At 43.6% G+C, this 60,948-nt stretch overlaps 1 protein-coding gene and 1 non-coding gene across 2 annotated transcripts; both read left to right on the plus strand.

Annotated features, from left to right (window-relative positions):
* The first annotated feature begins 22,984 nt into the window (after positions 1-22,984).
* Positions 22,985-59,656, plus strand: Rhbdl2 (rhomboid like 2). The gene is made up of 8 exons (XM_090335166.1): positions 22,985-23,196; positions 41,538-41,801; positions 44,834-44,982; positions 45,793-45,905; positions 48,259-48,359; positions 50,355-50,415; positions 56,584-56,645; positions 59,195-59,656. The coding sequence occupies exons 2-8, from the start codon at positions 41,559-41,561 to the stop codon at positions 59,372-59,374; spliced, it is 909 nt and encodes a 302-aa protein (XP_090191292.1). The 5' UTR covers positions 22,985-23,196; positions 41,538-41,558; the 3' UTR covers positions 59,375-59,656.
* Positions 45,531-45,819, plus strand: LOC150062061 (signal recognition particle RNA). Its single transcript, XR_016536035.1, has one exon.
* Positions 59,657-60,948: the final 1,292 nt, after the last annotated feature.

A 60,948-nucleotide genomic window follows, 5' to 3' on the forward strand; every position in this document is an offset into this window, starting at 1 on the left:
TTCCGGGTGGCCCGGTGACCTCCTTCTGGGAGGTTCCCTCCTGCCTTGTTATCACACCGTGACAGGTCGGCAGAGTCCGGAGAAATCTGCATTCAGATCGTCCTGATTGTGGGATAGGTGAAACTAGACATGCAGGGATTTGAAGAAGTCCACGAGTCCCTAGAAAACGACGTCAGGGGCTTGTGGATATGTCGGGGCTGGAGGACACCTCTATTGATCAACTCACCAAATGATCTGTTTCACAAAAAGTTATTAAAAAAAAAAAGTCAAAACCAACTGGGAATGAGAGAAGGGGGGGGTACCGTCCCGACGAAATGACCGGCGGGGCGCCGGTGGCTCACGCCTGGAACCCTAGCTACCCGGGAAGCTGAGATCTTAGGACCTTGGTTGGAAGCCAGGCAGGAAAGTCCTTGAGACTCTTAACTCTGAGAAACCACTCAAAAACTAGAAGTAGCTCTGTGTTTCAAAGTGGTAGTAGAGTGCTAGCCTTGAGTAAAAACAGCTCCGGGACAGAGTTCAAGCCCCAAGATGAGGAAAAAAAAGAAATGTACCCTTTACCTGATTTGTGTAATTGCTGGAACCCCTCTGTACAACACGTTCATAATAACAAATATTTATTTATTTTCCAGTCCTGGGCTTGAGCTCAGGGCCTGAGCACTGTCCTTGGTTTTTCTCAAGGCTAGAGCTCTATCACTTGAGCCACAGCACCACTTCTGGCTTTTTTCTATGTATGAGGTACTGAGGAATTGAACCCAGATCTTCGTGCATGCTAGGTAAGCACTCTTCTACTAGGCCAAACTCCTGAACCCCCCCCCCCACAGTTTTTTAAAAATTAAAAACAAAATAGAAAACTACCCAGTGGCTTAAACCATCTGAGTGATATTAGAGTTCGAAATTGATCTAAGATTTGTCAGTCTATTTCTTTAATTTTGGCAAGTCTGGCAGGTTCTATCTACTTCAGGTGTGTCTGAATTGTTGTTGCAGTGTTAGTTGAAAAGTACTTTTGCAGTCTTGGATTTTGGCCTAGTGGTAGAGTGCTTGTCCAGTATGCACAAAGACCTGGGTTCGATTCCTTGGTACCACATACATAGAAAAAGCTGGAAGTGGTGCTGTGGCTCAAGTGATAGAGCTCTGGCCTTGAGAAAGCCCAAGGGTAGTCCTCAGGCCCTGAGTTACAGCCCCATGACTGGCAAAAAAAAAAAAAAAAAAAAAAAAAAAAAGTGCTTTTGTGTCCTGGAAAAATGAGTAGGACAGAGGAAGGTTCTCTTATCATAAACTCTGCATTTTCTCTCCGCCCACTTCTGCTTGTGGGGCTTGAACTCTGGGCCTACATGCTGTCCCTGAGCACTTCAGCTCAAGGCTATACCACTTAAGCTAGAGAGCTGCTTCCAGTTTTTGAGTGGTTTATCAGAGATAGGAGTCTCCTGGCCTTTCCTGCCCCAGCACCATCCTAAGATCTCAGCCTCCTTGGTAGCTAGGGATCACTGGTAAGAGCCTGTATTTTCCTGGGAACAGGTCATCAGAGGAATCTGTGTTGAAAAAGTTAAAGCCTTTGTCTCCTGGGATCTGTCTTCAACATGTTTCCATGTTTGGCTTTCACAACAGTCTAGATTCCAGCTACTCTCCACTTAGCCAGGATGACTGACAGTAAATGTTTCTCAACATTTCACTTGGAAATATAGACACATTATCTCCAGTTTCATTTTTCCCCATTTTATTTCTTTCCTATTGGTTTGCTCTGGGTCTTCTTTACATTCTTCCATTTTTTTAAATTTATTTTTCACAGTGTTGTGGTTTGACTTTAGTTTTGTATTTGCTGGACAGAAGCTTTATGGCTTAAACCATATCTCTAGCCCTCATGATATAGGTAGTATACTTTTACATTTTTTAAAACAAGAACAGAAATAATTAGGAGATTATGGAACATACCATAGGATAAATTTCTTTTGTGGTGCTTGGGTGGACATGCTTGACATAAATTATAACTTTGAGCTACATTTCAAACCGTGATTATGTCTATTTTAGCCCATTGGTTGTTCATAGGAAAGTAAAGGAGGTTTACAACAGGATAAATTAAAAAAAATAAGAAATGCAACATAAGAGCAAGAGAAAACATCCTGGAGTTCAACATGTCTGTAACAAAATATGACAAGACACTCATCTGAAAGGAATCGGCAGAGGAAACAATTTTGTTTTCTGTATTAATAAATTATAAATGTAGTTTCTCAAGTGGCTTTATTAGGAAAAGTATAATAAAAGAGCAGACATATAACAAATGCAAAGGTAAAATTCCTATGGATTTTTTTAATCTAATAAAGCCAAGGACATCAAAATCAAGGTAATGATGTCTTTTCTGCCCCTTAGATTTTTCCCTAGTGCTCTACCATTTGAACAACACCTTTACTTTGGGCTTTTGAGGGATGTTAATTGGTGATAAGAGTCTCCCAGACCTTTCTGCTTTGGATGATTTTGAATTGATGACCAGATTTCAGCTTCCTGCGTAGCTAGGATTATAGGCATGAGCCAACAGTCCCCAACTTAAATAGTACTTCATTTAGCATTTTACTAAATGCTTTGTTAGTCACTCTCTGTGATTCTTTAAAACTTTGAGCATGTCTTGTGATATTCGTCTTTTAACAGAGGAAGCTATAATTTGCTTGTAAGTCTGTGCTTCAAAATAATAACCAGGTCTTATTCACGTGATAGTTTCCCCATCCCCAGCACAGTGTTTGGATACAGCTGGGATAGGCACAGAATAAATATTGGTCAAATGAATAAATGGCAATTATTATTCTCTCCATTGCTGGAAGCTGACAGACCACATTGCAAAGTGAGGGTGGATTTAGATGATTCAGAAACTAAACAAGTAGGTAGTATATCCTATTATATGCTACAGATGACAGTGTCCTAACCAGAGAGCTTTTTGAGGGAAGCAAATGGGCTGTTCTGAAAGAGCCACTCAGTGTAGTGTCACTTTATGAGGTCACTACAGGCTGGGTTTATTTTGCTTTGCTGATACAATCACATACACACACATTAACTGAGGATCCCCTTATAAGCTAGGACCTATATTATTATCATAGTAGTGCAGTTAAAGGTGCTTTAGTAGAAATGTATTGCTTTCTGCTTTCTCAAGAAATGGGAAGAAATGTTAGAAGTGTTAGAATGATTGTAATGTTAGAAATAATAGATTAGAAATGACTGATATGAATTGATCATCACCACACATTTTATTATGTAACAAACACTAGGAAGGACAGGATGTGCAACATTAGAGCAAGAGAAAACACCCTGGAGTTCAATATGTCTGTAATGGAATATGAAATTTAGTTCTAGCTTGGAACTGTAAATATGTAAATGTCACAATGAAAAGGCACTGGTGGATCCTTTATGTGATTAATTTGTGATAATAATAAAAAGGACTGCTGGCACCACTGGCTGACACCTGTTATCCTAGCTGTTCAGGAGGCTAAGATCTGAGGCTCTCAGCTCAAAGCCTGCCTAGGCAGGAAAGTCCATGAGATTTTTATCTCCACTTAACTACTGAAAGGAACAGTGACTCAAGTGACAGAGTACTAGCCTTGACTAAAAAAGCTCAGGGACAGCACCCAAGCCTTGAGTTAAAGCCCCAGAATTGGAGGAGGGAGAGAGAGGGAGGAAGTTGAGGGAGGGGGGAAGAAAGGGGTAGGGAGGAAGAGGAAGAAGAGAGAGAGAGAGAGAGAGAGAGAGAGAGAGAGAGAGAGAGAGAGAGAGAGAGAGAGAGAGAGAGAGAGATGTATCCTAACCCAGATATTATGGGGAGGGGGGGAGGAAGAAAAGGGAAGGGCAGGAAAAATGAAAAAAAGACAGAAAAAAGACGGGTGGAAGAACCACAAGAACTATATGAAACCTTTCAAATAAGTTTATAAACAAGCAACAAATCTAAGATGAAAAATGCAATAGAGAGTAGAAAAGGCTAATATCATCATTGAAGGAGTTCTTCCAAACTAATAACATTAGCCTAACACCCAAATAGAAAAGTGGACAAAGGGCATAAAGGGGAAGTCAGAGAAATCAAAATTGGCATGAGTAGGAAACACAATACATTTTTCAAAGTACCGGTCCAATGTTACTTTTTCCCATCAGGTTGTACAAGTTTAAAAACTTTCATTTACTGAAGAGAAGAAATTGTTGCTGGGCACAGTGGCTCATGCCTATAATCCTAGCTATGCAGGAGGCTGAGATCTGAGGATCATGGTTCATAGTCAGCCCAGGCACTAAAGTCAGTGAGACTCATCTCCAGTTAACCACTAGAAAATGGGAAGTGGGGCTGTGGTTCCAGGGGTAGGGTAGTAGCCTTGAACTGAAGAGCGCAGGGACAATGCCCAGTCCCAGAGTTCAAGTCTCGCGACTGACCGAAAAAGAAAATGAAAGGAAAAGAGAATTCTACTAGCATTTTTGGAAAATCATTCCAGAAACACTAAAAAATAGAGCTGGGGGCATGACTCAGCTGGTAGAGCACCAGACTAGCAAGCATAAAGTTTTCATTTCAAACTGTATAAATAAAATGTATCTTTTCATCTAAAAAAATTCCATGGGCTGGGAGTTTGGCCTGGTGGTAGCGTGCTTGCCTAGCATGCACGAATACCCAGGTTCGATTCCTTGGTACCACATACATAGAAAAAATCTGGAAGTGGTGCTGAAGCTCAAGTGGTAGAGCTCTAGCCTTGAGAAAAGTCCAAGGACAGTACTCAGGCCCTGAGCTCAAGCCCAGCATTGGCAAAAAAAAAAACAAAAAACAGTGTAGGCATATTATAAAAAATACAAGATCTAAGTGTTGATGTATCATACCTTTAATCTTACCTACTCAGGAGGCTGAGATGTGAGGACCATGGTTCAAAGCCAGCCCAAGCAAGCAGGAAAGGCTATGAGGCTCTTTTCTCCAATTAACCCCCAGAAAATCTGAAGTGGTGAGAAGGCTCAAAGTGGTAGAATGTTAGCCTTGAGCAAAAGAGCTCAGGAATAGCCCCCAGGCCCTGAGTTCAAGCCCTACAACAGACAGAAATAAAAGCAAAAAAGTATAGTTGCAAGGACATTTATTGTGGCATTGTTCACAGTAGTTGAATACTTAAGTTAATGAGAACATCATTCAAGCAGTGATCCAATGAATTTAATGAAGCTATTTAAAAAAATGGATCAGGGACCAGGAGCTTAGCCTAGTGGTAGAGTGCTCGCTAGCATGCACAAAGCTCTGGATTCGATTTCCTGGTACCATGTACACAGAAAAACCCGAAAGTGGCACTGTGGCTTAAGTGGCAGAGTGCTAGTCTTGAGCTGAAAGTGTCCAAGGACAGTACTCAGTCCCTGAGTTTAAGCGTCAGGACTTGCAAAAAAAAAAAAAAAAAAGGATCAAAAAACTTCTACACACAAAAGAGAAAACTCACAGAACGAGAGGAAACTCTTGACTAGCTATTCAATGCGTAAAGGATTAATATCTACAATGTAGAAGGAGTTTTAAAAATTAAACTGAGAGGCTGGGAGCATGGCCTAGTGTAGCATGCTCGCCTAGCATGCACCAAGCCCTGGGTTGAATTCCCTGGGACCACATACACAGAAAAAGCCAGAAATGGCACTGTGGCTCAAGTGGCAAAGTGTTAGCCTTGAGCAAAAAGTGTCCAAGGACAGTGCCCAGGCCTGAGTTCAAGCCCCAGGACTAGCAAAAAAAAAACAACAAAACGGAGAAAGAAGAACAAATAATCCAATTACTAAAGGAGAAATAAACAGGAAATATCAGAAGCACAAATATCTAACAAATAAATGAAGAAATGGTCAACATCCTTAGCAAATCTTGAATCTACACTGCACTGAGTTTCCATCACACCCCAATCAGAAGAAAACAAATGCAAGCAAGGATGCAGGAGGGTAAGGAATCCTTTAAAGTATTGGTAGGAATGGAAATCATTGCAACTACTATGGAAATTTGTATGAAGGTTCCTCAAAAACAAAACAAACAAAAAAACATCTACTTTATGTCCAAAGAAGTTGTAAACCAACACACAAAATAGGTTCCTGTATCTGGGCGCTAGTGGCTCACACCTGTAATCCTAGTTACTCAAAAGAATCATGGTTTGAAGCAAATCCGTGAGACTCTTGTCTCCAGTTAACCACCAAAAGGCCAGAAGTAGAGCTATGGCTCATGTAGTGGAGTGCTCGCCTTAAGCAAAAGGAGCTCAGGGATTATTGGCAAAGAACAGAAGAAAAGAAAGCGAGAGGGGGGGAGAGAGAGAGGAGAAGGAAGGAAGAAAGGAAGTAAGTAAGTAAGGAAGGAAGGAAGGAAGGAAAGTTGGTTCCTGCATGCCCATTTTTTATTGCTGTACTATTTTCAACACCTAAGCTATGGGTTAGCCTAATGACAAGCAACTAATGAATGGATAAAGAAAATGTGATATATACACTCAGTGGAGAAGCAACAGAGAATGAAATTGTGTCATTTGCAGGAAAATAGGTGGAAATAGAGATAATCATGGTGACTGAGGTAAGCCAATAATCATATTTTGGTCATATATAAAATCTAAACCTAAAATAATGATATAATGCTGGGAAATGAGTGTGAAAAGGAGACTGTCTAGGGGATCAGGAAAGGGAAGAAGATCAAAGTATGCTATATATAACTAACTGGGTGCTTGTGGCTCATACCTATAATCTTAGCTACAACAACAACTACAAAAAAACCCAAAACCCACATGCGATTATATTTAGCACCCACCTGGGTAGTAAAGAGTAAATTAATGTCAACATCTTTAACTTACAGCCAATTATAGTGTACACATTAGATTAGTAAGTGCAGCACTCAGGAGGCTGAGACAGAAGGACTGTGAATTTCAAGTTAGTCTTGACCACATAGTTAAGACTCTGTCTCAAAAACACAAGAACAACCAGAAGTCAGTGACTCAAACCTATCTAGCTACTCAGTAGGGTGAAATCTGAGGATCCCATTTTGAAGCCAGCCCTGGCAGGAAAGCCTGTGAGATTTTTTTTTTTTTTTTTGCCAGTCCTGGGCTTGGGCTCAGGGCATGAGCACTGACCTTGGGTTTTTTCAAGGCTAGCGCTCTACCACTTGAGCCTCAGCACCACTTCTGGCTTTTTTCTATGTATGCGCTACTAAGGAATCGAAACCCTGGTCTTCATGTCTTCATGCATACTAGGCAAGCACTCTACCACTAGACCAAACTCCTAACCCGGCTTTTGTCTTTTTGACTAAACTTCTTTGTAATATATTCAGTAGGAAGTGTGACTGTGATGGCTGGGGAATAACATTTGGCAACTAAACTAAGAGATTACAGGTCTGTAATCTCAACTACTCAAGCATGGAAGTAGGATAATCAAGTTTTTTGTTGCTGTTTTTGCTAGTTTTGTGCTTGAACTCAGGGCCTGGGCATTGTTCTTGAGCTTCTTTTTGCTCAAAGCTTGCACTGTATCACTTGAGCCACGGTGCCACTTCTAGCTTTTTCCATTTGTGTGGTACTAAGGAATCAAACCCAAGGCTTCATGCATGCTAGGCAAGCACTCTATGACTAAGGCACATTCCATACCCAATATTCACAAGTCTGATGTCAGCCGACAAAGTTTTCAGAAAGAAAACAAAAAGGGCTAGGGGTATGACTTAAGTAGTACAGCGCTTGCCTACCAATCACAGGGACCAGAATTAAATAAATGGATACATAAACAAGTAAATGAATAAATGTATATCATTTTGTGTCCATAAAATGCACCAAGTAGGGCAGCTGGTTTGCTCCATATTATTCTTTGTGGTGCCATCTTCTTATGTGCAAAGGCTGGAAAGCTGAAACTATAGACTTCCTTGCAGCTGCGTTTCTGGATGTGTTTTGAGTTCCTGGTTCAGATACATCCCTAAAAGGCTTGAAAGTGGAATTGAACAGAAGTAGGGACGGAAAGAAGGTATCACTTGAGGATTTGTACAGTGTACTACAGTGGACCAACAGCTCTGGCAATGGCTTCCTGCTTCACACATCACGGCTGAGGAAATGTGTTTCTAGAGTCGATGGTTGAAATTGTGGCCTCCTAATTTCCCAGTTTTCTAGTGTGGTAGAAAACTTGTGCCTGAACTAAATCAACTCTTGCTAAATAACCAGCTCTATGTATAGATTGGTAAACTTTATGGGCTTGTTTGCAGTAGGCCTTTTGAGGTATATTGGCACCTGGTCAGGGTAATCTTGAAGATCAGTGATATAGTAACACATGACATTTATTTTGAGCTTCTAGGATTGGAACACCTTGTTCTTATGTTTTGGAGATTCCTCAGGTTATGAACTGACAATGCTGGACCTTCTTCTCCAACACAAACTGATGCTAATGTAACCATGCGAATGTGCTTCTTTTCCCATCTTCCTTCCAACTAGAGCATTGGCAAGTACTATAGATTGGACTCTTCCCTTGAAGTACAGCTGCTACAAAGCTAGCTAGAAATGCTGGCTTCAGGAAGTTTGCTTCCTGAGAAAGCAGTGGCTGCTGGGTAGTGAGTGACTAATCCAGCACCCTCATGCTACTGAACACTTCAAGGAGTAGACCCGAAGCTCAGTAGACATTTAGTGGTAAATACCCTTATCATCAGACCAATTCTGCAATTTGGTATTATTTATGACTGTCCTTCTGTAGCCCTTCCCTTTATTGTAGGAGTTTCTTAACATCCTATTAATAAATTCTTTTCTGTAAACAAAGCACAGTTACTTTTTTTTTTTTAATGGGTCACGGGGCTTGAACTCGGCCTGGGCGCTGTCCCTGAGCTCTTCAGCTCAAGGGGCTACCACCCTACCCTTGAGTCAAGTCCCATTTCTCCTTTTCTAGAGGTTAATTGGAGATAAGAGTCTCAGGTCCTTTTGTGCCTGTGCTGGCTTTGAACCTTGATCCTCAGATCTCAGCCTCCTGTGTAGCTAGGATTACAGGTGTGAGCTACCTCACCAAGCTTGAGCATTCCCAAATCCTATTTATCTTTGAGGGTAGAAGGCTTCCTCAAGTTGGCTAACCTAAATGGGTTGGATCTAGGAAGGTTGACAGCTAGCCAGATAACCCTTAATGTTTTTATAGTGCCTAGGGCATGTTAAATGACACACCCTGCAGAGTCAGCTCCTTGACAATTGTTGTGATGCCGATTTGAAAGATCAATTAAAGAAACAAAAAATAGATGGGGTGTGAATTCCTGGAAAATTCCTCACCTTTTCCAGAAAGATTGGTCATTCCTCTTTCTGACCCCCGCCCCTACACACACACACACACACACACACACACACTAGCTTTTCTTCCTTCCACTTCATTGATTTTACTTTTTTTGCTCAAGGCTACTCCTCTCTATCCCCAGAAAAGCTCCACTTCTGGCTTTTGGTAGTTAATAAGTCTTCTGAGGCTGGTGTGGTGGTTCCCACCTGTAATCCTAGCTGAGATCTGAGAATTAAGGTTCAAAGCCAGCCCAGGTACTAAAGACCATGTGACTCTTACCTGTAATTAACCTCTAGAAAACCAGAAATGGCTCTGTGGCTCAAAGTAGTAGAGTGCTAGCCTTGAGCTGAAGAGTTCAGGGATAGCCCCCAGGCCCAGAGTTCAATCCCCATGACCAACCAAAAAAATGTCTCCAGGACTTGCCTGTGAGCTTCAAACCTCAAACCCCAATCTTCAGATCTCAATCTCCTGAGTAACTGGAAGCTATGCATCATTTTTTTTTTTTTTGCCAGTCCTGGGCTTGAGCTCAGGGCCTGAGTACTGTCGTTGGACTTTCTCAAGGCTAGAGCTCTACCACTTGAGCCTCAGCACCACTTCCGGCTTTTTTCTATGTATGTGGTACCGAGGAATGGAACCCGGGTCTTCATGCATGCTAGGCAAGCACTTTAACCACTAGGCCAAACTCCCGGCCCGCTATGCATCATTTTTAAATATAATGTGCGATTGGGTTAACTTTATGTAGCATATGTCCTTAAGGTTAGTAAAATGTGACAATTGGGATTGGGGAACAAATGTCTCCTTTAAGGGCACTTGGGGATGGGATAGGACTTGATTTTCCTGACCTGATAGGGCAAAACAGATGGTGGGGGAGGGGGGAGGTTGGTCCACTTTCAACCCAGCTGTGATAAATGAGAACCACTAGAACTTAATTTAAACAATACAAAACAATACAAAGGCCACTGGGGTGTCTTATACCCGTAATCCTAGATAATCCAGAAGCTGAGATTCGGAAGTCTGAAGGCTCACTGTCGATCTGGTCAGATTCTAGCTCCAAAATAACCAGCAAAAATTTGGGCTAGAGGTGTGGTTCTAGTGATAAGAGCACCAGCTGAGCAAGTACTAGGCCCTAAATTCAAACCCTGGTCCTAGCAAAATAAATAGCAACAAAAATCTCAATAGAGTACTACCTGGTGGTCAGACAGATATGATTTTTTTTTTTTTTGCTGGTCCTGGGCTTGGGCTCAGGGCCTGAGCACTGTCCTTAGACTTTCTCAAGGCTAGAGCTCTACCACTTGAGCCTCAGCACCACTCCCGGCTTTTTTCTATGTATGTGGTACCGAGGAATCGAACCCGGGTCTTTGTGCAAGCTAGGTAAGCACTCTACCACTAGGCCAAACTCCAGGCCCAGACACGAGTATTTTAATTAATATTGAATTAGAAGCTGGAAGATTGGCACAACAAACCTTCTATAACATCCTGTGTTCAGGTAAAATGGGTAACGGCCAGGTGAGGTGGCTCATGCTTGTAATCCTAGCTACTCAAGAGGCTGAGATCGGAGGATCATGGTTCAAAGCCAGCCCGGGCACTAAAGTCTATGAGACTCTTACCTACAATTAACCACTAGAAAAGAGGAAGTGACGCTGTGGCTCAAGAGATAGGGCGATAGCCTTGACCTAAAGAGCTCAGGGACAGTGCCCAGACCCAGAGTTCAAGCCCCACAACCAAGACAAAAACCAAAAGGTAAGCAGCTCACTCAGAACTTTTATACAGTAATTCACTCTTGATATACACAGAAGCCATTTTTTTCCCTGCCTGTCCTGGGGCATGAATGCAGGGCCTGAGCACTGTGCTTGAGCTCTTTCTTTCTTTCTTTCTTTCTTTCTTTCTTTCTTTCTTTCTTTCTTTCTTTCTTCCTCTCTCTCTCTCTCTTTCTCTCTCTCTCTCTCTCTCTCTCTCTCTCTCTCTCTCTCTCTCTCTCTCTCTCTCTCTCTCTCTTTCTTTCTTTCTTTTTGCTCTAGCTAGCACTCTACCACTTAAGCCACAGTATCACTTCCGGCTTTTTCTGTGTATGTGGTACCATGAAATCAAACCCAGGGCTTCATGCATGTTAGGCAAGCACTCTACCACTAGGCCACACTCCTGTCCCAGAAATCACATTTTAAGAGGTCAAACTGGGAGCCTTTATTAGTAAGCCAACCGCAGGCAGACACATGTCTTCCCAAAAGTTTGTAGCCTCAAATACACTTAACACTACTAGAAAGCCGAACCATGAGGAGAGTAAAGAAGGAACAGAAAAACAATCTCAAGAAACCATATCAACTCTAATGGAGAGCTGAAGAGGGACTCCAAGGTGACCTGAGGAGAGTCAGTAAACACAAGCTATTAGGCAAATTGGTATCTGAGCTTGTTGGGGCCTAAAATAGGGTCATGGTCAGGGGGCAGTGTCACTGGGAACTTGAGAGTCTCAGGAGTTCATGACACAGGACTAGCAGGCCTAGCAACCTATTGTCCAAGGCCCCGTCCCTGCCTGTAGGATTTCTGATACACCCATCACCTGGGGTGGAACCTCCCTTCATCTACCAAGAAGTCAAGATGACATTGGTTAGATCCAATTCCCAATCATCCACCATGTGGCCAACATGGCACGTTATCCTAGACCCTGTATCCTTATTTCAGAACAGGAGACAGTGGAGTCTTTGTAATGAGGAGGCTGGGTCTAGCCAGTGCTATCTTGGCCATGTGGTGGATGGGGAACTGGGTTTAACTGGCACACCTCCAAGGTGAGAGGCATGCCAGAATTCCAAGAGACAGGGTGGGGACTTGGATGATAGGTTACTGGGCCTGTCCTGTGCCTTAAACTTGAGAGGCTTCTGAAGTTACTGTGACCCTACCCCTTGCCCCTTATACTATTTAGGTCCAGACAGCTCAGGTACCATTACACCAAGCCTCATGTCACATGTGTATCCTGTCTCCTGTCTGTCCTCTGGCTCTGTGGCATCCCCCTTTAGCTCTCCATTGGAGCACATCTGGTTTGTCAGTATTGCTTTTCTGACTTTTTCTGTTCTCTTCTGCTATCATGGCTCTGTTTTCTAAGGGTGTTAAATGTGTTCGAGGGACTGCAGGTCTTTGTGACAGTAGTCCACCTGCATTTGCTGGCTTTCCAATAAAGACTCCCAATTCTCTCAGGTCTTCCCTGGAGAACAGCCCCCTCCCTCTTTCCTCTTCACCTGCTTAAAACCTGACTGAGTCAGCAAAGGACCTCAGACTCTGAGGTCATTTCCTTATCTGCTGGAGTCACTTTCTGACCTTCCCTCCCTACCCCCGCTGCCCCCTCCACCTTCTTCAGGACGGTGAGAGGTTCCCCAGGCCCTGAGATCACTTCCACACCCACTGTACTCACACCTTCCCACTTTTCCCTATATAATTCCACTTAAATCCCCTCCTTTTTTTATTGGTATTTTTCTTTTCTCTCTCTGCATTCCTCCATCTGATGTGGGCAGGCAGTTTGCCCCCTCCCCCAATAAATTCTTTTCTGCCTGAATCATATGGCAGTCTCTTTTTGCCGAACCTTACACATTTGACCTGTTTCTCATAATCATTTACCTGATAAACAGCTTAAATGAAGTTGTAGTACCTCCAGCCTCAGCACTTCCAGAAGTCATTTCAACTGTACAGAAGAACCCCAGTACTGACAACTTATAACTGTTCTCTTCTTTAACTCAAATTCAGAAAAGAATTAATTGCATTTCCCTTTTGCTTAGCAAGGGTCTCAATACATTTATTGGCCCTAGACTGTCTGAATTATTATTATTATTATTATTATTATTATTATTATTATTGTCAGTCATGGGACTTGTATTCTGGGCTTGAGCTGTTCAGCTCAAGGCTAGTGCTCTACTACTTGAGCCACAGCACCACTTCCAGTTTTCTGGTGGTTAACTGGTGATAAGAATCTCACGGGGTGCTGGGGGAGGGGAGGAAGCAGTGGGGAGGAAGAGTCTCACAGACTTTTTGTGCCCAGGCTGATTTTGAACTGCAATCCTCAGATTTCTGCCTCCTGAATAGCTAGGATTACAGGTGTGAGCCACCAATGCCAGGCTGTTTGTCTGAATTATTTAACTTGCTAGGTAGCGGTTATTCTTGATGGACCAGAATAAGTAAAGGAAAGCTAAAATGAAGGGATCTTGCAGCCTCAGTCCTCAATGAGAAAAATGTTATGTAGCAGATAGACATAAGTGGTCACCATGGCAAGAAGTCTCAGAGAGACAGATGACAAGTTCAAAATAGCTAACAAGCCAGGCTCTGGTGGCTCATACTTGTAATTCTAGCCACTTGGGAGGCTGAGATCAATGAAGCATGGTCCAGGCCAGGAGTTTGGCTTAGTGGTAGAGTGCTTGCCTAGAATGCACGAAGACCCTGGTTTGATTCCTTGGTACCACATACATAGACAAAGCTAGAAGTGGTGCTGTGACTCAAGTGGTAGAGCACTAGGCCTTGAGAAAGCCCAAGGACAGTGCTCAGGCTCTGAGTTCAATCCCCGGGACTGGCAAAAAATAAATAAAAAAAAGAATCATGGTTCAAAGCCACCCTATCAGAAAGTCCCTGAGACTCTTATCTCTACTTAACCACGAGAAAAACCAAAAGTGGTTTTTCAGCGCACTACTCTGAGTATAAAAGCTCAGGGATAGTGTCCTGGCCCTGAGTTCAAACCTCATCAATGACCAAAAGGAAAAAGAAGCTACCAAGGTCATGGGAAACCAGCAGAAGTTTTTCACCTACCTGAGGATTAGTGGAAGGCTTTATTTAAACCTGAGGTGAGTCAAAAATAATTTCCTGAACAATAGATCCTCTAATAAAACCGTATCTTTGAGGTCAAGGATTTTTTTTTTTTTTTTTTTTTTTTTTTTTTGCTAATCCTGGGCTTGAGCTCAGGGCCTGAGCACTGTCCTTGGACTTTCTCAAGGCTAGAGCTTTACCACTTGAGCCTCAGCATCACTTCCAGCTTTTTTCTATGTATGTGGTACTGAAGAATTGAACCCGGGTCTTTGTGCATGTTAGACAAGCACTCTACCACTAGGCCAAACTCCCAGGCCTAAGGTCAAGGATCTTATACTCATTTATACTTTGTGATTCTGTAAACCTCCCAAGCTTCTAGATGCTGTTGTTTAACAGACACTTCAGGGCTGGACTTGTGGCTAGGGAGTTCTCATGGTCAGTTTTAGTAAATTCCAAATCCCCAAGGCTATAAATAGTTCTTACCATAGAGACTTGCTTTCATTCTGTTGAAAATGTATCCCTTTCATAGGAAACTTTCTATCACTTTTACTACATTTCATATCTTTTCTCAAAGGTATAAGAAAGTGATAGCTGTGCTGACCTTCCTGAAATAATTTTATTGTCACAATTTGGTCAGGAGGCATTTGGACTTGATGTAGGACACCATTGTAACATTACATTATATCAACCATATTATGATAATATGAGGAAATGTAGAATAGGTCCCGACTGATGGAAATCAGGGTTGACTTAGGACCAGTCAAGGCTAGTTAATAAGTCCAGCCGCAGGTTAAATAGGCAGAATTAAGGGCAAGAGGTGATAAGGTTTGCATGGCTAAAACTGTCTGGAGTCACATCTGTGGCCTGGCTGGCTATTATCTCAATCTGGGTGCTTGGGGTTGTTACTGGAGAGGAGGAGTGGAAACAAGTTGTGTGCTGGCTGGTCATCTAAGTTTTTGGCTGTCCTTTTCAGGATGATAAGAAAGGATCTCCTGATGAGAGGTTGTTTGCCTTTAGACCCAAGATGCTTAGTCGATAGGAGAATCCCATTTCTCCTTGAGTCCATGGAAAAGTGACTGCAGTAAGGAACAGTGCAGATGAAAGAGCAAAGAGGTAAAATTAGGGGGTTGGGTTCCCAGCCTTGAGTTAATTTACATACCCACAAAAGTATCTTTTAAATTGCCTCCTAGATAGGACATTGGCTAAAGTAACCAATATTGTTAATAGAGATTATGCCCCAGCCAGAACCTTAGCAGGTTTTTTTTTTTTTTTTTTTTTTTTTTTTTTTGTTATTGTTGTTGTTGTTGTCCTAGGGTTTGAACTCTGGACCTGGCTCTGAGCTCTTCAGCTGAAGGCCAGTGCCTACCACTTTGAGCCATAGCACCACTTCTGGTTTTCTGGTGGTTAATTGGAGATGAGTCTCTCGAACTTTAGTGTCCATGCTGGCTTTGAACCTCCATCATCAGATCTCAGCCTCCTGAGTAGCTAGGATTACAGGCATGAATCACTGCACCCATCATAATTTTTTTTTTTTAAAGACTAAAAGTGATGGGGCTGGGAATGTGGCCTAGTGGTAGAGTGCTTGCCTAACATACATGAAGCCCTGGGTTCCAATCCTCAGCACCACAAACACAGAAAAAGCTGGAAATGGCACTGTGGCCCAAGTGGTAAAATGCTAGCCTTGAACAAAAAGATCAGGGACAGTGCCCAGGCCCTGACTTTAAGCCCCGATACTGGCAAAGGGGAGAAAAAAAGAATAAATGTGATCATATGCTTGAAAAAAAAAAAAAGGTTTTGCAGGCATTCCTTAAGTGCTGTTACACCTTTCTTGCAAGCTCAAGACTCATATATAACACATAAAGCATATGTTATACGTTGTGCAATACATTACATATTGCATGTAAATATACGTGTGTATGTACATATATGTATATAAATAAAATATGTGTGTATATGTATGCTGGTCCTGGGAGTTGACCTCAGAGCTTCAAGCTCTTGCTTAGCTTTTTGCTCAAGACTGGCTCTCTCCCACTTGGTGTTTAATTGGCGGTAAAGGCTTTATGGACTTTTCTGCCCAGGCTGGTTTTGAAACATGATCCTCAGATCTCAGTCTCCTGAGTAGCTAGGATTATAGGCATGAGCCACTGATGAACAGCTAAAACCTATATTTTAAAGAATAATCAAGGTAAAGGTAAGTATAATACTGCCTGTATTGAATGATCTCCAAATTTATCTGGTATGGTTTTATTAAGCAACACATTTACTTATCTATTTTTTGCTGGGCCTGGGCCTTGAACTCAGGACCTGGGTGCTGTCTCTTAGCTTTTTTCACTCAAGGATAGTGCCCTACTCCTGGAGCCACAGCTCCACTTTCAGCTTTTTGTTGATTAATTACAGGTAAGAGTCTCGCAAACCTTCCTGGCCAAGGCTGGCTTATAACACTGATCCTTGAATCTCAGCCTCCTGAATGTCTAGGATAGAATTTCAGGCATGAGCCAGGTGCACTGGCTCATGCCTGTAGTGCTAGCTAATTAGGAGGCTGAGATCTGAGGATCATGGTTCAAAGCCAGCCCAGGCACCAAAGACAATGAGACTCTTATCTTCGATTATACATTAGAAAATGGGAAGTGGGGCTGTGGCTCAAGGGGTAGGCCAGTAGCCTTGAGGTGAAGAGCTCAGAGACAGTGCCTAGGCCCAGAGTTCAAGCCCATGATTTAAAAAAAAAAAAAAAAAAGGCCGGGAGTTTGGCCTAGTGGTTAAAGTGCTTGCCTAGCATGCATGAAGACCCGGGTTCGATTCCTTGGTACCACATACATAGAAAAAAGCCAGAAGTGGTGCTGAGGCTCAAGGGGTAGAGCTCTAGCCTTGAGAAAGTCCAAGGACAGTGCTCAGACCCTGAGCTCAAGCCCAGGACTGGCAAAAAAAAAAAAAAAAAAGAATTACAGGGCTGGGAGTTTGGCCTAGTGGTTAAAGTGCTTGCCTAGCATGCACAAAGACCCAGGTTCGATTCCTTGGTACCACATACATAGAAAAAAGCCAGAAGTGGTGCTGAGGCTCAAGTGGTAGAGCTCTAGCCTTGAGAAAGTCTAAGGACAGTGCTCAGGCCCTGAGCTCAAGCCCAGGACTGGCAAAAAAAAAAAAAAAAAAGAATTACAGGCATGAGCCAATGGCACCCAGTATAGTATACTATAAGTAAATTGAGCAAGAACTATCCTATTTAGAGTTATAAGCTATTTCTAGAGGCCATTGTCAGTATTGTAGGATGAGCATGTGGACTGGCATGACAACAGAATTATAGACAAGATGTCAGACAAGTTTGAGACATGCTAGGCGAAGTAAAGTTGAACTGACTTGTTTGTGACAGGACTTCTTAGAGTCATCAGAGTGCACTAACAGCAGTAGTGGCTTTAAAAGAGGGCTGTGATGTGAAGCCTTCCTCAAACTTACTCAAGCAAGAAATCCTATGTCAGAAATAATCTTGTGAGACAGACTGACGTTTATGTATATAAACTTGAGCAGAGAGCAGTGACTCACAGAGCACAATATTCTCAGCAATCTTATTCAGAGATAATAATCTTTGCAAGATCATGAAAACCTTGTAAGAAAAGAAAACAATAGATAATCGCCAGGCATGATGGTACATATCTGAAATCTTAGCACTTTGGAGATTGAGCCAGGAGGATTGTGATTTTGAAGCCAGACTGGGATATAGAGAGAGAACCTGGCTTAACAAATAAATCACCAAGCCAAGTGTGGTGGCTCAGGCCTGTAATCCTTGCTGTTCAGGAGGCTGAGATCTGAGGATCAGGATTCAAAGCCAGCCAGGCCATTAAAGAACCTAAAGGATGTAGGGCTGGGAGTTTGGCATAATTGTGGGGTGCTTGCCTAGCATGCATGAAGACCTGGGTTCGATTCCTCAGTACCACATACTAGAAAAGCCAGAAGTAGTGCTGTGGCTCAAGTGGTAGAGTTCTAGCCTTGAGAAAGCCCAAGGACAGTAAAGCCCAGGACTGGCAAAAAAAAAAAAAAAAGAAAAGAAAAAAGAACCTGAGACTCTTATCTCCAATTAACCTCTAGAAAACGTGAAGTGGGGTTGTAGCTCAAGGGATAGTGTAGAGGCCTTGACCTGAAGAGCTCCGGGACAATGCTAAGACTCAGGGGTGGGGCAGTAGCCTTGAGCTGAATAGCTCAGGGACAGCACTTCAGGCCCAGAGTTCAAGCCCCATGACTAACAACAACAACAAAAAGATACTAATTATTTTTCTTGGCTGAGGATTGAATCCAGAGCCTGACACACTGTCTAGGCAATCACTCTACCAGCCCAAAATGTTTTCTTATTTTACTTTGTGATAGGGCCCTCACACTTTTGCCCATGAGAGTCTCAGTCTTCTGAGCTCAAGTGATTCTCTTGCTTCTGCCTCCTGAGTGCTGATTAGCCCTGGGCCTTCTAGGCCCAGCCCCAAAGATGTTAATTTTAATGTGGATGAGTGTATTAATCTTTTTCTCTCTTAATAGTATGAGAAAGCTGAAGTTCTTGTAGAAGCCATATCTATATTTAGGACCTTGGCTTACTGGCACATGACTGTGGAGATATGTAATGCTGTGGGTTAAGAACCAAAATCATTTTGGGGTACCTTAGTTTCTTCAATAGGCATTTACTTTCAACATGTACATCTGATCTAACACTTCATGACTACTAGGTAAAACACTTGGAATGTATGCTTAAGCTTAGCTGGCCAACCTTAAAACTTCGGAAGGCTGTAACAGAGCCTCTGATGTCTGTTGCTATAGCTCTGCTACGTAATGCCTTTCTTCATCAATGTATATATCAAATGCATTGATTTGTGACTTTAAAAAAAAATTTGCGGCTACAATAGTTTAGGTTTGGTAGTACTGCTTAAGTGGGAGAATATTTGTTTAGCATTCCTGAGGCCCAAGATTTAATTCCCACCATGAAAAAGAAAGAGGGGAAGAAAGAATGAAAGGAAGAGAAAGAAAAAGAAAGAAAGAGGAAATGGTGAGGGAGGAAGGAAGGAAGGAAGAAAGAAAGGAAGGAAGGAAGAGAGGAGCTTTGAGTGGAAAAGTCAAGGGAAAGCTTGAGATCCTAAGTTCAAACCCCAATGCTGGCTCGTGTGCGCTCCTGTGCACACACAGAGTCACTGAACCAGATAGAGGTATGAGGCGAAGTGGAAAATAAACCCTCCATTTTCATCTTCAGTTACCAACTTCCATCTGTTGGTTCTGTGGCTCTGTTTAATTCTGCTATCAAACATGGCCTGTCAGACACTAGATATGGTGGCTTGAAGTCCTTGTACTTGCAAGGCTGTGGCAGGAGGATCAAGAGTTTGAAGCCAACCTCAGGCATTCCTGAATGGTCTCTGACTGTCTCTGTCTCTGTCTCTGTCTCTCTCTTTCTCTCCAGAGTCCAGAGTCCTGTGTATCTCAGCCTGGTCTGGGTACCTATGGCCTCTATTGCTGGAGCACTGTGATTATAAGGATTCACCAGTACGCCCAGCTTAATTACTATAACCTAATGAGCTAACAACAAAAGTAACTACTTACAGCAATGCCTCGCATAATGTAAATAGCATTAACATAGCTGGACACATTTATGTCCCTACTTATGTTAGAATTTATCGAATAATGAAATATTCATCAGATAGATCTATTTGCTAGGCTTAAATAACTGAATTTTCTTTCTGGGTTTTTTTTTTTGAGTTTTCTTGATTTCACTCATAATCATTTAGAAAATCACAGTCTTATTCCATTCCAGTCTCAATTGCTCCTATTAATTACTCTTAGATTATACAGTGCAGCTCAAACAATATTTCTTTTTTCTTTTTTTTTTTTTTTTGCCAGTCCTGGGCTTAAACTCAGGGCCTGAGCACTGTCCTTGGATTTTCTCAAGGCTAGAGTTCTACCACTTGAGCCTCAGCACCACTTCCGGCTTTTTTCTGTGTATGTGGTACCAAGGAATCGAACCCGGGTCTTCATGCATGCTAGGCAAGCACTTTAACTACTAGGCCAAACTCCTGGCCCTCAAACAATATTTCTAAGTTTATAGTATGGCTAAGAAAGGATTACAGTGGCTCTAAGGCTTTGAGGGTCTTTACTGAAGTGAGAAGGCAGAGAGAGCCCACACAGATACAAAGAGTCATTGTGGGGAGTTAGGTATCAATTTTAACCCAGTCACAGAGCTGTTCAGACCAAGTGGTCCAATGCAGGGCTGTTAGAAGCAGATCATCTAAAAATAGTTTAAAATATTAATTCAGGTATTGACTTTGTTCAGCTTGCTTACCTGGTGGACTACCCCTTTACCCTCTTCTTTTGTGCTCAAACTCAGGACCTAAGTGCTGTTCCTTAGCTTTTTTTTGCTCAAGATTGTACTCTACCACTTGAGCCATAGTTCCACTTCTGGCTTCTGGCTAGTTGGAGACAAGAGTCTCAAGGACTTTCATGCATAGGCTGATTTCAAACTGACCTCAGCCTCCTGAGTAGATAAAATTACAAGAGTGATTCTTGGGTGTCTGTCGTGAGCCATGCCTCTAGCCTGACTTTTTGCTGGTTATCTTGGAGATAGTCTTATGGCTCTTTCTGCCTTAGCTGGCTTCAAACCATGATCCTTCAGGCCTCAATTTCCTGAGTAGCTAAGATTATAGTCATGAGTCACTGATGTTCACTTGTTCTTGCTTTTCATAGGCACCTAGACTTGAGTTAGTTTAACCATCCTGTCAAAGACCACAGGTCTTTGAACACCTAAGAGCTGCAAGAGAGAAAAAAAAATAGAAGCTGACCAATCATTTGTAGACATTTCAATGAGGGAAAGTCCCTCTAAGCCTCAGCTAGTGTTTGTTAGATGGACAAGGAGCAAGGGAAAAAACAGATCCATTGAGTCCCACTCCCAAGAGACATGATAACATTGAATTCATCATTGTTCGTGATTGGTTTCTGATGTTGTTGTTGTTAGTTAATGTTATTAGAGTTTGAATTGTGTCATAAGTTTGCTAAGCAGGCACCCTACCACTTGACCACTTGAACTATGCCTCCAGTACTGTTTTGACTTTTTTTTTCCCCAGATACTGTGTTAATTTATTTTGTATTTTTTTGTACCAGTTCTGGGCTTAAACTCAGGGCCTCATGCTCATGCTTGGCTTCCCCCGCCCTCTGCCTCAAAACCACTTGAGCCACACCTCTATTTTCAGTTTTTTTGGAAATAAAAATATAGAAGATTTGTCTGTCTGGATTAATTTCCAACTTCAATTCTCAAATCTCAGCCTCCCGAGTAGCTAGGATTATAGATTTGAGCCACCAGCCCCAGGGGCAGTGTGTCGAACTTTTGCTGGGCTGGCCTTGAATAAAGATCCTCCTGCCTCAGCCTCTTGAATAGGATGACAAGTGTATAATACCACACCCATGTACATTTTTCATCTTAGGTAACAGCCCAGTCTGGGAGCTCAGCAGTCAGATGGCCTTTACTTGGGCCTCACCCATGTGCACTGATCTTGGGGACACAGAAACTCAGGGCAAGACATGATTTTCCTAGTTTCTCACTGCTCAGCCCCTCATTGCTGCCTCCTTGTTGATCTGTGTGATGCTCGTTCAGGTTTCCAGAATCTCTCAGTCAGCCTCTTTGTTGTGTTGCTCACGTTTCTCTCCACTCAGCAATTTTCTTCCAATCTTCACCCAGTCTAACTCCAGCAAGTGACCAGGACACCTATAAAAATCCTTGTCTGTCACCTCATTTGCTCCACGGAATTCTTTGGGCTCACTTGCATACCTGATCTTTCTTCCTCCATTCTTATGTATTTTTGTTTGTTTGACTGGATGCAGGGTGTAGTGTAGACTGTCCTGGAACTCACTTTATACTCCAGGCTGGCTTCAAACTCACAATTCTCCTGTCTAAGTCTCTTGAGATACACCTCTGTGTTTAGCTCTCTCTCAGTTCTCTCTTGCTTTTTCTTCCTTGCTCAGGTGCTGGGCTCTGGGATTTGGCTTTTCCTCTTGCTTTTGCTTGTATTTTCCGGCTTTGAACTGCAATCCTCAGATCTCAGCTGGGATTACAAGGGTGAGCCACTGGTGTCTGGCTAATTTTTTCTTCTTTTCTTTCTTTCATTTATGTCAGGGTCATGGTTCTTGAACTTGGCCTGGGAGCCGTCCCTGAGCTCTTCAGCTCAAGGCTACAGCCCTACCCTGGAGCCAAGCCCCACTTCCCATTTGCCTAGAGGTTAATGGGAAGATAAGAGTCTCATGTTCTTTCGTGTCTGGGCTGGCTTTGAACCTTGATCCTCAGATCCCAGCCCTCTGAGTAGCCCTCTGATTATAGGCGTAAGCCCCCAGGCCCGGTTCTAAAAATTTTTTCTTTGGCAAGTCACACAAAAGGTCTTCCTGGCTCAGACTTCTAAACTTTGAGTTGTTCAGTTTGTATGTCATCTCTTCTAAGAGTTTTTCCAGAACACTCCCACACAAGGAAGTCCTCCCTGGCCTGTGCTGCCTGCTTGGGCAAGTTCTACTAGATGCTTCCGTCTTTGTTTTGCCAGTGGACCAGGAAGGAGAGGTACCTATCAACCAATAGGCCATTCCACAGACCCATTGAATGAAGATTCTCAAACTGACAACCATATGGGAGCAAGGGCCAAGGCCCCACCAATGTGGTGGACAGAGCCCAGGGGGCTTGTGACTAAGCCTCTGTCCAGAGCTATTAAGTCATCCATGCCTGGTGCCCAGTACCAGCGCACACCCCATGACGACTGACAGAGATCATTCTGTTGAGGCCTTTCTTGAGGGAGGAGGCAGAGGCCCAGCCAGAGAGCAGGGCAGGGCTTAGAGCAGGCATGGAAGGCTGTGCCCAGGAGAAAGAGCAAGGCAGGCTGTCACCGGCTCCCTGGCACACACCCAAGCAAGGCAGAGGGGGAGGACTCATTCATCCAGGGCCAGCCCAGGAGTGAGACTGCAGAGCAGGCTGGCCCAGCCCAGCCCAGCCCAGGCCTAGCCGCAAGGCAGGGAGGGGATTTCCTCAGGCTCTCTCCTCCAGGGCTCTGTCACTTTGGGAACCGGTCTGGAAGATTTTAGTTCAAGGACGGACAGGGGAGCGACTCGCAGGGCCGCAGGGCGGGAGCTTGGAGCAGCAGGGAGATCCACTGGCCCAGGACATCTGGAAGACGGGACCTGTCGGTGCAGCTTGGGCGGTCCCTGCCTGGGCCCCTCGAGGTGAGGTGCCCAGCAGGAGTGGGGAGAGTTGGAAGGGGAGGCTGGGATAAGGGGGAGGAGGTGATGTCAGAGTGCTAAAAGCTGGCCACCGCCTGGAAACCTCCCTCCCTTCCGGAGTAACCTGGGCGGCTGCTTTGTCTTTTGCAAGTTTCATTTTAAAAGTTGCCAGTGTGTTGGGCTGGGAGTTGGGACGAGGGGGGTAGAGGGGGCGGTACGACTGTCTTCCCCAGGGAAATGGAGATGGGGAGGTGACTAGGTAATTCCATTCCCCTTCCCTGGTTTTCTGCCTCTTACTCTTACTCACATTCTGAATCGAGAATGTGCACAAGCTCACAATTTTGGGGGAGCAGGGAGTGCTAGGGGTGGAACTTAGGGCTTCATTCATGTTAGCTAAGTGGTGTGAGTACATTCCCTGCTGTACTTCCCAATTTTTCTTCATCCCACGGTGCCAGGTTTTTTTTAGTCCTTGTGCTCTGCCAACCCCTGTCCCCTGCCCTAGGCACCGCCTGGAGACAACATGCTTTCTTCCAGTCTTACTTCTTTGTTCCTTGTTTCCTTCTTCCTGGTGCAGACAGTCAGGCCCATTGATTGTCTTTTCTTTCTGCCAGTCCTGAGGCTTGAACTCAGGACCTGGGCACTGTCCTTAAGCTTTCTCAAGGCTAGTGCTTTACCATTTGAGCCACCGCATCACTTCTGGCTTTTTTTGTGTATGTTGTACCAAGAAATCGAACCCAGGGCTTCATGCATGTTAGGCAAGCACTCTACCACTGGGCCACATTCCCAGCCCCCACCTTTTTTTTCTTTATTTGAGCATATACTTGAATTGTCTGGTGAACTAAGGGGGTGATGGTGGTGATGGATTGCACAATTTCTACTCCCTTTAGGAATAAGAAATCTGAATTTTATCCACCAACATTTAGTGACCGTCTATACATTGGTGGGCAACAAGCATGGTGTGGTGGAAATTATCTTGGAGTCACAAAGTTGGATTCCTAACTACATACGACTTGTGTATTTACTGGGGCTTGGATTCTTTATCTAATAAATGGTACTTTTATGAAGATGATGGGGAACAAAATATGCAAAGCACCATGTTGGGTGCCAGGCACAGATATTGAACATCTGTGCTCTCTCCTTCTCTCTGTATGCACACCCCTCCCCAGCAAAGCCCTTTTCTAAGTGACTCCTCTCTTGCCTTGCCTACGCGCGCGCGCGCGTGTGTGTGTGTGTGTGTGTGTGTGTGTGCTTGCGCGTGCACACTGGGGCTTTAACTCAGGGCCTGGGCACAGTGTCACTTCCACTTTATTCTGTGTATGTAGTACTAAGAAATGGAGCCCAGAGTTTCATGCATGCTAGGTAAGCACTCTGCCACTAAGCCCATTCTTAGTCTTTCTATGGCACACTGTCCACACATACACACACACACACACACACACACACACACACACACACACACACACACACAAAGCTAGGTACCAGTGACTCACACTTCTAATTCTAATTAATAAGAAGGCTGAGAATCAGTTTGAAGTCACCTAGTCAGGAAAATCCAAGAGACTCTTATCTGTAAAAAAAAAAAAAAAAACACAAAAAGCTGGAAGTGGAGCTGTGGCTCAAGTGGTAGAGTACTAGCCTTGAACAAAAATGCTCAGGGACAGAACTCAGTATCTGAGTTCAAGCCTCAGGACTGGCAAAATAATATATATATATATATATATATACATACATATTTAGATATTTTAGATATTGTTTTAGATATTGTTCTAAGGGTTTTACTGAAAAATAAATTAATTTAGTTACAAATTCACAAAGTAGATTCTTACCTCCTGCTTTTACAGATGAGCTTTCTGTGGTACCAAATGAGTTTAGTGCAGACACTTTGACTTCCTTTAGAATTGTGTGTATGGTTTTTTTTTGTTGTTGTTGTTATTGTTGTTGGTTTTGTACTAGTACTGTGGCTTGAAGTCTGTGCTTGGGCTCTATCTCTTAGCTTTTGGTGCTCAAAGCTGATGTTCTACCACTTGAGCCATAGCTCCACTTCTGGGTTTTTGCTAGTTAGTTGGAATAAGAGTCTCTTGGATTTAGCTGCTTGAGCTGTTTTTGAATGGAGATCCTCAGGTCTTCCCTTGAGTAGCTAGGATTACAGATATGAGCCTTGGAAGCTTTCAAGTAGAGGTAGAGACTAATATGCTGCTTCCGGTGAGATGATAGTCTATTCTGTAGAGGGACACAAAGATGACCCAGGTTAATGGCAGGGCAGGATATGAAATGACATTTTGTTCTGTGGTCCTGATGAGGTATATTGGTAGCTTTATTACAAATACTCTAAAATCTAGTGACCTAAAACATACACCATGTAATTTTGTCATGACCCACTATATGAAGAATCTGGGCAGAGTTCAGCTGAGCTCTTCTGCTCCACGAGCTCTCAGCCAAGCAGGGTCAACCGCTTGGCTGTGCTCTTAGTTGTAAGATCCAAGGACTCTTACATTGGTCGGGCAACTTTGTGCTCTCTGCATAGCCTCTGTTCCCTCTGGATAGGTTGCCTACAGCATGGAGGTCCCATCTAGTCAATCTTTTTATATGATGTCAGTCTTCAAAGAGGGAGTATTTCTAAAGAACTGAGCCCTGGAAGGTACTCAGCACTACTTTTGTCATGTTGTGTTGGTTAGAACCAATCCCAGGGCTAGTATTGTAATTTAAGGAGAGAAGAAACCAATACCATGTCTTAGTGGGAGGAATAGAAGATAATATACTACATCTGCAGTCTACCACATGGCTTTGGAAACTGAAGAGCCATAACCACTGTGATGTGCTGACCCACTTTTTAATCTAAATCATAGTATACTATGTTGGAATAACTGGGGCCTAGGATAGGAATGTGTATAGCTTTTTTCCCCCCTTCCATCTCTTTCCAGAAGCCTAACACTAACAAAACATTCAGGGAAGTACATCCAATGAATGTATTTATCACATAAACATTTGGTAGTTTATCAAAGTATGACTTCCCTCAGAGAGTTCTTAAAAATGTGAACTGACTGAGATCTGAGGATTATGTTTCAAAGCCAGCCTGGGCAGAGAAGTCCATGAGACTTACATCCAATTAACTATCCAGAAAAAGCTAGAAGTGGCATTGTGGCTCAACTGATAGAGTGCTAGCCTTGAGACAAAGATAGGAGTCCTGATTCTCTGAATCCAGATTTCTAAGGGAAAAGTTTTTAGTGTCTGCTATTAAAAAGCCCCAGTGTTCAGGCCCTTATCAGGGAGACTGATCTCAGAGATCTGAGGTGAGCCAAGACAAACAGGATCATTATATGATTCTGTTGTGAGATCTACCTATGGCTGTAGGGGTAGACCCATCCATCTTCATCTCAGATGATCCAGGACATATCCCAAGGAACTTCTTTCTAGTCTTAGGCAAACTGGGAAAAATATTCATTAGTAAAGGACTACTATTTCAGAAACATTGTAGATAAAGCCTTTTTGGGAAAAAAAGTTTCTAATGCTGGTAATGATTTTGTCTCCTTACTTTAAGGATTGAAGTAGGATCATAGATTGTGAAGCTAATCAGAGATAATTCCTTGAATCATCGAGTAAAAACATTTCTGGTTTTTCTTAGCTCTTTATTGTGTTAGATTGGTCAGCTCACTTAAACAGTCTGCCTTTGTGTCATTCTTCTAGAATATATTTCTTTTATTTTCCATGCTCAAAAAATTATCTTTGCCAGGTTCTGGAGTCTGTAATTCTAGCTACTTAGGAGGCTGAGATCTGAGGATTGCAGTTCAAAGCCAGCCAGGACAGGAAAGTCCATGAGACTTATGTCCAATTACCCATCAGAAAACCAGACGTGGTAGAGAGCTAGCCTTGAGCACAAAACCTTAGGGACACTGCCAAGGCTCTGAGTTCAAGCCCCATGAGTGACCTCCCAAAATTACTTTTATTTATATTTTGTATTGGTACTAGACCTTGAACGCAGGGCCTCAGGCTCTTGCTAGCTTGTTCACAGCTGGTATTTTACCACTTGAGCCACACTTCTTTTTTTTGCCTGTCCTGGACTTGAACTCAGGGCCTGAGCACTCACCTTAGACTTTCTCAAAGCTAGAGCTTTACCACTTGAGCCTCAGCAACACTTCCCACTTTTTTTTCTATGTGTGTGGTACCGAGGAATTGAACTCCAGTCTTTGTGCATGCTAGGCAAGCACTCTACCACTAGGCCAAACTCCCGGCTTGAGCCACACTTCTTTTTTTTTTTTTTTTTTGCCAGTCCTAGGCTTGAGCTGAGGGCCTGAGCATTGTCCTTGGACTTTCTCAAGGCTAGAGCTCTACCACTTGAGCCTCAGCACCACTTCCGGCTTTTTTCTATGTATGTGGTACCAAGGAATCGAACCTGGGTCTTCACGCATGCTAGGCAAGCACTTTAACCACTAGGCCAAACTCCCGGCCCTTGAGCCACACTTCTATCCCTGCTTTTTGTTGATTATTTAGAAATGGGATCTTAGACTCTTCTGTCCCGGCTGGTTTTGGACTGTGGTCCTTAAGGACTCAGGTCCTGGAGTAATGCATAAATTTATGGAATGTGTTTAATAGCTCCAAATGGGGTTACCTAGGAGTACAATGACCTGGGATATTGCTTCTCCCTTCCTCGTTTCTCTTTTTCTGGCAGTACTGGGGTTTGAACTCAGATCCTTGTATTTGTGAGGCACATGCACTACCACAGAGCCATATCTCCAGCCCCTGAATCTAGTCTCGGATAGCTGGACTTGTGTCTTCACAGGGTGATTTCCATACATGAAAGAGGTTCTGTATTGTGAGGTGAGAATTATGGTGGTCTTTGAATGGGAGACATGTAGAAAAGAACTATTTTTTTCTTTTTATATGATAATGAGGAATTGAACCCAGGGCTTCATACACATTAAACAAGCACCCTTCCACAGTAAAACAGTGGGAATTCAGGGAAGAAGCTTTCATTTCTTTATCTTTTTGTGCTGGTACTGGGGTTTGAACTCAAGGCTTGGGTATTGTCTTTTAGCTTTCTCTTAAGGCTAGAGCCACAGCTCTACCTCTGGCTTTTTGGTGGTTAGTTGGAGATAAGAGCCTCGTGGACTCTTCTGCTGTAACTGGATTTGATCCTCGGATCTCAGCTTTTTGAGTAGCTAAGATCACAGGTGTCAGCCACCGATGCCTGGCTAGAAAGGAGCTTTGATCTCCCAGTGAGCCTGGAAAATGTTCAGGAAAGATAGTGTCTCTATCTGAGGTACCGTCAACGTGGAAGGCAAGTAAGTTTTGCATTAAAAGCAAGGAAAACTTTTGGGAACTGGGGTTTGTGAAGGCATTAAAACAAACAAACAAACCCAAACTCCTGCCTTTTTATTCCAAATGTGACTTCAGAAACAGAGCAAAAAGAAAAACAACCGAAACCGCAAGCCTATAATATTGAAAAGCTAGTTCTTAAATTTCTGCAGCTAAAAAAGCATCTTTTCAGGCTAAGACCACAGAGAGATTGCTGTGGCATAATGACAGTCTGCAGTGTGATGAAGGAGGCCCAGAAGCCTAATCTGTTGCCTTGCCAATTACCCAGGTTGCCTAGCAACATTACCCACCAAAAGCTTCCAGCCAGGCTCAGCTGTACCACAATGGGGTACACCCAGCCCAGCCTGCAGCCTGTTCTCCTGAGCTCCCTGGCCACATCAAGGCTGGACTTCGCACTGGCAGGGGCCTGCCTGGTACTGATGAGTGGGTGGGCCAGCGGTTTAAAAAAGAAAACAAAGCCCACAAGCCTTAGGACAGGAAAAATTAGACAAAACAAAGCAACAACAACAACAACATAACCCCAAACTAGTCACCAGCGATCTTGTTAAATGGTAATCTGCCATCATCAAAAGGCCATTGGAGGGGCAGGGAGTTTGGCCTAGTGGTAGAGTGCTTGTCTAGTGTGTGCGAAGACCAGGGTTCAATTCCTCAGTATCACATACATAGAAAAAGTTGGAAGTGGTGCTGTGGCTCAGGTGGTAGAGCTATAGCTTTGAAAAAAGCCCAAGGACAGTGCTCAGGCCCTGAGTTCAAGCCCCAGGACTGGCAAAAAAAAAAAAAAAAGAGGCCAGGTCGATGGAGATCTTGGGTGTCTTGTTTCCTCCATAAGAGTAATCTTTTAAGTGCTTCACATTCTCCTCTCCTTCCAACTCCTTCTCCTCCTCCTTCCTCTTTCTTCTTCCTCCTCCTTCCTCCTTTCTCCTTCCTCCTCCTCCTTCCTCCTTTCTCTTTCCTCCTCCTCCTCCCTCCTCCTCCTCCATCCTCTTCCTCCTCCTACTTCTTCCTCCTCCTTCTTCTCCTCCTTCTCCTCCTCTTCCTTCCTCTTCCTTCTTCCTCCTTCCTCTTCCTCCTTCCTCCTCCTCCTCTTCTCCTTCCTCTTCTTCTTCTCTGTCTTTCTCTCTCCCTTTTTCCCCTCCCTCCCTCTCTTTTTTGCCAGTGTTTACACTTGGACTCAAGGCTTTTTGTTCAAGGTTGTTGCTCTATCATTTGAGCCATAATTCATTTTTACTTCCAGTTTTGATGATTGATTGAGATAAGAGTCTTTTGGATTTATCTGCTTGGGCTGGCTAGGGACTTCAGTCCTTCTTAGGATTACAAGTATGAGCTACCAGGGCCTGGCCTGCATTCTCTGACTATTGTGGAGACTCTGTACTTATTAAATTTTCCTACAGATTTGCTTAAGGCGGTATTGGTTGGATTATGGATAAGAAGGAGTCTCGTATGATATGTGCCTTCCACAGGAGAAGAGTAGTTCATCTGTGCCATAGTTTATTTCCACACTCAATAGGGTTACGACATCTTAAAATAATAGAATACAGAAATGATGCTAAGAAACGGAAGTTTAATTCAATCTACTTGAAATGTTCAGTGCTTTGGGTGAACATTTAGGAGTAAAGGGAAAGGAAATGAACCTTCTCACGAGAAGGAATAACTCTTTATCCCATCATACTAAGTCCACAGAGAACAAATGCACTAGGGTTTAACAGGTCTACATCAGAACTCTTGGAAAGTGCAATTCAACCCTTCTGTGTGCTGGTGACCCACTCTTACAAGTGGGGTGATAATGGATTCCTTGCAGTTCTCATGTCTGTGTTGAGGTCGTGCTGTGCCAGGCAGTGATCTATCTGTCTCCACTGTCCTCATCAGTGCGTGACGAAGAACACTACGGAACTAAAGAATATGTTACTCGTTGATGACTGTGGCCTAAGGTTGTGAGCAATGGTGCTTGTTTCAGGGCAGTGATGACCAGAAACTAGACTTGGTTCTTTTTACTTTTCTTTTTTTTTCCCCCCTCAACGAACCCCTCCACTTCCCGCCCCCCACTGGTTTGACTCAGAACTTGGAATTCACTTGAGCCAGGCCTCCAGCCTGACTTTTTTTTTTTTGCCAGTCCTGGGCCTAAGCTCAGGGTCTGAGCACTGTCCTTGGACTTTCTCAAGGCTAGAGCTCTACCACGTGAGCCTCAGCACCACTTCTGGCTTTTTTTTTCTATGTATGTGGTACCGAGGAATCGAACCCGGGTCTTCGTGCATGCTAGGCAAGCACTCTATCACTAGGCCAAACTCCCGGCCCCTGACATTTTTTTTTTGCTGGTTAATTGGAGAGGTTACTCTTAGATTTTTCTGTTCAGGCTGTCTTTGACTCTTAGTCCTCTACATCTCAGCCTCCTGAGTTATAGGCATGAGCTATTAGTGCCTGATTGAAGCCTTTTCTTTTTGATACCAGTCCCAGGTCTTCACTCAGATCCTGAGCTTTTGCATGTGTGTTGGGGGAGGGTCATGGGGCTTGAACTCTGGGCCTGGACTTGTCCCTGAGCTCTTCTGCACAAGGCTACCACCCTTACTTCTTGAGCCACTTCCTGTTTTCTAGTAGTTAATTGGAGAAAAAAAGATCCTAAGCTTTTTTTTTTTTTGCTCAGGACTAGTGTTCTATTACTTGAGCCACAGCTCTATTTTCAAGTTTTTGGTGGTTAATTGAAGATCAGAGTCTTTTAGACTTTCCTGCCTGGGCTGGCTTTGAACTGGATCCTCAGGTCTCAGCCTCCTGAATAGTTAGGATTACAAGTGTGAGCCACTGGCACCTGGTTTCTATGTAGCATTTTAACTTTCTGTGAAACAGTTGCTCACCCAGATGAGGTGAGAAGTTCCCTAAGAATTAACCATTAATTGGGGCCAGGAGTTTGGCCTAGTGGTTAAAGTGCTTGCCTAGCATGCATGAAGACCTGGGTTTGATTCCTCGGTACCACATACATAGAAAAAAGCCAGAAGTGGTGCTATGGCTCAAGTGGTAGAGCTGTAGCTTTGAGAAAACCCAAGGACAATGCTCAGGCCTTGAGCCCAAGCCCAGGACTGGCAAAAAAACAAAACAAAACAAAAAAAAACACCAAAAGAAGAATTAACCATTAACCACTTCATATTTGTTATTAAGAGAATATTCTAGAATACCTCGACATTTGCAGGTTGAACACATTCAGTCTTTGTTTGTTTTGCCAGTCCTGGGGCTTGAACTCAGGATCTGAACACTGTCCTTGGGCTTTCTCAAGGCTAGTGCTCCACCACTAGAGCCACCACATGACTTCCAGCTTTTTTCTATGTATGTGGTACTGAAGAATCGAACCTGGATCTTCGTGCATGCTAGGCAAGCACTCTACTACTAGGCCAAACTCCCAGCCCCTCATTCAGTTTTTAAATATATATATTTTATTGGTATTGTAGAGGTGATGTACAAAGAGGTTACAGTTACATAAGTCAGGTGAGTATGTTTCTTTTTGAACCATGTCACCCCTTCCCTTGCTCTTTCAGTTTTAGTATTTTCTTGGCTCTGTGTGTGTGTGTGTGTGTGTGTGTGTGTGTGTGTGTGTGTGTGTGTGTGTGCAGGAGGGCCTGGGAATGAATGAGTTGAAGAACTGGCTTTTCCTGAGCCAGTGCTTATTCTACCTAGATGTGTTCCCCACTAACATGATTCTCTATGTAATATGCATCTTATGCAATAACAGTGATGAAAGTGTTTCTTGTTTGGGGAGTTGGAAAGATTTAGACAAGACACTTGGTAGTTGAGTGGTGCCTGGGCTTTTTAAGGGATGAGTGGGTCCACCCTGTGTGGCTTCTTGGTGTGCTGAGAAACAGCTGCATTTGTGTTGTTGGGGTGATAGTCATAGGGCTTGAATTCAGGGCCTGAGAGCTGTCCCTGGGTTTTTTGTTTGTTTGTTTGTTTTTTGCTGAAGGCTAGCATTCTCTCACTTTTAGCTACATCTCCACTTCCAGTTTTCTGGTGGCTTAACTGGAGATAACTCTCACAGACTTCCATGCCTAGGCTGGCTTTAAATCAAAATCCTTAGATCTCAGCCTCCTGAGTAGCTAGGATTGTAGACATGAGCCACCAGTGCTTGGCTGAAACAGCTGCATATTTAATCAGAAAGCTAGAGGCATCTAACAACCTATCTCAGCTGTTTCTACCAGTAGGGCAAAAATACTGAGCAGTGCCACCCAGTTTTGATCTTGCATGTGTGTGGCCTTTCAACCAAGAATAGGCGGCAGCAGCTCACTTGCTCGCTCATAGCTCCGCAAGCCACGGCATCATACCAGCGTTACAGAAAGCTCAAGGAACCTGCAAGATCTTTGCTTAATGAGTAAGAAAACGCAGTCAGGGCTATGAATCTCCACCCAGCAAGTGACCCTGTGACTTAGAAGAATGTGTGTGCATTTGTATCTCTTGAGACTTGCCTGTGCCAGAATCACAGCCACTTGTTTTGTCTGTATATCGAGGTTTTGTTCAGCTGGGCTTCTAAAAATGCATGTAATCTATCATATGTTTTCAGAAACAGTATCCTGACCTTGATCTACAGCGCCTGTGAAGTTTATTTGCCAGCCACACCCGAGCAAGGGCAAAATTAATGACTTTCTGTGTGAGGCTCTGGGGAGCACACTTTGGACCCAGGAGCAGGGTCTCACATTGGTGAGAAAATTTCAGTACGATTGGGGCTAGGAGCATGGCCTAGTGATAGAGTGCTTGTCTAGCATGCATAAAGCCCTGGGTTTGAGTCCTCAGTATCACATACACAGAAAAAGCCAGAAGTGGTAATGTGGCTCAAGTGGTGCTAGCTTTGAGAAAGCCCAAGGACAGTGCCCAGGTGCTGAGTTCAGGCTCGAGGACTGGCCAAAAAAAAAAAAAAAAAAAAAAATCAGTACATTGTAAGGAAGATCTGCGTAAAAATTAGAACTATCAGAAATCACAATATCTTCACTAAAGTATATTTAGGATATTTACATTTTTTCACTAATAAAGTACTCAGTTTATATCATTGGAATATACCATTTTCTTCCTCCTCCTCTCCCCCCTTCCCCCCACTTTGTCTTCCTCCCTTTCTGTGCTGCTACTGAGCCTTAAACTCAAAACTTTATGCTCTTCCATGTTTTTTTTTGGCTCAAGACCAATGTTCTTACACTTGGAGCCATAGTTCCACTTCTGGCTTTTTTTTGCCAGTCCTGGGCTTAGGCTCAAGGCCTGAGCACTATACTTGGGCTTTCTCAAGGCTAGAACTCTTATCACTTGAGCCACAGCACCACTTCTGGCTTTTTTCTATGTATGTGGTACCGAGGAATCGAACCCGGGTCTTTGTGCATGTGAGGCAAGCACTCTACCACTAGGCCAAACTCCTGGCCCCACCACTTCTGGCTTTTTATACTTTTCCCCCAGTCCTGAGGCTTGAGTTCTGGGCCTGGCCTCTATCTCTGAGCTTTTGTGCTCAAGGCTAGCTTGCTACTTACTACTTGAACCACAACTCCACTTCTGACCTTTTTTTGTGTGGTTAATTGGAAATAAGAATCTCACAGACTTTCCTGCCCAGGCTGGCTTTGAATGGTGATCTCAGCCTTCTGAGCAGCTAGGATTATACGTGTGCCACTAGTACCTGGATATTTCTGGATTTTTGGTTGTTGGCTTTTGGGTGGTTAATTAGAGCTAAGACTTTCTTAGATTTGTCTGCCTGAGTTGACTTCAAATTAGGATCCTAAGATCTCAGTCTCCTAGAATTACAGGTGTGAGCCATTGGAGCCCAGCATTTATTTATTTACTTATTTATATTTATTGATGTCCATTGTAGGGCTTGGGTGCTGTCCCTGAGTTTTGCTCAAGGCTAGCATTCTGTCACTTTCAACTACTGCTCTGCTTCTGGTTATCTAGAGGTTAATTGGAGAATCTCAAGAGGCTGAACACTGGTACTCAGGCCTGTAATCTCAGGAGGCTGAGATCTGACAATCACAGTTCAAAGCCAGTCAGGGCACAAAAGTCTGTCAGGTCTTATTACCAATTAACCATCAGAAAACTAGAAATGGCTCTGTGTCTCAAAGTGGTAGAGCACTAGCCTTGAACTGAAGAGTTCAAAGACCGAGTCTAGGACCAGAGTTCAAGCCCTACCACCGACAAAAAACAAAAATCAGGGGCTGGGAGTTTAGCCTAGTGGTAGAGTGCTTGCCTAGTATGCACGAAGACCCAGGTTCGATTCCTTGGTACCACATACATAGAAAAAAAGCTGGAAGTGGTGCTGAGGCTCAAGTGGTAGAGCTCCGGCCTTGAGAAAGTCCAAGTTCAGGTCCTGAGCTAAAGTCCAGGATTGGCAAAAATCAATCAATCAATCAATCAATCAATCTCACAGAATTTCCTGCCAGGGCTGGCTTTGAACTGCAATCCTTGGATCTTAGCCTCCTGAGTAGCTAGGATTATAGGCATTAGCTACTGGCACCCAGCTATTTTTATTTTTTGAGATAAAGTCTCACTATATAGCTTGGAACTTGAGATTTTTCTTCCTCTGACTTCTGAGTGCTGGAATTACAGGCATGAACCACCGTTCCTGGCTGGAAATAGCTTTGTGTACTTACTCAAATATATTTGCAGGATAGAATTTTAGACGTATTCTCCAGAAAGGTATATGCCTGTGTGCATCTCTGTGTGTGTGTGTGTGTGTGTGTGTGTGTGTGTGTGTGTCTGTCTGTCTGTCTGTCTGTCCTTTCTTCTTTTTGTTCTGGGGACTGAACCTAAGGGTTGGCACTCACAAGGCAAGCACTTTACCATTGAGCTACATTCCAGCCTTGCCCAGTTTTGCCTTCCAGTTAAGTATGCTCAGATGCATAGTTGCATCAATAAGTATCTCATATTCTGCATCCCATTTCCATACAACCTAATAAATAGGAGAGATTATCAATCATTTCCATTATTTCCAATCTGATTGGTAAATTCCCAGGACAAGTTAATTGAGCTCAGAAACTCAGGTGTGGGACACAAGATAAACAGGAGTGGGAGGGGTGGAGAATGTGAGAGATTGAAAAGAACACCCTCCTGGGCCAGCTGTTGATGTGTTAAAACGAGGCCTTTGTGCTCAGAGGACAGGGGAAACTGGCGTGGAAGCTGTAGTGTAGTCACCAAAGAGAAAAATCAAAGTGCAGGAAATTGCCAGGTGCCAATAACTTAGGCCTGTAATCCAGCTATAAAGGAGGCTGAGATCTGAGGATCAAGGTTTGAAGCTAATCTAAGCAAGGGAAGTCTGTGTGACTCTTATCTCCAATTAACCACCAAAAAGCCAGAAGTGGAGCTGTAGCTCAAGTGGAAGAGTGCTAACCTTAAAGAAAAAAGCTAAGCAATGATTCTCAGGCGCTGAGTTCAAGTCCCATGATTGGCACACACACACACACACACACACACACACACACACACACACACACACACACACTCAAAACCAAAGCAAAACCAAATGCAGGGCTGGGAGTTTGACCTAGTGGTAGAGTGTTTGCCTAACATGCACGAAGACCTGGGTTCAATTTTTTGTAGAAAAAGCTGGAAGTGGTGCTATGGCTCAAGTGGTAGAGTCCTAGCCTTGAGAAAGCCCAAGGACAGGGCTCAGGACCTGGGATCAAGGCCTATGACTGGCAAGAAAACAATAACAACAAAAAAATGCAGGAAATCTTTAGCACTGAGCTCACCTGTTGCCACACCCAGGTTTGGTGTGTAACTACAACTACATAGAAGATGGCTTCACCACGGCAATAGGAAGGATGAAGCAGGCGCCCAGTGTGTTGTGGCTACATGGAACCAGGCAGATAGCTTTCGGCACAAAGAATATGTCTAGTCACTTATCTAAAATGCCGAGCTTAAAGTTAGAAAAATTCTGGAGAATTTGAAATCTGAAAGGAAAAAATCTTGGGGAACATATTATTTTTTTTTTTTTTTTGCCAGTCCTGGGGCTTGAACTAATGACCTGAGCACTGTCCTTGGGCTTTCTCAAGGCTAGAGCTCTAGCTAGAACTCTACCACTTGAGCCACAGCATCACTTTCGGCTTTTCCTATGTAGCGAGGAATCAAACCTGGGTCTTCCTGCATACTAGGCAAGCACTCTACCACCTGGCCAAACTCCTGGCTTTTTTTGTTCTTATTGTTGTTTGTGGAACTTGAACTCTGGGCTTGGGCATTGTTCCTGAGCCCTTCAGCTCAAGCCTTGAGCCACAGTGTCACTTCCAGTTTTCTGGTGGTTATTGAAGAGTCTCACAGACTTTTTAGTGCTCAGACTAGCTTTGCACTGCGGTCCTCAGATCTCAGCCTCCTTACTACAGGCGTGGAGCCACCATGCCCCCTCTCCCATTTTTTGCCAGTTCTGGGGCTTTAACTCAGGCCCTGGGCACTGTCCTTGGGCTTTCTCAAGGCAAACATACTACCACTTGAGCCAAAGCACCATTTCCAGCTTTTTCTATGTATTTGGAACCGAGGAATTGAACCCGGGTCTTTGTGCATGTGAGGCAAGCACTCTACCACTAGGCCAAACTCCTGGCCCCAAAGTTTTTTTTGTTTTGTTTTGGTGGGTCATGGGCATGAACTCGGCTTGGCAGCTGTCCCTGAGCTCTTCAGCTCTAGGCTACCACCCTACCCTTGAGTCAAGTCCCACTTCCCATTTTCTCGGGGTTAGAGATAAGAGTCTCTGGTCCTTTTGTGTCCGGGCTGGCTTAACCTTGATCCTCAGATCTCAGCCTCTTGAGTAGCTAGGATTACAGGCGTGAGCCACTGTGCCTGGCCCCAACTATTTTTAATTTAATTTAATTATTATTATTGGTAGTGCTAGATATTGAATTGACAGCCTCCCATGTGCTAGTACTCTAACACTGAGGTATATTGTCAGCTTGAACTTATGTATGTATGTATGTATGATGCTTGTACTGTGTCTTGAACTCAGGACTTCACATTCTCCCTCACACCCTCACTTGGTTTTTCTGGTCAAACCTGGAACTCTGCTACTTGAGGCACATCTCCACTTCTGGCACTTTGTGGTTCATTGGAGATAAGAGTCTCTCAGATTTGTCTGCTAGGGCTTGTTTTCTTTGTTTCTTTGCCAGTGGTGGGCACCCAGGGCCTGGGCACTGTCCTTTATCTTTCTTAAGGCTAATGCTCTACCACTTGAGTCACAGCACCACTTCAGCTTTTTCTGTGTATGTGGTATCAAGGAATTGAACCTAAGGCTTCGTGCATGCTAGGCAAGCACTCTACCATTAGGGCACATTCCCGACCCCTAGGGCTGGTTTTGAATTGCAATCCTCAGATCTCAGCCTCCCTAATGGTTAGGATTATAGTCCTGACTCTAAACATATCTGACTCTAGACATATTAAATGCTTTTATATATGTAGTTAATATACACTGTAGTTAAATACACATTGTCCTTGGTTAGTTATAAGAAGAGAGATTATAAGCAGGGGGATTGTGAGTTCAAGGCCAGCCTGGACAACATGGCAACATTGTATGACCCTGCCTCAAAAAAAGTGGCAAAAATGCGAGAAATAGTTGTCAATATTCAAATATTTCATAAAATAGCTTATATGTGAACTAGTTTAATGTCTGACCATGGTGCATGGGTGAGTGGAAGGGTGGAGTAAAAGACATTTTTTTTTAACTTGGAAGATTTTCTGCAGAAAAGAAAAACAAGCATTCTCTTCCTTTCTGAATTCATTGAATATAACTTACAATAATATGGAACTTTACCTTGTGAGCTTTAATTAGAAATTAATTGGATTTGATCTGATTCCCAATAACTTGCCTGAGAAAATGAGCTGCGGGCTCAATTCTATCCTTCCATTGCCCCATGTATCCAGCTGCACACCCACCCATCTGTCCATCACCAATGATGACTAAATAATTACAGTGTGCACTGGAGCCAGATTCTCTTCCAAGTGCTTTACATACATTATCTCAAACAATCTTCCCATCAATGCCATGAGGTGACTACCGTCATTATCTTCTCTTACAAATGGAATCTGAGGGTTTCCCAATAAGCATAGGATTACCATGTGATCCAGCAATGCCACTTAAGGAGATGTGCCACAAAGAACTGAAAATAGGTGTTCAGACAAAAGTTTGCATGGCAGCCAGGGGCTAGCGGCTCATGCCTATAAACCTAGCTACTCAGGAGGCTGAGATTTGAGGATCAATGACACTTATCTCCAATTACCCACCAGAAAACAGGAAATGGTACTGTAGCTCAAAGTGGTGGAACACTAGCCATGAATGAAAGAGTCCAGGGACAGTGTCCAGGCCTGGAGTTCAAGCCCCATGATGGACAAAAAAAACAAAAATAAAAAAACAAAAAACCTTGCATGGTGATGTTCATAGCTACTTAATTACATTAGCCAAAGGTGGGAACAACCTAATATTCCTGGATAAACAATATGTGGTGTGTTGATATGGTACAGCATGATTCATCTGTAACAGGAAGGAAATTCTAATTCATACCACCACACAGATGAACCGGGAAAACATGATGTTCGTCCTTCCTTCCTTCCTTCCTTCCTTCCTTCTTTCCTTCCTTCCTTCCTTCCCTCCTTCCCTCCTTCCCTCCTTCCCTTCCTCCCTCTCTTTCTCTCTCTCTTCTCTTTCTTTCTTTCCTTTCTTTCTTTCTTTCTTTCTTTCTTTCTTTCTTTCTTTCTTTCTTTCTTTCTTTCTTTCTTTCTTTCTTTCGTGGGTTTGAACTTAGAGCCTCACTGCTTGTTTGTCTAGCATCCTTGCCACTTGCACCGTATCTCCAGACCTACATCACTACCTATTTTTTTTTATTTAAAGTTGCCATTATAAAGGTGATATACTGTTTCATGTTGTGTCCAGCTTCCCTTCCATGGAGACAGAGGATTGGAGACTTGTGGACTTTTCTGCCCGTCTGGTCTGGTACTGTGAACCTCCCAATCTCAGCCTTTCATGTCGCTTGGGACCTGTAGGTGCTTGACACGGTGCCCAGCTACAGATTGAGAAGAGGGTCTGGACTTTTCTGCCCAGCATGGCTTGGGCAGAAATCTCCTGATTTCGACCTCTGTAATTGGAATTATAGGCATGAGAGTCAGGAGTGTGGCCTAGTGGGAGAGTGCCTGCCTAGCAGGCACGAAGCCCTGGGTTTGATTCCTCAGTACCACATAGACAGAAAAAGCCGCAATTGGTGCTGTGGCTCAAGTGGTAGAGCTCTAGCCTTGAGAAAGTCCAAGGACAGTGCCCAAGCCCTCAGTTCAAGCCCCAGGACTGGCAAAAAAAAAAAAAAAAAGAATTATAGAGCTATCCATGCCTGAAAACATTGTTAACTGAGAGATGTCAGACACAAAAAATCACATGTTGTGTAATTCCATTTCTTTGAAATGTCCAGAATAAATAAATCCACAGAGTCAAGAAGTAGATTGGGTTCCAAGGCAAGGTGAGGAAGGTTTGGGGTGACTATTTTATAGATCTGGGGTATGTGGAGGGTGATGATAAAGGTTTGGAAGTAGATTGTGGTTGTGGTTGTGTAACATAGTAAATTACTCGGTGCTACTGAATTGATCAGTTTGAATGATTAAAATGGCAGATTTTATGTTCATTTTATTTTGCTATAATTTGTATGTGTGTGTGTGTGTGTGTGTGTGTGTACACGTGTGTGCACGTGTGTGCACTCTGTTCCTGGGGCTTGAACTCAGGGCCTGAGTATTTTGAGGTCAATGATAGCATTCTACCACTTGAGCAACAACCCCACTTCTGGCTTTTTGGTTAACCTCAACTTTAGATCTCAGCTTCCTGAGTAGTTAAGATTTGCACAGGCATGAGTCACCAGCACCTGGCTTTTACCATAATGATTTTTTTTAAAAAAAGAAGTAAGTTGAAACTGGGCATGGTGGCTCAAACCTGTAATCCCAACCACTTTGGAGGCAGAGACTGGGGAATTGAGGTTTGAGGCCAGTCAGGAATGAAAGTGTGAGAGAATCCATTTCCACCAATGGTTGAGCACTGTGGAATATGCCCCTGCCATCCATAGCCACCTGGGAAAGAGATAGGAGAGTTAAATCCTGGGAAAAAAGGAGGGGGAGGCTTAGCTCATGGGGTAGATTGCCTGCCTAGCAAGTGTGAAGCCCTGAGTTTAATCCTTAATATGGAGGGGATAATTTGAGGCTCATGGATTTTCATGGCCGGGCTGGCTTTGAACTGTGATCCTCAGATCTTAGCCTCTTGAATAGCTAGGATTACAGGCATGAGCCACCAGCACCTGATTAGATTCCATGCTTTTAAAAGCAATTACAGGGGAGGGTAGAAAATTAGAACAATGAAATCTATTGTGATAGGAAGGAGGAGGATAAAAGAGACTGAGGGAATGAGGACAGTGGGATACACTGCATACAAGTAGAAATATCACAATGAAATCCCTTTGTACATATCAATAAAATACATTTGAAAAAATTGAAATAGCCAGTCAGACACTGGTGGCTCCTGCCTGCATGCCTGCATGCCTAATTCCTCAGGAAGCTGACATCTGAGGTTCAAAGCCAGCCAGGGCTGGAAAGTCTGTGAGAATCTTATCTCCAATTAACCACCAGAAAACCAGAAATGGAGTTGTGGTTCAATATGGTAGTGTGTTAACCTAAAGTTCAGGGACAGTGCCTTGACTCCAAGTTCTAGCCCCACAATCAGGAAAAAAAATTAAATAGTCCAGACTCTATTAAAAAATAAAAAACAACACAGAAGGGGCCAGGAGTTTGGCCTAGTGATAGAGTGCTTGCCCAGCATGCATGAAGACTCAGATTCGATTCCTCAGCCCAAGGACAGTGCTCAGACCCTGAGTTCAAGCCCCAGGACTGGGCCCCCCCCAAAAAAAAATACAGAGAAAACTCTATTTGAGGCCAGTAAGGAGGTTGGTATGATTTTGCTCGTCTGCATCTGCCTCCTATCCTCACAGGAAAGACCTGAGACCCCAGAAGTGGCCTCTTGGAGTCAGAGAACGCAAAAAGAGCCATTGCCTGCAGATGACAGTGCCACTTTTTTTGCCTTGTAGGTGGGGGGAGAATCCAGTACCATGGCTGCTACTGACGATTTGGAGATGGAGAGTGTGACTCTGAATATGGAGAGAGAAAGGAAAGAAGAGCGGGAGGAAGAGAAAATGAGAGAGGGCCTGGGAGCTAAAGATCTCCCGAAGAGCAGAAAGGTCCACAGAATTGTTTCTAAATGGATGCTTCCAGAACATGTCCGAAAAACATACCTGGACAGGGCCAACTGCCTCCCACCCCCCTTGTTCATCATCTCCATCAGTCTAGCCGAGGTAAACACTGGCACTGGGCACTAGCCTACCTGCCGACTAGCAGTGGGCACAGGAGGGCAAGAGGGGACAAGGCCGAGAAAAGACTGGGTATGTGTAAGAGCTCCCACAAGGCGCTGGTGACTCATGGCTGCCATCCTAGCTACTCTAGCGGTTGAGATTTGAGCATTCCAGTTTGAAGCCAGCCCAAGCAGAAAAGTCCCTGAGGCTCTTATCTCCAATTTACCAGCAAAAAGTGGAGCTGTGGCTCAGGTGGTTGAGCACCAGCCTTGAGCAGAAAAAGCCAAGCAAGAGCTCAAGACCCTGAGTTAAAGCTCTAGTATAGGCAACAAACAAAGCTCTGCAGGAATAAGTTCCAAACATAACTATCTTACTCCCTCTGCTCCCAGGGCATCCTTCCTTTGCTTTAGTCATCATCAACCAAGCCTTAGGCTTTATTCTTCACACAAATCTCCTGCTCAGCACTGATTATATCTTCAGTGGCTTTGATTCATTTCAACTGGTAGGATTCTTAGAAACCAAAGAACCTGCCGGGCCCTTGCGGCCCATTCCTGTAAACTTAGTCACTCAGGAGGCAGAGATCTGAGAATCAAGGTTGGAATCCAGGCTGGGGAGGAAAGTCCGTGAGACTTTAATATTCAATCAATCACCAAAAGAAACCAGAAGTGGAGTTCAAGTGGTAGAACACTAGCCTTGAGCAAAAACAACAACAACAACAACAACAAAAAACTCAGAGTCAGCACCCAGGCCGAGTTCAAACCCTAGATACACTTTCACACACAGAAAGAAAGAGAAAGAAAGGAAGAAAGGAAGGAAGAAAGAGGAGGGAAAGATGGGAGGGAAAGGAAAGGAAGGAAGGAAGAAAAAAAGAAAGAAAAGAAACGAAGAAAGGAAAGAAAGAAAGAAAAGAAATCAAAGAACCTTGGAGTTGCAAGTTTGGTTTATTCTGTGAACCAACTTAGAATGACTGGTCAGGTCAGCATGGTGAGTATTTCTAACAGTCACAGGCTGTCTTGAATTTCAGAGGGAAATGGTGGGAATCTCTGAGGATATCTACTTTGGGCAGTGTTAAATGCAAAAGGCACAGAGACTAGACAAAGAGATGGTTCAATACCAGCACAGATTTCTTCGGGAGAAACTCTATGGAGGGGAGTGACCAGCTAGAGCTAAGAAACTCCCCCCCCTCCCGTGGGAATGCTGGAGTTCTTTGGTTGGGTTTGGTACAAAAGTAACTAATGGCAGGAATTAGAATCTTGTGAAATGGGGCAAGGGAGGGATCAAGGCTGGGACATAGATAACATGGAAAATGGGGCACAGCAGGAGAGATGGAGGGAGGAAGGCAAGGGTGATGGTTCAAAGTCAAATGGGTTCCATCCAGGCAAGGTGAGAGAGTGAGGCAGGAAAGATGACACATACAGGCGTTGGCCTAGGGTCTCAATTCTCTTGAGTTCCAGGACAGAGCATAAGGTTCAGAGGAATGGAAGGACTCTCCATAGGTACTCCTTGGTGAATGGGCTAGCCTTCTTTAGGGCCTCATGACACAAGCTTCCTCACACACCAAGCTTGTTCTTCGACATGGTAAGGTTTTAGGGAGGAATTGGCCGAGTGCCTATCTGTGAAGTATGGCTTTTGGAGCTTCCTTATCAGGGATTATATTAGCTGGACTCTCTGGAAATTTGGAACCAATAGTGGGCTCCAGTGATTTGTGTAGTTTTCTAAGTTAAAAATCTATAGGGCAGTCAGGTGCTGGTGGCTCATGCCTGTAATCCTAGCTACTCACTCAGGAGGCTGAGATCTGAGGATCCTGGTCCAGAGCCAGGCTGGGCACAAAAGTCTGTGAGACTCTTATTTCCAATTAATCACCAGAAAGCTGGAAGTGGCATTGTAGGTCAAAGTGGTAGAGCATTAGCCTTGAGTGGAAGAGCCCAGGGACAGCACCCAGGCCCAGAATTCAAACCCCACAACCGAAAAAAAAAAAAAAGAAAAATCTATAGGGCAAGTAGGCTGAAGGTCAAAAAAGTGGCACTAAGGTTATCAGCAGGTAAAATTCCCTTTTACTAATGAAAGTGTATTTCCCTCCACTCCTTTCTGTCTCTCTCTGTCTCTGTCTCTGAAAGTAACGGATTTGAATTCAGAACTTCGTGCTTGTTAGGTAGGCCTTCTATAACTTGAGCCATGTCCTCAGTTCTAACCTGTATTATTAACTAAATAGTGCCAGACTTTATTTGAATGTCACCACTTTCCCCACAATGTCCTCTTCCTCTTCCTTTGGTCTCCTAAACTCCAGAGTTTCATGCTTCATTTAGTTGTCCTGCCTCTCCAGCCACCTCTGACTATGACCATTTCTCAGTGGGTTTTCCCAGCCTTGGAGGTTGTGAGGCATATTGCTCAGGTCTCTGGAGAATGTTTCCCAGTCTGAGTTTGTCCCATGTTTCCTTCTCGTGGTTAGATTGGAGTTCAGGGTTGAGGAGAAGGAGAGGACAGGTGAAGTGCACATCTCACTATGGCAAGGAGTGAAGGATGTCCGGTGTTGTCGCTGGGACATTGGCCTTCATCCTTTGGTCAGTGAGTATGAGTGAGAGGAGGGCGATAGAGACCCCAGTGCTAGACAGCCAGGTGTCAAAGAGCACGACAGGTGACTCATTCAGGACTTTTTTCCTTTGCCAGTCCTTAGGCAAAGGAGTGCTGTCCCTGAGCTTCTTTTTCTCAAGGCTAGTACTCTACCACTTGAGCCATAGCACCACTTCTGGCCTTTTCTGTGTATGTGGTACTGAGGAATCAAACCCAGGTCTTCATGTTTGCTAGGCAAGCATTCTACCACTAAGCCCCATTCCTAGTCCCCCTACCCCCCACTTTTTGTCTTTACATTTTGATCTATTGATGCTCCTATCAGGGGTGAGAGGTGGCTGTGGTCACAGTGGGTGCAGAGATAGAATAGTGTTCATTTTGTGGCTAATCCCCTCCACACCCCACTGCTGCTGTGGGCTTTAATGGGGGAGGTGTGGTTAACGCTCCTGCCTGTTCCTCCATCGCAGCTGGCAGTGTTTATTTACTATGCGGTGTGGAAGCCTCAGAAACAGTGGATCACCTTGGACACCGGCATACTGGAAAGTCCCTTTACCTACCGTCCTGAGAAGAGAGAAGAAGCATGGAGGTTTATTTCCTACATGCTGGTGCATGCTGGGTAAGGAGGGGCAGTTAAGTCACTGATGTCACAGGTGATTATAAATCCTTGTCACTCTAACATGCTCTGGCACTTTTCATGACATTTATTCAGTGCTACTCATGAGGCTGAGATTTGAGGATCTAAATTCAAAGCCAGCCTGGGCAGGGAAGTCTGTGAGACCCATCTCCAATAAACTACTTAAAAAAGCTGGAAGGCAGCTGGGAGTTTGTCCTAGTGGTAGAGTACTTGACTAGCATGCATGAAGCCCTAGGTTCGATTCCTCTGTACCACAGACACAGAAAAAACTGAAAGTGGTGCTATGGCTCAAGCAGCAGAATGCTAGCCTTGAGAAAGCTCAAGGACAATGCCCAGACCCTGAGTTCAAGCCCCAGGACTGGCCAAAAAAAAAAAAAGCCAGAAGTTGTACTGTGGCTCAAGTGGTAGAGTGCTAGCCTTGAGCGCAGAGAGACTGAAGGACAGTGCCCAAGTCCTGAGTTCAAGCTCCAAGCCCAGAAGAAAAAAAAGTGGCATTGTAGCAAGTTCTTACATAGAACTGAACATTGCAAGCCGGGCGCGGTGGCGCGCGTCTGTAATCCCAGCTACTCGGAAGGCTGAGCCCGGAGGATCGCTTGAGTCCAGGAGTTCTGGGCTGCAGTGCGCTATGCCGATCGGGTGTCCGCACTAAGTTCGACATCAATATGGTGACCTCCCGGGAGCGGGGGAACACCAGGTTGCCTAAGGAGGGGTGAACCGGCCCAGGTCAGAACTGAACATTGCTACTTCCCATGGAACAATTCAGGGATTTGATAACTGCATTTGCCTCTGCAGAGTGCAGCACATCGTGGGGAACCTCTTCATGCAGCTTGTGTTGGGGATTCCCCTGGAAATGGTCCACAAAGGTCTCCGGGTGGGGCTGGTGTACCTGGCTGGAGTGCTTGCAGGTCAGTGTGCTGGAGGAACACTTGTGGGCTCTTAGGGTAAGAGCAAAGGTAATAGGTACCTTTTGTGGACTTTTTATTTAAGACATTTTATTTATTTATTTATTTATTTATTTTTGCCAGTCCTGGGGCTTGAACTCAGGGCTTGAGCACTGTCCTTGGGCTTTTCTTCAAGGCTAGTGCTCTACCACTTAAGCCTCAGCACCACTTCCGGCTTTTTTTTTCTATGCATGTGGTACTGAGGAATCAAACCCGGGTTTTTGTGCATGCTAGGCAAGCACTCTACCAATAGGTCAAACTCCTGGGCCCTCAACATTTATTTTGAAGTGTGTGTGTGCGTGTGTGTGTGTGTGTGTGTGTGTCCTAGGGCTTGAACTTAGGACCTGAGTGCTGTCCCTGAGCTATTTTTTTTCTTTAAATCAAGGTTAGTGTTTTACCACTTGAGTCACACTTTACTTCCTGCTTTTAGGTGGTTCATTGGAAATGAGTCTCAAGTACATTCCTACCAGTATTGGCTTTAAACCTCTATCCTCAGATAGTCTCCCAACTGACTATGATTATAGGCCTGATCCACAGTGCTGTATCAATGACAGCAATTGTTTTTTGCTAGTCCTGGGCCTTGAACTCAAGGCCTGAGCACTGTCTTTGGGCTTTCTCAAGGCTAGAGCTGTACTACTTGAGCCACAGCACCAGTTCTGGCTTTTTTCTATGTATGTGGTAAAAAGGAATTGAACCCAGGGCTTCGTGCATACTAGGCAAGCACTCTACCACTAGGCCAAACTCCCAGCCCAACGACAGCAATTTCTATAGGCAAAAAGTAAAATTAAGGTTGTTTCTCTTGCATTTCTAGATGCTGATTTTTTTTTTTCCAGTCCTGGGGCTTGAACTCAGGGCTTGGGTACTATCCTTGAGCTGCTTTTCTCAAGGTCACTGCCCTACCACATTAAGCCTCAGCTCCACTTCCAGTTTTCTGGTGGTCAATTGGAGATGAGTCTGTTGGACTTTCCTGCCTATGCTGACTTTGAACCTCGATCCTCAGATTTCAGTCTTCTTCATAGCTGAGATTACATCCATGCGCCACCAATATCCATTTCTTAATTTCTCTTGTAAAATTCCATTTCTTAGGTTTTACAAAACTTTAGTGTGGCATAATTTATAAATATGTAGTAGGCCAGTACTTCATTGAGCAATAAAGTACTACACACTGGATGCTTACAACAACAGAAATGTTTTATCTTATAGTTCTGGAGACTGGAAGAGTGAAATCAAGGTGTTAGAAGAGCTGTGTGCCCTCTGAAGCCTGTGGAGGAAGATCTTTTCCACCACAACTTTTGGGAATTCTCTCTCCATGGTAGCCCTTGGCTGGCAGCTGCAGGATGTGGATGTTTTCCTTCTGTTGTGTTTCTTCTCCCTTCCTTTGTGTGTGGGGAGTGCTGGAGATTGAACTCAGGGCCCTGGGCATGTATAATGTTCACTATACCTCCCTCAGCTCCATTTCCTCTTCTTAGAAAAACACTGATCTTGCTGGGTGCTAATGGCTCATATTTGTAAACTAGTTTGGGGACAGGTGTGGCCTTGCTGGGAGAGTCTGACTAGATGGTATGTGGGGAAGGATTTGGAGCCACTTCCCTGGCTTCAAGAGAGAAGTGGCCATTACATAGTGTTGTGGGAGTGTCTTAGGCACTGGATAGTTTTTCTAAATGTGCAGGGTATTTTAAAATAATAGCTGGCCAGGATATAATACACATGTCAGTGTTTTGGTATGGGGTGTGTGTGTGTGTGTGTGTGTGTGTATGGCACTTTTTTGGCGGGGGGTAGGTCAGGAGGCTTGAACTCTGGGCCTGGGTGCTATCACTGAGCTCTTTAGCTCAAGGCTACCATCCTATCCTTTGAGCCACAGGCCCCCTTCCCATTTTCTAGTGTTAATTGTAGAGAAATGTCTCACATGGTTTATTGCCTTGGCTGGCTTTGAACTGCGATCCTCCGACCTCAGCCTCCTAAGTAGCTAGGATTACAGGCAAGAGCCATTGCACCTGGCTTGGCACTTTTATTAATATCTCCAGCTTGTGGATAGGAACACTGAAGCTCAGTCAGATCAATAACTTCCTGAAGTCACACACTGGGTAATGTCTCCAGAGTCTGTGCTCTTGTCTCTGTGGTGTCACTTTCTTGAGGAGCAGCTTACATTCAGAAAAAAAAAAAATTTTTTTCCTACCGTACACCAAAGACAGAGTGGATTTGTTGTTTGTCAAAATGAAAGTGATCCAAACTTCCCAAATTTGTATCCCGCATTGGAAATATTTCTTGCTCATGATTCATATAGTCCTATCTGACCCTTTGTGTTTTATTTCTTTAGGTTCCCTTGCCAGCTCCATTTTTGATCCCCTTAAATCCCTTGTGGGTGCTTCAGGAGGAGTCTATGCCCTGATGGGGGGCTATTTCATGAATGTTCTAGTGGTAAGAACTTTGGGAATGGATTCTATGAATTTTTATCAACCAGTAACTACTATTTGGTTCAGCGACTCTTATCAATATTTATTGACCACCTTCCTTCTTTCCTCCTTCCCTCCCTTCCTCCCTTCCTTCTACTCACCTCCCCCACCACCATCTTGGTTCTTGAAAACTGGGCCTCATATTCTTTTTTTTTTTTTTTTTTTTTTTGGGCAAGATTGGCATTCTACTATTTGCTTCACTTCCTGCTTTCTGGTGGTTAATTGGAGATGAGAGCCTTTTGAAGTTGTCTGTTGGGCTGACTTCAAACCTGGATCCTCAGATCTCAACTTCCTGAGCAGCTAGGATTACAGGTGTGGGTCACCAGCTCCTGGCACCATTCATTCTTTCTGAGAAATGTAGAGTCATATTTTGTCTTTCTTTTAATCTCAAAAGTAATAAGGAGGGCTGGAAACGTGGCCTAGTGGTAGAGTGCTTGCCTCGTAAGCATCAAATCCTGGGTTCAATGCCTCAGTACCACACAAATAGAAAAATGCCAGAAGTGGTGCTGTGGTTCAAGTAGTAGAGCGCTAGCCTTGAGCAAAAAGAAACTCAGGGACAGTGCCCAGACTCCGAATTTAAGCCCCAGGACTGGCAAAAAAAAATCCAAAAATGTAATAGGGACTAGTTGGGTGACATGTCTGCAATACTAGCTAACTACTCAGGGGCTGAGATCTGAAGATTGTGGTTCAAAATCAGCCTTAGGTGAAAAGTCCCCATGAAACTCATTTTAATTAAGCACTCAAAAATAGGAAGGGAGATGTGGCTCCAAGTAGTAGAACTCAAGCCTTGAGCAAAAGAGCTCAGGGTCAGTGCCCAGGCCTGAGTTCAAGCCCCACAACCAACAAAAAGAAAAAAAAAATGACTAAGTCTGGTTTAGTGGCTCACACTGTAATCCTATTTAGTTGGGAGGGGAAGATTGGGAAGTTTTTTTTTTTTTTTTGGTGATAGTTAGGCTTGGACTCTGGGCTTATTCGCTGACCCTGAGCTCTTCAGCTCACCCTACCCCTTGAGGCACAGATCTCAGATCTCAGCCTCCTGAGTAATAGCTAGGTTTACAGGTGTGAACCATTGTGCCGGGCTGATTGGGAAGATTTTGATTCAAGGCCAGCCTGGAGGAAAAAAAAATTTCACAGGAGTCTCCCTTAACCAATGTTAGAAGATGTGGAATGAGCTATGTGGGGAAGCACAAATAGGAAGATTTCAGTCCAGGCGGAGCCTGGGCATAGAGCAAGACTCCATCTAAATTGACCAATGGAAACTGGGCTAGCCTGGTGTCTTAAGTGGTAGAATGCTTGCCTAGCATCTTGTCTCTGGGAAGATGGTTAATAACTTCACAGGGAAGGGAGAAGCAACTCAATAAAGGAAAGCAGAGATATCTGACTTAGCACTTTTCTGATGATACATGGGCTAGGTTGGACAGATAGTTTCCAAAGCTAATACCAAATAATACTTTTGTTGTTGTTGTTTTTGTTCTGTTGGGATTTAAATCCAGGAGCCCCAAGTGATTTTTTTTTTTTTTTTGTCTGTCAGTTGTGGTGCTTAAACTCAGGACCTGGGCACTGACTCTGAGCTTTTTCGCTTAAGGCTGGGTCTACCACTTTGAGTCACAGTTCTGCATTTTTGGGGTATTTAATAGGAGATAAGAGCTTGGGCTTGTTTTGAAATGTGATTCTCAGGTTTCAGCTGCCTGAGTAGCTAGGATTACAGACATGAGTAACTGTGCTTGGCATTGGGTCCTTCCTATTACAAGACCTAAACATCAGGTTTCAGTTTGTTGTCCAAAGGCACAATCACTTCATAGTACTTCCCACCAACCTTTGAAGCTGTTTAAATCCAAATGTTGAGCAAACAGTTGACATTGCAAACATTGTGCTAAATAAAAAAGCAGGGGAGGTAGGGGTAGAGTTGAGGCTTTATTTGCTAATGAATAGCTTATATTGTCATTTATCTCTTTGCAAGAATTTTCGAGAAATGATTCCTGCCTTTGGGATTGTCAGACTCCTCATCATCATCCTTATAAGTAAGTTTTATCAATCCTTTACATTTTCGGTTTTAACCATTGAAAGCAAACACTACCTTGGCAGCTTGTCCAAGGCAAAAAGGAGTGGGTGGAAGGGCTTTGTGGGCCCTCAGCTATGGTTCTTATGTGTTCTTCTGTGATTTATTGTCCATTTTGTTCTTAGAATGGAGAAGGCCAAGACAGTAGAGCTCTCCACTTCAGCCTTAGCTTCACTTATGTTTTATGTACTAGACTTACTCAGATATTAGAAACTATATATGATTTTATCTGCAAAGGGAAAGCTTAGGAGCTACTGAGATAATCTCTTTCTTCATTTCCAAAGTTTTAGATGAAAAAGAACTGCTATAGATATAAGTATTGAATGGAAGCTGCAGATTGGAGAGGGGATGGCAAAGAACACAAAGGCCCAAAAGGAAGAGGGTGGCTATCCTGGCGTGTGTGTGCGTGTGTGTGTGTGTGTGTGTGAGAGAGAGAGAGAGAGAGAGAGAGAGAGAGAGAGAGAGAGAGACAGACAGATAGAGACAGACAGACACAGAGACACAGAGAGAGACAGAGACAGAGAGAGACAGAGACAGAGAAAGAGGAGAAGAGAACACCAGTGCTGAGCTTGAACTCAAAACCTTACATTCTAGCTTAGCCTTTGCTCAAGCCTGGCATTCTACCAGTGTGAACCACACAACTACTGGCTTGTTGCTGGTTAATTGGAAATAAAGAATCTCATGGGGAGGGGTCGGAGGCATAGCTTGGATGATAGAGCATCAGCCAATGAAGGAAAGCATCAGATACTAGTCTCAGACAAAAAGAAAAAAGAGATTCTCATGGACTTTTATGACTAGGCTAGCTTTGAACCATGATTCTTAGATCTCACACTCCCAAGCAGCCAGATTTTAAACCTGAAATTCCGGTCCTAATATAGCTTTGAAAATCTCCAAGAATTCAAGAATTATCTGCTTGGGGTATTCAGGAAGAACGTTCCAATGTGCCAAGTCTGAAAGGAGACAGAAGTGATAGCAGGCCATATAATGTAGAAGAAAGCACTGTTTAGGGGCTGCTGAAACTTCAGGTGGAACTGTGCCTTTTACTGGGATTCCAGGTGTTCTTTCGTTCCTGGATTCCAAATTTGGGTAAACTGGTCAGTTACATGACGGTATACAAACGGTCAGGGTTGGGAATTTTGTTCAGTAGGGAGAGGTTACTAGAAGGTGCAAATCTGAGGTCTCCCCAAATGGTTTGATGTCTAAGCAGTGGCTGGCCCTTCTTGGTTTAACCTTGATTTGGGGAGTATGCTTCATAAGATCTAAGGCCATTATGTCCGTGGTTGGTCCTGATCCTGGGTATGGGCCATCTGGGGCTTTAATTTTGTAGCCTGGGAAGTTGGGAGAAGAAGACACACCTTGGGGTCAGACTCGAGAACAAAGTAGCTATCATACTTGGTAAAAACTAAGATTCTTTGCATTTGAGATTTAAATATCCAACATTACTATAACAGAGTCAATTAACAGTAAAGGCACTAAGTTTATTCTGAGTTAAAATAACTCATTGGTTTATAGCTTATACCATACTGTGGATCATTTACATCCTTTCCCCCAAAGCAATCAAGAAGGCAAGGGAAATTTGTTAGCAGAGAAAGGAGGGAATGAGTTATTGAGAGACACAACCAGAGCTAGGGATTTGGTCAGTGATTGCTCAGTGGTAGAACTGTCTAACATGTGACAGGCCCTGGGGAAGTTCCTCAGCACTGCCACAACCAGAACCAAGGAAAATGTGTGGTCATATGAGTTACCTAAGACTTTGGTCTAAGGTTTGTAGGATAAATGTTGACCCCCTTCCTTGCCCATGCCCTCTCCCTTGTAGGTCATGGGCTTGAACTCAGGGCCTGACTAATGTCCCTGAGCTTTTGTGCTCAAGACTAGTGCTCTACCACTTTGAGCCACAGCCCCACTTCTGTTTTCTGGTAGTTAATTATAGATAAAAGTCTCATGGAGCCGGGTGCAGTGGCTCACGCCTGTAATCCTAGCTACTCAGGAGATTGAGATCTGAGGATTGCGGTTCAAAGCCAGCCCGGACACTAAAACATCGGTGGGACTCTTATCTCCAATTAATCACCAGAAAGCTGGAAGTGGTGCTGGGGCTCAAGGGGTAGAGTGGTACCTTAAGCTTGAAGAGCTCAGGGACAATGCCCAGGCCTAGGATTCAAGTTCCACGACCAACAACAACAACAAAAATCTCATGGACTTTCTTGCCTAAGCTGATATCCAACCCTGATCCTCAGATGTCAGCCTCCTGAGTAGCTAGGATTATAGGTGTGAGCCACAACTTTTGCCTCATGCACAAGGAATTGACAAAAATAGCTTTTTATATTATTACAACATTGAGACAAGTACTAAAATCACTGAATAATGCTTTTTTTTGTTGTTGGCCATGGGGCTTGAACTCTGGGCCTGGGCACTGTCCCTGAGCTCTTCAGCTCAAGACTTTTGTTCTACCATTTGAGCCACAGAGCCACTTCTGTTTTTCTGGTGGTTAATTTGAGATAAGAGTCTCGTGGACTTTTTGCCTTATAGAAACCTCGAGGAGTTCATAGAATATGCTAATGCTAACCTTCTTCAATTCCTGGCACATGTCACTTCCAAACATTTCTTGGCCTGAGAAGGAGAATAGTTAAATACATACCAGGGGTGGGTGCTTCCTGCCAAGTAATCATGAAACCCTGAGTTCAAAGTCCAATGTCTCCCATTCCCCCAGATCCCCCATACCAAACAAATAACATACTTATTAATGAATCCAAATACATTTCCATATATATGCACTATTTACTTACTTATTCATTTGAAGTGCTACGATGGGCTGCTATTCAGCCCAGGCTAGAGTCTCAGCTTCTAGATTGCTGAGATGTTTTAAGTGTTAAACATTATTCTTAATTGTGAGGGATAAAAGGTCTTAGGGACCTTTCTTCATCAATTATTTGTGGGATGTGTTTTATAACTAAGCAACCGAGCGAGCTTCCCTTTGGGAAAACTTGAACTAATCTCACAGGTACATCCTTTAAAATAATCCACAAAATGCAACTCTCTTTAATTGCAGAACCAGATTTTCATAAGTATAAGGACTTAGTTTATTGATATAAGGGACTGTCCTTCAGGTTAAAAGATGTGGTTTAGTTTAAAGGCAACTCAGAAAGAAACTCCTCTAGGAAGCAGAAAGAGCAGTTATGGAGAAGGGGTAGGAAAAATGGTAATGGGATTGAGAAATCAAATGCTAATGGTTACAAGGCTTTCTGAGAGAAGGCCTCCTACATGGTAGACTGGACCACTTACATTTTTCAGTTGCCACCCTGCTCTCTGATAGCTGTTTCCTTAATTCTTTTACAGTTCTATCTGTGTTGTTCACACTGGATCAGGAAATTAAATGATGAATCAAAGTCTGAGGCTGTCCTAGTTAATAGCACTTTGTAGAGTAGTCATTAGCAGTTAAATTCCCATTGGCTGCTTCCTCAACTTCAATTTTCTGTCCAGTGACTTCAGCATCAATACAATATTGAATGGGAAACTAGGCAGAATACATGGTCTCGATGTTATTTTCCCAAAGGCAAGGACTATGTCTTTTCATCTCCTAGGACACAATGGCTCCCTAAATAGAGCACAGAGAATTGGGGAACCTGACTGTGGGAGAAATGTTTCCTAGTTTCTAGCATGGTACATGCAGGTTTCCACCCCCCCAGCCATTGGAAAAATGAACCTAAAACCTGGAGGTTGGTAGGTACACTCTACCATTTGAGCTGTGACCCGACCCAATGAGCAGGGTTCTTTTATTATTATTATTAATAATAATTAATAATTACTTCCAGTCCTGGCTTGAACTCAGGGCCTAAGCACTATCCTCTTAAGGTGAGTGCTCTACTACTTGAGCCACAGCAGTACTTCCAGCTTTTTCTATATATGTGGTACTGAGGAATTGAATCTGGGTCATCGCGCATGCTAGGCAAGCACTCTACCACTAGGCCAAACTCCTGGTATCTTTTATTCTTTTTAAAGAAGTCGATAAGCTATTGTAATAGGTTTCCTTATTCTTTTTATTTTTAATTAATTAATTAATTTATTATTATTATTATTATTTTGCCAGTCCTGGGGCTTGAACTCAAGGCCTGAGCATTGTCCTTGTGCTTTTTTCTCAAGGCTAGCACTCTGCCACTTGAGCCACAGCACCATTTCTGGCTTTTCTATGTATGTAATATGGAGGAATCAAACCAGGGTCTTTGTACATGCTAGGCAAGTACTCTACCACTAGGCCAAATTCCTGGTCCTCTTTTTCTCTTTTATTATTTTTTATTTAAGTCCTTGCACAAAGGGGTTTCAATTCAACATGTCAGGTTTTGAGTATAACACATCTTGATCAGTGTCACTCTTCTTGATCATTCTTCCTCATCTGTCCCAACCCCTCAATTTACCTAGTTTCATTTTCACATATGTGTATTAATACTGCATTCTGGGAAGGTTTTCCTACAGGCCAAGTAGCCCAAAACTCCGTTGGCAGCACATATCTGGAGCAAGCCCAAATTCTCTAACTTCTGTATTGCAGAAGGTGGACTTGTTTCATTTCATAGCCTGTTTTCAGTACACCTGTGGCAGACAGAGTCAGTTAGTGGGATGGATGAAAGCAGAGCCTTGATGTCTTGGCTTCCTAATGAATATAATGCCACCAGCACCCCTCACTTCAGTTGCTACAAGCCAGCCACTGGCTGGCTTCCCTGCTTTTGTTCTCCCTCCCTGCTAGTTCCTATAGAGTTGACAGAATGACTTTTTGTTTGTTTGTTCTTGTTGGTCATGGGGCTTGAACTCAGGTCTCTACCACTTTGAGAGATAGCTCCACTTCTGTTTATCTAGTGGTTAATTGGAGATCAAGTTTCATGGATTTTCCTGGCAGGCTGACTTTGAACGTTGATCCTCAGATCTCAACCTTCTGAGTAGTTAGGGTTATAGGTGTGAGCCACTAGTACCCTGCTGCCAGAATGATCTCTTAAAAACATAAATTACTGGGCTGGAAGTTTGGCCTACTGGTAGAGTGCCTGCCTAGCATGCACAAAGACCCGGGCTCGATTCCTCAGTACCACATACGTAGAAAAAAAGCCAGAAATGGTTCTGAGGCTCAAGTAGTAGAGCTCTAGACTTGAGAAAGTCCAAGGACAGTGCTCAGTCCTGAGCTCAAGCCCAGGACTGGCAAAAACAAAAAACAAAACAAAACATAAATTATTCCCAGGCCTACAAAAACCAGCCAAGCTAGCACGCCAGCAAGCAAGCCAGCACAAACCAGATGAGGTCACTCTTGTGCTCTAAGGTTTTAAAGGCTTGTTATGACATGGAATTAATGTTAGTCTATCTGGTGGCTCAGAAGGTCACTAGGTAATCCACCCCTGTACCTGTCCCATGTTACTGCCCACACCTTTATCATTACTTCTAGTCCAGAACCATCTGGAGATCTTGTTAAAATACAGAATGTTAAGCTTCATCTCTAGCTTCTGGTTCCTAGTTCTGGACTGTAGGGAGTACCCAGTCATCAACCCATTCTGATGTTGAGGAGAACCACACTTTGAAAATCACTGAGCCAGCCACATCAATGGATTGGTAATCCTCAAACACTTCAGCCCTACTCCTGTCTAAGGGTCTTTGCTTGATTCTCCTTCTGCCTGCAAGACTCAAAATCACACATCAGCATGCCTTGCTCCTCCTTTTTTCCATCTACTGTCAAATTCTCAAAGTCAGATCTTCCCTGAAATTCCTATTAAAAATACACTCTACTCTTAGCATTCTCAATTTTCCTTCCTCTTTCTGCACTTCATAGTACGTAGCACTATTTGACATACTGGGTTTTACTTGGTTGCTTTTATGGCAGCAGCCTAGGAGGTGGGGATTATGTGAAATGCTGATCACTGTTTATTAATGATTGCAATGGTGTCTGCTCATCAATAAACAGTTGTTGGGTAAGTAAACCCATAGAATGGGATGTTGATCCTATCTTCATATAGTTGTATTACACATTAATGTATGAAGAGTTTTAAGCATAGCACCAGGTGCCCAGTAAGACTGGATATGATTATTTAGGGGCAATCAAAAGTATTTGGTGCACTGGTGTACACATTCCAGGGCTTCATCAGGGTGTTTTTCTTTCTAGTTGTGTCAGACGTGGGATTTGCTCTTTACAGAAGATTCTTTGTCCCTGCAAATGGGTCTCCGGTGAGTTTGGTTTTTTTCCCTATCTCTTTCTCATCCTGGTGCTTGAACTCAGGGCCTGAGCATTGTCCTTTAGCTTTCTCAAGGCAAGTGCTCTACCATTTGAGACATAGCACCACTTCCAGCTTTTTCTGTGTATGTGGCCCAGAGGAATTGAACCCAGGGTGCTCACACTCTGCCCTCCCTCCCTTCCTTCCTTCCTTCCTTCCTTCCTTCCTTCCTTCCTTCCTTCCTTCCTTCCTTCCTCCTTCCCTTCTTCTCCTTCCTTCATTTTTTTTTCTTTTTGTGGGTAATGGGGCTTGAACTTTGGGTCCAGGCGTTGCCCCTGAGCTCTTCAGCTCAAGGCTACTGCCCTACCCCTGAGCCACTGTCCCACTTCCTGTTTTCTGGTGATTAATTGGAGATAAGAGTCTCATATTCTTTAGTGCCTGGGCTGGCCTTGAATCTCAATCCTCAGATCTCAGCCCCCTAAGTAGCCAGGATTACAGGCATGAGCCACTGCACCTGCCTGCTTTCCTTCGTTCCTTCCTTTTTCTTTTCTTTTCTTTCTATTTTTCTTTTGGTGTGTGTTGATTTTGGGGTTTGAACTCAGGGGATCTTGGGTCTGGTCTCTGAGCTTTTCTGCTGGTACTCTACCACTTGAGTCAAAACTCCACTTTTCAGCTTTTTTTTTTGCTGGTTTTGAGATGAGTCTCATGGACTTTTCTGCCTGGATTGGCTTCAAATTGCAATTCTCAGATTTCAGTCTCCTGAGAAGCTAAGATTACAGGTGTAAGCCACCCATGCCTATCCATGTTTAAAAATAAACATTTGTTTAATCATCAAAAAGGGTAATCAAGTAGGGGTTACAACTCTGATGTATGGCAGTCAAATATCAACTTGGGGGGAGGGGAAGAAATAGCCAATGCTTAAGGGTTGGAGGCAAAGCCCAAATGACAGAGCATTAGCCAGTGAGCAAAGCCATCATCAAATAGTGAGTTTGTGTACTGCTCGCAAACACACACACACACACACACACACACACACAATGAAATATCTACTTGGAAGTCGTCCATTGGGGTCCTTCTCGGACATCTGGGAGGGAGGGTTAAGTGGTGACGGAGCCCACAAGTAATCCCAGGAACACAGACTCCGGAGACCAGACTCAGGGTGCAGATCGAACTTTATTAAAACATGTGATCGCTTATATACAGCACACCATCCAAAGGCAGCCACCTCAAACCAGCAGCAGCAAATAGGGCCTTTCTGTTGCAACCGTCAGCCAGTGGTATCCTGAGACATGCGTCCTTACAGGGAGTTTCCGGGAGCTCCTGGTTGTAGTGGAAGTGCCCTCAGGTTCCAGACTGCCCACCTCAATGGGCGTTCCCCGGGGTGTAAGTGCCTGAAGGCAAGGGGTCACCAGGTGTTCCCAGGGGTGTACGCGTCTGAAGGCACAGGGTCACAGAAGCAGAGAGCAATCTAGGCTTCTAAGTCACCAGCAAGGAGGTCCCACAGGAAGTCAAGAAGATACCTAAGGAAATCAGACCAGATTGTTTCCCTCACTCAGCTCTCTTATGGTTTCACCTGCCATATTAATGCCATTCCCAAACAGGGGAGAGGATTTAAAAGTGGACTTCAAAAAAAAAAAAAAAAGCAATGAAAAATTGGGCCTCCTAAATGTATAGTACAAAGAAAACCAATAAAAACCCATTTTCAGTTGTGCTGGGATTAATCTTTGAATTTGGTAGTTTGAGTGTTGCATTTTTCTTCTTTTTTTGTTGGTCCTAAGCTTTGAACTCTGGGCTTGGGTGCTCTCCCTAAGCTCCTTCCGCTCGAAGACAGCACTCTACCACTTGAGTTACAGCACCACTTCTGGCTTTTTCTGTGATTAATTAGAGATAAGATTCTCTCACACTTTCCTGTCTCAGCTCACCACTATCCTTCAGATCTCAGACCCCGAGTAGCTGGGCTTACAAGTGTGAACCACTGGTGCCCAGCTGAGACCTATGATTTGTGTCTTGATTATGACAATTGCTATGAGGTTTCCCCAGTGGGTTCCTCCAGGGTCACTGAATTCCTGATGTCTTGGTCGACATTCTATACATCCATCCTCAATGCAAGGGTGATGGCGGTGAATGAGAAACAATGGTTTCCGAGTATGTGGAAGTGATATGTTTCAGCTTTGCATTATTTTGCACATGGAGTTTGTGTTTCATGTTAGCCCTTACTTCTTCAGACTTTGAGGACTCTTTTGTTTTTGTTTTTGCTAGTCCTGGGGCTTGAACTCAGGGCCTGAGCACTGTCCTTGGGGCTTTTCTCAAGGCTAGTGCTCTACCATTTGAGTTACAGCACCACTCCCAGCTTTTTTTTTTTCCCCTTTGTATGTGGTACCAAGGAATTGAACTCTGAGCTTCATGCATGCAAGGTGCACACTCTACCACTAGGCCACACTTTCAGCTCAGATTTTGAAGACTCTTGAGTGTGATGGTTGTGTTTGTGTATAAGGGATGCAAATGAAATATGAAATTAGTGTTTGGTTGATTCATTTCTATCTTCTACTCTTTCCCGCATAGGTGTCCTTTGCAGCTCACTTCGCTGGAGGATTGGCTGGAATGTCCATAGGTTATACTGTGTTTAGTTGCTTCGATCAAGCACTGCTAAAAGATCCCAGATTTTGGATAGCAATTGCTGCTTATTTAGCTTTTGTCTTATTTGCTGTGCTTTTCAATATTTTCCTATCCCCAGCAAACTGATCTGACACTAATATGAATCAAATGGAGGGGAGTATGGGGAGGAAAATGGAAAACTGATCTGAAAGAGATGTTTCAGCAAACACTAACGTTTTATAAAGATGACAATGCAGCAGTCAGTGGCCTAGGGCTGTTTACCGAAGGACCTTAGGATTTGAAAAAGGGGCTTCTGAATGAGAGGGAGGTTGTTTCTTGGCGTATAGTATGTGTACTTGTATCCTATTAAAGACATGTTCTCCTTGGAGGGTATACATTGGAGGTTTGATAGAATTCCATTACTGCACTGTGTTGATAATAAAACATTTTTATATCTGTCATTCTATTGATAATCACTTTTATTTGTGCTAGTACTGTGGCTTGAAGTTAAGGCCTGGGTACTGTTACTTAGCTTTTTTGCTCCAGGTTAGTGTTCTACCACTTAAGCCATAGCTCAATTTCTAGCTCTTTGCTGGTTAATTGGTGAGGAATCTCATAGACTTTCTTGCCCAGGCTGGCTTTGAATTATGATTCTCAGATCTTAGCCTCCTGAGTAGCTAGGATACAAGAGTGAGGTATTAGTGCCTGGCAATAATAACTTTCAAGTAGATTATATAGGTACTTTAAACATAATTTATTTTTCCTCCTTTGCCAAAAGAAGATATTATAAAGTTTGAAACTTTTGCATTTTGATAGTTAAAAAATAAGATTTAAATTTATATTTCTAACAACTAAAGGTATTTTTCAAATATATTAGCAATTACTATATTATATACAATGTGTAATCTATATAATATATAAACATGAATATGCATATATATTTTTCTCTAATGAGATTTTTTTTGCCAGTCCTGGACTTGAACTCAGGGCCTGACCACAGTCCTTGAGGTTTTTCAAGGGTAGCACTCTACCACTTGAGCCACAACAACCCTTCCAGCTTTTCTTGTGTATGTGGTACTGAGGAATCGAACCCAGGGCTTTATGCATGCTAGGCAAACATTCTAAACTAGGCCATGCTCCTGGAATTTTGTGGTTAATTTTACTTATTTTTGTGTGTGTGGATCATGGGGCTTAAACTCTGGGCCTGGGTGCTGTCCCTGAGCTCCACAGCTCAAGGCCACCACCCTACCCCTTGAGCCACAGAGCCACTTCCCATTTTCTAGTGGTTAATTGGAGATAAGAGTCTCAAAGATTTTCATGCCTGGCCTGGCTTTAAACCGCAATCCTCAGGTCTCAGCCTCCTGAATAGCTAGGATTACAGGTGTGAGCAACCATGCCCAGCAATACCCCTTCTTAACATGAAATATTTTTAAAGTTGTAATACATGCCTGTAATTCCTGTGTTTAGTAGTTGGAGGCAGGATGATGAGATGGAGGTCCAGCCTGAACTGCAAACCAAAATTATTTTTAAAAATGAATAGGACCGGCCGGGAGTTTGGCCCGGGTTCGATTCCTCAGTACCACATATATAGAAAAAAGTCGGAAGTGGTGCTGAGGCTCAAGTGGTAGAGCTCTAGCCTTGAGAAAGTCCAAGGACAGTGCTCAGGCCCTGAGCTCAAGCCCAGGACTGGCAAAAAAAAAAAAAAAAATGAATAGGACCGG

Source organism: Megascapheus bottae, chromosome 6, assembly GCF_031878675.1.
Source record: "Megascapheus bottae isolate mThoBot1 chromosome 6, mThoBot2.hap1, whole genome shotgun sequence".
In the NCBI taxonomy this organism is placed as follows: Eukaryota; Metazoa; Chordata; class Mammalia; order Rodentia; family Geomyidae; genus Megascapheus; species Megascapheus bottae.

Coding starts and splice junctions, on each gene's coding strand:
- Rhbdl2 (XM_090335166.1), top strand. CDS start 41,559: ATGGCTGCTACTGACGATTTGGAGATGGAGAGTGTGACTCTGAATATG. Junction 41,802..44,833: donor TCTCCATCAGTCTAGCCGAG/GTAAACACTGGC, acceptor CCTCCATCGCAG/CTGGCAGTGTTTATTTACTA. Junction 44,983..45,792: donor TACATGCTGGTGCATGCTGG/GTAAGGAGGGGC, acceptor TTGCCTCTGCAG/AGTGCAGCACATCGTGGGGA.